The sequence below is a fragment of the Amblyomma maculatum genome, chromosome 4, assembly GCF_055883805.1.
Source record: "Amblyomma maculatum isolate TAMU_Amacu chromosome 4, ASM5588380v1, whole genome shotgun sequence".
Taxonomy (NCBI): domain Eukaryota; kingdom Metazoa; phylum Arthropoda; class Arachnida; order Ixodida; family Ixodidae; genus Amblyomma; species Amblyomma maculatum.
Window position 1 is genome coordinate 3825357 of NC_139347.1, and position 72089 is coordinate 3897445.

Below are 72089 nucleotides of genomic sequence, written 5' to 3' on the forward strand. Positions count from 1 at the left end.
GCTAACACATATATCTTGCAGACCGGCTATATCAGCTGCCCCCTTGATCTCCCGCAATGTCTTGTGCGCTTGTGTGTCCTCGTTCTTCGTCGTCTGTCTTGCTGTTTTGCGCTTGTACACATACATAGCCTATCATACACCAATCAATCATTAATTACTAGGACCACGAATTATCATGATAAAAATTTTTTACGCAGCCCCCGACTATTCCCTGCACACAGTGCCGACGATAAGTACTAATGCATGCGACGAAGCCGAAGGCTTTTCGGCCTAACGAGGTGTATAAGCTATCGCTGAATGTTTTCTTTGCCTCTGTAGTTGTTGCCTTTATTCATACTTTAGCTGAAATGACAAACATTACAAGTATTCTTTTCTCCACGCACAATAGCAACTTGGAAGTCTTCACTCAATGATATTTGTATCAATAGATAACGCTTATAAATTAAAAAAAAACGGTTCTAAATTACATTGCTGTGGATGCTGGCCTCTAGTCATTATATTGCTTTATTTGTACTGGCATTGCTTTGGATAATATTGTTACGGGGTACTCCAGCTTAGGATTGCAAAGACCGGACACGGAAGACAAAGCTTTCAAGAAACAGGCGTTTCCTGGTATAGGGTGCCGTCCTGGTGCACGAACAACCGAAGGGAAGGGTCATGCGATCGGCGCTGAGGCGAGTGATAATTTCGCGAAGCTGAGGGTCCTGGCTTTGCGCACGGCGAAGGTTGGAAAAATCAGAAATAGAGAGCACGCAAGCGTCATTGTCGCATTCAGGTTGGCTTGGCGGATCGACTGGATGACGGGACAGACAATCGGCGTCTCGATGCAACTCGCCAGACATTTAAACTACTGTAAAATTGTACTCCTGAAGGCGCAAGGCCCAACGTCCAAGGTGGCCAGTATAGTGTCTTTTAGCGTAGAAAGCCAACACAATGCGTGGCGGTCAGTGACTACTGTGAATGGCCGCCCAAACAAGTAAGGGCGGAACTTTGTAATGGCCCATACTAGGGCTAAGCACTCACGTTCAGTAATGGAATGATTCTGTTCGGCCGCAGAGAGGCGTTGGCTGGCATAGCCGAAGACGCGAGGAGAACCGAGCTGACGTTGAGCGAGAACGGCACCATTCCATGACCACTTGCGTCGGTGCGTACTTCTGTGGGCGCTGACGGATTGAAGTGAGCCAACACTGGCGGACTGGTGAGATGGGCAATAAGAGCGACGAAGGCGGCCGATTGTTCGTGGCCCCAAGAAAAGACCTCTTTTTTCAGAAGCTGCGTGGTGGACGGGCGATTTCCGCGAAGTTTGGTACAAAATCGCCGAAAATATGAGCAAAGTCCGAGGAAGCTACGCACGTCGCTGCTAGATTTCGGTATAGGAAAACTACTTACAGCGCAAATTTTGTCGGGGTCTGGCTGGATACCATGGATGTTGACCAAATGTTCTGAGACTTTGAGTTCCTGGCGGCCAAACCTACACTTCTTGGCGTTCAACTGAAGGCCAGCTCATCGGAAGACGCCAAGAATAGCCGAAACACGATGGAGGTGGCCCTCAAAGGTTAATGAAAATACGATGACGTCATCGAGGTAGCACAGACATGTGGTTCATTTGAACCCGCGTAGTAAGGAGTCCATCATGCGCTCGAAGGTCGCAGGAGCATTACATAAACCGAAAGGCATTACCTTGAGTTCGTAGAGGCCATACGGGGTGACAAAAACTGCCTTCTCACGATCTCTTTCGTCAACAGAGATCTGCCAATATCCATAAAGGAAATCGATTGAGGAGAAGTAGTTGGCACCATGCAGGCATTCGAGGGCGTCATAGATCCTAGGAAGAAGGTAAACGTCTTTCTTTGTTATCTTGTTTAGGTGTCGATAATCTACGAAAACCTCCAGCTGTTGTCTTTCTTTTCGACGAGTACTACTGGAGACGTCCAAGGGCTACTCGACGGCTGAATAATGTTGCCGGCCAATATTTTCTCCACTACTTCCTGAATAATCCGGCGTTCGGAAAGAGCAACTCTGTAGAGCCGTCGGTGAACAGGGCGGGCATCTCCAGTCTCGATGCGATGTGTGACGACGGACATTTGGCGTAAGGATCCGTGACCTAAATCAAAAATGTCGCTGTATGACCGCAAAAGGCCGTCAAGGGCCCTGGCATATTCGGGACGCAGGTCAGAGGCAACCATGGCTGAGATGCGGTCCTCCGGACTATGTGACGGGACAGCTTGTACAAGTACCTCAGCGTGACGGTCGGACAGCACTGCAAAAATAGTAAATCTGGCCAAAGGTGACAGCTCGGCAAGGAAAATGCCCTCCGGGAGCACTTGCGAGGTCACGCTGAAATTGAGTACGGGAATGTAGGTAAGGTTATTCTCGATGTGTACATATGTTATCAGGTAGGACGATGTTGTGCTCTAGAGTGACGTTGGTGATGGGGTTGACAACGTAGTCGCCGCCAGGAAGGGAGGGAAAAGGTGACATGGGCACGTACACTGCCGCTTCGGGAGGTAGGCGAGTAAATGTACTGGAGCGGAGGCGAGGCTTAGGATGGTCAGCACTAGGATCGTGAACACAATGGGGCAGGACTAGACGCAGAAGTCCGGAGGAACAGTTAATGAGAGCGGAATGGGCTGTTAAAACGTCTAGGCCTAAAATGACGTCTTGAGGACAAGTAGTAAGGACGGCGAAGAGCACAGGGACGTGGTGGCCGGCAATGCTAACGAGCGCATCGCACATTCCGATTATGGTAGCAGTGTTTCCATCAGGAACACGAACTGTAAAAGTGTTAGAGCGCGTAAGAACGTTTTTGAGGTGCTGGCGGAACGACGAATTCAGGACTGAAATATGGGCTCCAGTGTCAATGAGAGCGGGCACAGGGACTATCTACGAGGACATTGATCAGGTTGCGGCGTGGTGCGATGGTTGAAACACAGTTGGCTGTCCAGATTGGTAACGTAGCGTCACGTCCGGACGCTGCGTAGCCTTGGTTCCCGAGTAGGGGCCTCGGTACGTTGGGGACAAGCTGCGGCAAGGAGTAGGGATCGGGAACGCTGGACTCGTGGCTATGGCGAACGGCTAGGACGTCGGGCTTGCACAATGTTCTCGGTACGAGGCTGTGCTGGGGGACAGAAACGTGTCGTGGTGCATAATAGTAACGGCGGACAGGGCTGTAATAGGGGCGAGAGGGGGGAGAGGGGGGAGCCGGGCGGCTGCGGCAATAGCGGGACGTATGGCCAGCCGACAGCAGATGAAGCAAATAGGCTTGTCAGATGTGCGCAACTCCGCAGGATTGCAGCAGGGTAGCGCGGTGTGTCGGGCGGGGTTGCGGTAGTAGCAGCAACCACAGGTATTAGCTGTGGTGCAGGGGGTGGCATGGTAGGATTGGAAACGAGGCCCACATTCCCGAATTCTTGGCGGACAGCAGCTTATATCATAGCTATTGTTGCCTCTGCAGGAGGTGATGTGTGACAGGAGTCAAGGCCTCGATTTCCCTGCGGGCGATAAGAGTGAGGCTATACTGAATTGAAGGCTGCTGCAAAGTGGGCAGATCGTCACATGAGGATGTAGTCGCCGTGTTGGGAAGCGCTCAAACCAATTGACAATGCGGCGCTGCTTCGCCTGTTCGAAACGGCGACACACTTACAGGACTAAGTCCACCGTAGAGCAGTCTTTGCCGAGAAGTATATTGAATGCGTAATCAGCTATAGCCTTTAGTATATGGCCCACCTTATCAGCTTCGGTCATGAAGGTGTCCACCTTTCGACACAGGGCGAGGAAGTCCTGTATGTAGGCGAGATAAAATTCCGTTGACGATTGAACACGAGTAGTAAGGTCTTTCTTGGCGACCAGAGCTAGCCCAATCGGCTTGCCGAACAAGTCTGAAATTTTTGTTTGCAGATGTCTCAAGTAGGCATCTCCAGTTCGTGGTTGGTAAACCAGGTCTTCGCCGTTCCCGATAGATAGACGATGATGTTTGCATTATGCTAGCATCCCACCGGTTAATCTTGCTGCACCTTTTGTATCATCATCATCATCATCAGCCTGACTATACCCACTGCAGGGCGAAGGCCTCTCCCATATATCTCCACTTAACCCGATTCTGTGCTAGCTACATCCACTTGACCCCTGCGAACTTCTTAACCTCGTCCACCCACCTAACTTTCTGCCACCCCCTGCTACACTTTCCTTCCCTTGGAATCCAGCTTGTTACCCTAAGCCACCATCGGTTATCCTCTCTTCACACTACATGTACTGCCAATGCCCATTTCTTCTTCTTAATTTCCACTAAAATGTCGGTAACTTGAGTTATTTCTCTGACCCACTCTGCACGCTTCCTATCTCTTAATGTTACCCCTACCATGTTTCGTTCCATAGCCCTCTGGGTTGTCCTCAACGTAAGTAGAACTCTCCTGGTTAGCCTCCACATTTCAGCACCATGAGTGAGTACAGGTAAGATGCAACTGTTATATACTTTCCTCTTTAGCGATACCGGTAAGCTGCTAGTCATAATCAGTGAGTGCTTCCGTATTCATCGAGCAAATCTTCACCATCCTTCCTGTCTTCGCCGTTAAAAATAGGTGGATGGCGGATATTGGTTAAGACCATGGAAGCAGCTGGAGTTTCCGTAGCGGTCGGTGCTTCCTGAGATGCCATGCTTACTGTGGCAGTCGGTGGGGTGAGCTCGTGGAGGTGGCGTCCACTGTGGAAATACAGGAGCTGTGGCAAGGGGGACCGAAAGCGCCTTCACCAAGGTTTTACGGGGTAGTTTAACCTAAGATTGCAGAGAGCGGACACGGAAGACAAGGCTTTCAAGAAACAGGCGTTTCTTGCAGGCACCAGCCGACACTGCTCGAACGTCGTCTTCTCCGAAACTCACGAGGTTCTTCTCCTTTCCTTATACGCATATCAGTGCATGCACCGCCTAATGTAACAATATTGAAACATTTTTTCCACATTAGCCATGTTTTCCACATTTGTCACTTATCTTACTTTACAATATTTAGCCTGCATTTTTATTGTCTTCTCAATAGGATTTTAGTAAGGATTGTGATCAGTGCATGTGCTTCTCCTCTGTCCCCCTTGCGTTCGTGTGTGGATTGCGCAATGCTACAGCCATATATAAAGTACCCGCACAATAAACCAACGGCAGTAATTAGCGCATAATAATAAACGTTGTACACCCACAGTTCATAGCAGTTCAAGTCTATCATTGGCAACAGGTACGCCTATGTTTCAAACGAAAGCATTAATGATTAAAAACAGGCATGGGGACGGTGAAGAAACTTTACTGTTGATCGACGAAGGCAGTATCAGTCATTCCTGAGTTTTTATTTCTAGTACAAGATCCCCGCGGTTACACAGGACTCACAAGCTCAGTAAAGAAAGGTGAACTTGTCCTCAAAAGCAGGCTTGAACAAGGCTGCTTCGAACTTTTCCTAAATGGGTGTTCACGTTTGCAGGCCGACATGGTGTAGGATAGGGCCGCCTTATCCCGATAATGTGAATATCTGCCCTCTCACGCACAGAGGTAAAGTTTCTGAACTACGTGACTTCATGCTCGCGAAAGCCAACAGTGAAATTTTATTCGTTTGGGATAAAATAATAAGTGAACTATTATCCAGTGACTTTTTCCGAGATCACCTTTTTTCTTATTCCTCGATTATTCAGCTATGCTATATATTGCTCACCCCTCTCCCCTCCCCTCCCCCAAAGCGCGGCCATTTAGGCTCGCACATTACTTAAGAAAAAGCCGGACTGCCAGAGAAAGCATGAAAATCCTTTCTTGGCTGTGCGACAGCTGCCCGCTATGAGATCCTTTTGTTGTGTGCCAAATCCTGCGTACAATGCACTAGGCGTTGCGCAAAGTATCTACGCAGGGAGTATACAATTGATGCAGATAAATGTCAGGCCAAACCTTGTTCAACACTGCAATGCCTGCATCACTTTTACACCTCGTTCCCTTTGATTGACAATATTCACCCAAAATTAGCAAATAAGGGCTCATGAAACGTCAAGACAGCTTCCTTTTATTCCAAAAACCAGGTCAGTATTGTTTGTTTGTCGCCGCGAAGGCGCAGTGATTAATGCCAGAGTACTGTTCCGAAGTACCCGGGTTCGATCTCAACTGCCAGCGGCTGTATTTCAATGGAAGCGAAACAAGAAGCATTCATATGCTATGCATTTAAGCTTCTTTTAAAGATTCCCAGGTGGTCGAAATTATTCGCAGCCATCCACTACGGCGCCTTTTGCTCTCTTTCAGTTTCACTCCTACCTTATTCCTTTCCCTTACAGCGCGGTGCAGCTGTCTACAAAAAGTGTGATAGATACTGCGCCTTTCCTTTCCTGTAGACCAATTATTTATGATCGTTTTTGTTGCACACCAGTTCTTCGATAACAACGCGGACATAACATGGGAAGTTAGAGTAGCAATGTTTGAACTTCGCGCAATGTCCAAGCAAGGGGCAGACAGGATTACTAACAAAATGCTACGAACATTTGATTCTGAGGCCACCAATCCGTACAAGACGTAATGCTTCAAATCTCAGAACATATCCTAAATCCCAGGCATCGCAAACGCGTGAAATCACTGCTAGCTTTAGGCATCACTAATGACTGAATTTCTCTTCTTGGGCTCCAAGATGACCCCGGAAGGAGACTGCAGCCATGAAATTAGAAGACGCCTGCTTCTGGGAAAGAGAACCATGACTTTGACCTTGACCGCCTTGCTAGCCTTGACCGCCTAGTAAAGAGCAGAGACATTACACTGCCAATCTAGATCCGTATAACTCGTGCTATGGTCTTTCCAATTGTGATGTTTGGATGCGAGAGGTGGACTGTGAAGAAGGCTGACCGCCGAAGGATTGACGCGTTTGAATTGTGGTGCTGGCGGAGACTCTTCGGAGTTCCTTGGACGGCCAGAAGATCAAATCAGTCGATATTGTCGACCATAAACCCTGAATGCTCATTGGGGGGGGGGGGGGATTCTAAAGGTAAAGCTCAGCTACTTTGTACATCTGATTAGAAGAGAGGAGTCGTTGAGAAAGATTTGATGTTGGGAAAGGTTGAGGGTGACCGGAGAAGGGGTAGGCAGCGAACGCGACGGTTAGATGGCATCCTCGAGGCGCTGCAGATGAAGTTATGTGATGTTAGGAAGATAGTGAGATACCGGAAAGCGTGGCGTGATATGGTCCATAGGGTCACGAAGAGTAAGACACAACTGAATGACTGAACTGAACTGAACTGAATGACTTTGACAACATCGAACACAATACACGCCTTATACAATCAAGAAGTCGGGATTCGAACACGCACCTACATAGCAGCTTTCCTACTAGATCGTAGAGCGGTAATAAAACTAGGCGCTATGGAATCCCCCTCCTTCCCACTGGGCAGAAAGGGGAAACGTGAGCGGTCAGTGCTATCTCCCCTACTCTTCAGCATCATTGTCATCCCATGGCTCGCAAGCTAGAGTACATTTCAATCCTCTGCCACTCCTGTGCAGACGACATTGCCTTATGGGCCACCACCGATAATGTCTGAGTCACGAAAGAAACCCTCCAAGCAGGTACGGACGTAGTAGTGGAATGGGCAGCCTAAATATGCCTCGCGTGCTCTTCTGTCAGGTCTGAACTCTTCCTACCCAAGCCGTCCCTTAACCTCAACAGGAAAAAAGCCCCTCGATACACGTCGAGGTCAATAGTCTACCAGTACCAGAGGTGCAAAAGGTACTCATCCTAGGCATGTACTTACAGAACAATGGACGCAACAAGGAGGCCATGTCCAAACAATCACTCTACATCAAACCATCCGACTGATCAGAAGAATAGCCGACAAACACCGAGGCATGCGGGAACACGAGCTGAGGTGGCTGGTGCAGGCGTTCGTGAATATTCGGCTGGTTTACTCCCTTTTCTGTCTCTAGCTTACAATGGCGAAGAAGGATGAGGTACATGGTAGGCATTCAAGACAGCTCTCAATCTTCCACGACGAGCTCCCACCACCCATCTCCTCCACAAGGTAGTACGTCATACACAACAAGAACTAACTGCAGCTCACCGCACAGCTCAGATAGGCAGACTCTCCTGCACAAATAAAGGTACACACATTCTAACCTCGATAAAGATTTAGCCAACAGGTCCATCCCTCAACTACCCCCGTCCTTCCCAACACATATTGGGGAGAAACGCAGAGTTCACCCCCTGCCCAAAAACAAACACCCAGTTTACAACTAGGCCCGACGCGAAGCTTGTGCTAAGGCTTTACAAAAGCTGATGCAAACAACAAAGACGCGGTCTACGTGGACGCTCGAGAATGCAGCCACAGTTCGGCCTACGCCATCAGTGAGCATCGCACGACCTCAAACACATAGCCTAGCGCTCAATCAAGACTAAAACCTCACTCAAGGACGAGGAAGCAGTATTAGCATTTGCCATTTCTTTCTCTGCTACCACACTCATTCTGAATGCTTCTTAAACCACAATCGCGAATTTGGCACAGGGAGAGGTTCATTCCGCCACCCGAAAAGTTTTAAATTCTTGCTGCACAGAGCCCAGACCAATTTAAATAGTTTGGTTGCCAGCCCACGCAGGTAACCCCCGAAACAAAGCGGCCACGTCTTACTGGAGACCACGTCATTTAAGCAGCGCACGCCATAGACTAGGGTAGCGCTAAGGGCCGGCACTTCACCTACCATGACATACCGATCCACTGCACGAGCTAAAACTCTTAAATCCCCTCCGACCCATCTCCCTCTCGAAGGAACAAAACTACCTGGAGACTGCTCCAGGCTCGCAACATTCCCTTCACCTGCTCTGTTAGTCCCTATCCACACAGGCCATTACAATCTCGAATGCTCTCTCTCTCTCTCTCTCTCTCTCTCTCTCTCTGAGGCTCCGAGAGCCAACTTCAATCACATTTTATACCTCTGCGGATACATGCAATCACCATCTCGCTGGAACCTCACGGACATATGGTTCGGAGATCGCGGTCTCCAGCTCCCAACCGACCTCACAAAAGCGGTGGTAGAGTGGACTTAAAAAGTCGCCGCACGTCAGGGGCTGTTGGCCACCACCCCGGATCAAGAACCAGAACGTAAGATTTCAAACCCTTTTAAGAGCATCAGCTTTTACTTCTCACGTTTCTTGATTTGGACTTCGATTGGCAGAAAATCGTAGTCCGAGGAATCCAAGATGGCGGCTCAATTCGAATGTGGATGATGACGTCGTGATCCTGTATAGCGATTGGAGGTGGAACCACGTGGATATGACCTCACGGGCCGAAATGGCCCCATAGTTTCGGAATCCCGCATACAAGGTGGCGGCTCTCGATGTGACGGTATTGCCAAGGTGATGGCCTCTAAAATGAGTTGTTTTCAAGCACCCCATCTTACCATGTTAAATCGTTAGCATATGAGTGTATCGTATGCAAAATAAACATTTGACTTCGTACTGAGCATTTGTGCCAGTCTTTTAATTTAATTTGTATAAATTCGCAGTAAACAAATGACCTAACAATCGTTACTTCAATGTCTTCCAGACGGTGGCGGCAATTTTTTTAAGGCTCATCAATAAAGTTTTCACCTGCCTCCTTACCTTCTTGATAATGCTAAGCAGGAATTTCTTTCTCACTCTGCTTTGACGAAGTTTTACCTTAACATAAGTTTGGTGATATAAAAAGAAAGGCCCAATATCTGTCACACTTCTCCGTGGATACTTTCAGAACGCCGTAAGAGAAGAAAGGAACATGGCAATGAAAAGAAAGAGGTGCCGTACTGGAGGGATACGGATTAATTTCGACCCCCAGGGGATTTTAAACGTGCACCGACATTGCACAGCACATCGCCGCCTCTCCTTTTCACCTCCATCGAAATCCTCAATTCAAAACTACCTTGCACGATCGCCGCTGTGCAGGCCCGTAACATATTTTCTGTGTTTTCTCTAATCAAATAGTTGAGACAAGCGCCCGTGCTTGTCTTCCTTTGTCGTGTTTTTTGCACTAAATACAATGACCGTACAGCCAGAATACCAACTAGCCCAACATTTCAATATTTTGCAGTATAAATTAGTGCGTGAATAGCAGCGCAGACCACAAAATTTATAATTTCTCGCCGATCAACGGAAAAGCTTGCACGTTGCTTAGATCGCACTGAAATTAATGCACATCACCACCAGAAAACCAATACCAGCCACGGCCAGAACGCAGTTGATGAAAATGTGTGCAGCGTAGAGCCTGGAAAGAACAGAAAGCCACTGTTATGTAGATTAACGCTTGTAAATATCAAAATAAACAAGGCAAAACGAAGCAACCACGCAGACGCGTAGAATTTACAGCTTTACCTATAGTACAGTTAGATTATTTCTTATGCTCCACACAGAGGCGTTTTATTTCCACAGCCATCCTTTCTCAGGCAGAAAACCATCTACTACCGCACTTAGCCAATCAGCCAAACCACAAGGTAAGACAGGCACGCGGGAAAATAACTACCCATTCATCCACTTGACCAGCCAATTGACCAGTGAGCGAGCTAGGCAGCCAGTCAGGCAGCCAAACATACCATTGGACAAACCAGCTAGCTTGCCAATGATAGGGGCAAACAAGCATGCAGTCAGCCTCCTAACCAACTACTGGGCCCACCATCATGACAGCCCGGTAGGCAGGTAAGCAGGCAGACAGCTAGCCAGAGAGCTGAAATTAGCCAGCTGGTTGTTCAATCAACCAGGCCGGAAGGCTGGCATGAACGCTAGCTAGCATGCAGGCAACAAGCCAGCCAGCCAGCTTCCCAAACAGCCAAACAAGCAGACAGCCACCTACCAACTAGCACGGAGCCCAAGCATCCCCTGGAAGTTAGGGAAGGTGCACACATTGAGATTGGAACAATAAAAGAATCTATATTGAAAGCTGAGGGGCACCAAAACGGAAGTGACTCCCCTGGGGTAGCGGCGTACAACCCAGCTAGCTAACGTGGTAGGTAGACAGGCAAGTATCCAGCCACTCATTACATTTAGCCAGAAGACAGCTATCAAGTCAAGTTAGTGGCAAGCAAGTACACATGCAAACACGCATACCCCACTAAGGCAGGAAGTGATCAAGCGAGCCAGCCCAGCAGCAGGCACGAAGGAGGCCAGGCAGGTGGTCAGACATGCAGGCATAGTTCAGCAAGGAAGCAGCCAGCCAGAGCAAGCCACAATCGAATGAGACTTATAAAATTAATCAATTACGACTCCATCTTCTGTGGTTTGTAATGTGTCATTTACGTGTCTTCGTGATTATTTCCTATGTCTTGATTTTGCACAAGCGCTTACTGCGAAATTCTGATCTAAAATACATGTGGCGCCTTACTCTGCTCACAAGCCCTCCTCCTCTAAATACTCCAGAAGATAGTATTTCCCTCACAAAGTAGAAATAGACATTTTTCTGCGATTGCCGACTCTATTACGTGTACTAAAACAAAAAATCAATTTCTTTTTTCTAGTAAAATACTCGCCAGGACACGTTTTCCGTTTTGCAGTTTGTGAGGTAAAAGAAGACGAGTTCATGCCTCCTCATACCGTTTTAACTGCTTCCGTGCCTGCAATACTTCCACATCTTTGGTCTTCAGCAGATATTTGCGAACACCCAGCATGTAATTGTCACAGTACGAGATCCATTCCATATTCCGTACGTCGATTTCAAATACCTGCGCCAATAGAGAAGAGCACTGATTTAGCGCGCAGAATATCTGAGAAGGCAGAGCTGCACATAGAAAAGACAGAGGCATAACCACCGCCTAAACTTGGTTGGAACCAACGCAAGAAAGTACCGTTCGCTGAGGCTCAATGGTTAAAACGATCGGGTGCCGGACCAGAGAAAGCCCGGTTGGAACGCGACCAGTTCAAATCCTGTCCGCTACAATGATTTTGCTTTTTTACTGCAAAACACTATATTCATAAGTCCTAATGTGACCTTGAGAGGCTTTTACAGTCATTCAACGACACCCTGTGAACTCGGGAGTTAAGGAGAAGACGAAGTGGGGCTTAGTGAAGAAGATATCTTTATCCACAATAAGCGGCTTAAGGAGAAAAAGACGAGCTCAAGGTCATGCGGCGACACCGGGCGAAATTGGGTGTTGCATCCTGAAGAGGATCAGGTAACTACAGATTTGCTGAAGGACGGGGGGTATATCGTGCTAGAGAAACTGGCCACCCTGTATACGCAATGCCTGGTGTTATCAACGGTACCGGAACCATGGAAGAATGCAAACATTATCCTCATTCATAAGAAAGGGGACTCTAAGGACCTTAAAAATTACAGACCAATCAGCTTACTCTCTGTTACGTATAAGGTATTCCCTAAGGTAATCGCTAATAGACTCAGGACAACCTTAGACTGCAATCAAGCAAAGGATCAAACAGGTTTTCGGAAACGGTACTCTACTATCGATCATATCCATACCATCAATCAGGTGATAGAAAAATTCTGGTAATATAACCAACCCTTATACATAACATTCATTGATTACGAAAAAGACTTTGACTCAGTTGAAACCTCCGTGGTGATGCAGGCATTACGAAATCAGGGGGTAGACGAGCCGTACGTGAAAGTGCTGGAATATATATATATAGTGGCTGCACAGCAACCATAGTTCTGCATAAAGAAAGTAAAAAAAATTCCCATAAAGAGAGGTGTTAGGCAAGGAGACACAACCTCCCCAGTACTATTCACAGCTTGTTTAGAGGAAGTATTCAGAGACTTGGAAAGGGAGCAGTTAGGGATAAGGGTAGGGCGCATTGCATCTGTCATCTGTCAACGTCTTGCATCTGTCAACGCAAGACGTTCTACTATACATATACAAAGACCTTCTCGAGAAACCTCCAAAAACCCAAACCAGGGCCATTTTAGCACTTGATTTAAAAGGTCATTTGAAAGCATTTTCCACTCCAGCATTCTGCGCGGCCTTGCAGATGTCAACTGCGGTCCCAAGACCTACAACTACATCAAAGATTTCCTTACATCGAGACAGGCTATCCTCAATCTGGGATCCTTCCAATCACAGCCCATCACACTTGGCCCGCGAGGAACCCCACAGGGGGCGGTTCTTTAACCCCTGCTATTCAACCTGGCGATGAAGGACCTACCATCCCAGCTTCAGAAAATTGAAGGCATACAACACGCCATATACGCAAATGACATTACGATCTGGTGCCGCACTGGGAACGACGCAGAGGTGGAACAACGTCTTCAGGCTGCAGCCGACGTGGTCCACCAGAACGCAAAATCTCTAGGTCTACAATGCGCCCTAGAAAAGTCGGAACTGCTCATACTCAAGAACCCAAGACAACCTCTAGCTCAAAACATCTCAGTCAGCATCGATCGACACGAAATCCCCAAGCCATCCGAAATTAAAATCCTTGGCCAGTACATACCACAAAGCCGCCAAAACACCACGACCGTCAAAAAACTCGCAACAACGACGCAGCAGATAACAAGGATGCTCAGCCGCATTTGCAACAAGCACCACGGCTTAAAAGAAAGGGACGCAATTCGCCTTGTACAAGCTTTTGTTGTCTCACGAATAATGTACGGGACTGCCTACCTCCACCTCACCTCGCAAGAAATCGCAAAGCTAGAGTCACTAATACGGGCGGCCTATAAAACGGCACTGGGTCTGCCGAAGACCACATCAACATCGCGCCTCATGTCTCTCGGCATCCACAACACAATCCAAGAAATCTGGGAGGTGCAACGACTGTCACAGCTCAACCGCCTAGCCATCACTCAAACAGGCCAAATCCTTCTTAACAAGATACACCTCAAAGTACCCTACTCAGTGGACCAAAGGACGGAACTTCCTCTACAATCCGCAAAAACATCTATGTCCATCAAATACCCAAAAACATGCATCCGACATTTAACACGGAGCGAAGAAACGCCAGAGCTGAAAGCCTTCACAAGAAATGGGATGGCCACCCGGACACGCTCTATGTGGATGCAGCCGGTTCATTCCAAGGGCGGATGATCATCGCCATAACGAATCCCGAGGGCAAATTAGTCAACTGCGCATCAGTCCGCACATCCAACCTCACTCATGCTGAGGAGGCAGCCATTGCACTAGCGCTGGCTACCAACACAAACGCTATTGTACTCACCGACTCCCAAAATTCGTGCAGGAATATTACCAGCGGACTCATCCATCAATCATGTCTGACACTATTAGCAAAACACCCCCCTAATCGGGCCTCAATCATATGGTTTCCGGGACACACGGAACACACAGGAGGGAATGACGCCGCCCACCGGCACGCCCGAGCTCTCTTACACCGGGATCCCCCCTTAGCCGATGAGGAACATATCACACAGCCTATAATTACCTTTGCTGAACTCCTACAGGCCTACAGACAGGCCAGACAGACATACCCCACACCTCACAAAACTCTAGACAAGGCAGAAGAGCACACCCTCCGGCGGCTACAGACAGACACTCTCGTTACACCAATTAAACTCCACCAATGGTACCCCTCACTTTACACACCAGAGTGCCCACACTGTGGAGAAATAGCTACGACTTTTCACATGGTGTGGGCATGCCAATTAAATCCCTTTATAGATAAACTTCCTAATCCCAATTTGGAGCAGTGGGAGGCCATTCTGCACAGCGAGGACCCCGACCAACAACGAGGACTGGTTCGCAGAGCCCACGCTGCGGCGCAGGCCACTGGGCTGCCGGAACAGGCGGACCACCCACAGCTCCAAGAACTCCCATGTACTAAATAAAGTTTTCAATTAGTCAGTCTTGATGGTATGCATCAGTACATACCTCTGCATACTCCTACTCATAGGAAGTTTCCTTTCTGGTTTTCCAGAGAACTGAGAACGGCGTTAAAACTTAAAGAATGGGCTCATCGTAAAGCGAAACGCCCCGAGTTTCACAATTGGGCAGATGCGTTTCGCCGCTTGCGTTCTCTTTGCAAACGCTTATACAAGTGGGACCATAACTCTTATCTTGAATCTTTAGAGAGGAGTGCCACTAATCGTCCTAGTCAGTTCTGGTGGTACGTTCGCAAGCGTTCCATTAAATCGGATTCCAGTATCAGCTTAGTTGACTCTCAGGGATTGGAAATTCGGGATGTTGCCGGCAGTTTTGCCCAACATTTTTCCTCTGTATACAAACCTCCACAGTGCGATTCCGTATGCATCCCATCTGGTGCACCATATAAATCATTTCTCTTTGACGAGAAGTTAATAACTGCGAGTCTACCCCTCTCCCCCAGTGCAGGGTAGCAAACCAGTTATTTTACCGGTTAACCTCCCTGCCTTTCCTCCTCATCTTCCTACTCCATACCTGTTGTATCTCCACAATGCACTATGCTTCATTATCCCGGAATTTCTTCGCCCTTTGGCCTAAAGTGATTGCTCATGCTTTCCAATGTATGCCTATCCTTCGTTTACCCATACTCCGATATATTTATATTCTGCTACTCTGGGTATTTCTTAGCTTTGTATTTTAAGACCCTGATCAGTTGAGCCGTTGAAGATCATCAGACCAGACTTAACTGCGCTAAAACTGAAGTCTAGAGCGTCCCCTTCGTCTCCGCAATACTTATAGAGTTTGCAATTCCTCCAGACTCTCAGCTAGCAGCACAATATCGTCTGCATACATCAAACCGGGGAGGTGCTGCTCTACCGCCTTTCCACCTAATCTATATGACAGGTTATAACCTAGGTTATTTTCTTGTATCCTCCGTTCCAGGTTTATCATATAAAGCGAGGCTCAGTGGCAGCGCCGTGCTGCGTCATCTGCTGCCAACGACAACATCATGACAGACTACCCAGCATGCATCGCTTCAATAAAGCTCCCCATACTCAGGCACAGTAAAACAACCATTCATCAAATAATTTCAAGGGTAATGTGACCACGAATAAGCACCAAACTGGTAATTTATGGACCACATTTTTATTGTTCTGACCGCATGTATTTCAGCACGAAGGTACCTAGCGATATTAGTCAGCAAGCGAAGCCATGTAACGTACCACGATCTCTCATCCTCCGCCCGAACTACTCTAGATGCCAGTATCAGTTCGTAGCTGCCGAAAAATGCAACCGGAGCAACCGAGGCAGGGTAGCAAGCCAATACAGACTGTTGTTATCTTCAATGTTCACCTGAATTAGTTATATGAATAGTGGTAAGTGCACCTGTTTATCTGCGGCAGAGAGGTCGTCCATCAGTCTTTCAACATTTCTCGACCGGAAGATCCAGCTTTTGGTCGTAAAGACCTGTACTGCTTCGATGCCCTTGCGAACTTTCTCGTAAATTGCTACGAACCTGTAAAGACGTAAAGAAGGAAAAAGAAAAAAACGAAAATCGAATGTACTTTTTCGCTTTTCGCCTTGAGCCACAATGTCAAGTCACGGGAAGTACTGAAATATAGGAGTGGGTTTGGGCGACTGTGTTAAATGACATTCTCATCTACCGCTTTCCTGTACACCTTATGCACCTTAACATGCAGTGCCATGTCTAGCGATTTTGAATGCAGATTTCAGCTGATAATATAATTCTAGTACTAATACTATTTTCAAGAAAAGGAGCCAAAGCGAAGAAGAAAATAAAACCGTTTTGTATGCCTAAGTTTCGGTATGTGGGGGCACTACGTCGACGAAACCAATCTCGGGTGATAAATGCTGTGATGCGGAGGGTGTGCATTAGCATTGGGCCTTCGGTTCCTTGACTGATTCACGTTGCCCTATTGATGTCACACACATCAATGGCAATTATACTTCAAGCAGGGAGCAATCACTCAGCTTCATGTTGTCCAATTCTTTCAAATCATTTTGGACATTTTCCATTTCGTTGGAACCAGGTGCCCGATAGTCAACAATACGTTTTTGCTCTTCTGGTCACATACAGCGTTTGCTGTATGAAACATGAATTAAGGTATGGGTACTTAAGTTCGTTGCAAGATAGTATGTACATGTGCGTGACTAAGCATCCAATAGAGAGCCGCGAGAGGGACCAGTTAACGCTGTCGCGCCATACCCTCTAAAGCGAAACCTAAGTGTCCCCCTCTAGTTTTCTTCAGCTTTCGAGCTTTAAGGCTGAGCTATTTATTTACCTCCTTCCACATTTTGGGGAATATTTTTGGACTGTTAGGCGGACCTCGATTAAGCATTACAGTACAGGTATCGGAATGAAAGTTATCTCACTGTTTTCAATCCAACAGCGATTTAAACCATACTGACTTTATATTGCTAAATATTCATGTTTAAACTGACATTCCTCTCGTACCGTCAGGAAAAACAAAGGAATGGGATAGCCACGCCAAGAGCTCTGATTAAGTTTTAGATATTCTACGCGCGCAACTAAAAGCCTAAGTCGAGCAGCGCTGACCAAAAGAGCTGAACACGTTTCACTGACAGCGAATAAGAGCGCATACAGTAAAGTTCCAAGTACAGTTTGAGAATAGAAGCAGATTTCGACAAAAAAAAGCAGAACCAACCGGGGCTGTCTGCCTCTAAGCTGCAAGACCAAGTCCGCTGTGCGCGCTGGCAGGTACCGCAGGCATAAAAGCAGAAGGCAGTGCAACAGCTCGCAGTCGGTAATCCAAAAACTTGGGTAGGCAATCGGGTTAGGCAGAGGGTACTTTGCTAGGATCCTCCGCAGTTGACTAGCCACTTCATCCCACGTACGAGGCTCAAAGTTGCTGCTGGTGCAGTTGTACACCCTGATGTCGTCTGGCCTGAAAAGAAAAAAAAAGCATCTGCAATTTTTACACATACACAGACATACATTTTGTGGGTGAACTACCTGAGCGTACTTAAGGACACCGCGATGACCTCGTGAAAGCAACGAACAGCGCGCTAACTACGCCTGTTAGTCGCTGAAGCCGCTATTCACCTATTTTTGTTTTTCTCTGCCAAAACGTTTATCTGAAAGAACAATGTGGAAGGATTATAGGCCAAACAATTGTCGCACCCTTTATTTGTTTGTATAATAAATACTGCATTCAGTGCCTACCCGGCGACAATTACTTGCTCAACTTTACTGAGTTAAAATATGTTGATTCCGTTAGTTGCTCATACGACACAAACAGCGTGAACCTAGCGGGAGAGGAGAATAAACGGTACACAGCAACACAAACGCCCACTTGCAACTGCAAAGTCACTGCGACTTTGCTGTGTACTATTTTTCGCCCATCCTAGAGAGGGAGATAGACAGAATACTATGTCCTCTAAAGTTTTTGACAACCCTTGTTTGACTCTTTGTGGCCTGTATATAAGTAGCCACGAAGCTATGACTATCCTGACCATCTCACTAATAGTACTCATAACATCTGCTATTATGTACAAAAACATTGTATCCATTATTAGGTCATCATCATCATCAGCAGCAGCAGCAACAGCCGGACTATACCCACTGCGGGGCAATTGCCTCTTACATATTGCTCCAATTAACCCGGTCCCGTGCTAGCTGCATCCACTTCACCCCTGATAAGATCAATGAGCCTCCAAAAATGCGCGAATGCCCTTTACATGACTAAACAGTCATCACATAAGCAGGAAACAAACATATATTTGTCGCTGGTGTCTTATATTCCTTATGGGACACAAATAAAGCCATTATTATTATTATTATTATTATTATTATTATTATTATTATTATTATTATTATTATTATTATTATTATTATTATTATTAGTATTATTATTAGTATTATTATTATTATTATTATTATTATTATTATTATTATTATTATTATTATTATTATTATTATTATTATTATTATTATTATTATTATTATTATTATTATTATTATTATTATTATTATTATTATTATTATTATTATTATTATTATTATTATTATTATTATTATTATTATTGAGTATCGCCGTGTGCGTTTTCTTTGCAAACGCTTATACAAGCGGGACTACGACTCCTACCTTGAGTCTTTAGAGAGGAGTGCCTAAAATCGTCCTAGTCAGTTCTGGCGTTACGTTCGCAAGCGTTCCATTAAATCCGGTATAAGTATCAGCTTAGTTGACTCTCAGGGTTCGGAAATTCGGGATGTTGCCGACAGTTTTGCCCAACATTTTTCATCCGTTTACAAACATCCACATTGTGATTCCGTTTGCCTCCCATCTGGTGCACTATCTAATTCCATTCTCTTTGACGAGGAGTTGATAACTGAGAGTCTTAAGCGTCTGAGACCATCTTTGTCTCCTGGACCTGATGGCATTCCAGCCGCCATAATAAAAGCCTTCAGTTATATCTTCGTACCAGTACTGCCATATTTAATAACTGTTTAAAAAATGCTGCCTTTCCTCGCGTGTGGAACATGGCACGCGTGTTTCCTGTCTTCAAGTCTGGAAACAAATCTGATGTTTCCAATTATCGTCCGATTTCTCTTCTATGTGCAACCTCTAAGCTTTTCGAATTAGCTTTGCACAACGTACTTTCTTTCCATCTCAAACATATCATATTACCGAATCAACATGGCTTCATGTCGGGTCGCTCTACTTCTACCAACCTAGTCACGTTTATGACGTATGCCTCTGCAGCAGTCCTTCAGAGGGGTCAGGTTGACACTGTGTACTGTGATATGAGCAAAGCTTTCGACGTTGTTACTCACTCACTACTTCTTGAAAAACTTCTACTATCTGGCGTTGAAGTCTCAATCGTAGCCCTCCTACGCAACTATCTCCTTGATCGCTCCTGCTTTGTCAGTGTCAATGGACAGACCTCTTTCGTTTACCCTGCAACCAATGGAGATCCTCAAAGTTCTGTGCTAGGCCCGTTTCTCTTCTCCGTTTTTATTAATGATGTTTCCTCCGTCATCAAGAACTCGTAGTTTCTTTTTTATGGTGATGATATAAAAATATTCAAGGTCATACATTCTTTTCAAGATTGCTTGTTGTTGCAATCGCAGATATCTGCTTTTTCTGATTGCTGTGCGAAGAATTGACTTACCCTCAATTCTTCCAAAATTAGGGTTGTCTCATTTACTCGTAAAACACACAGCTTTCTCTACCATTATTCTGTGAATTCTGTGCTGTTGGACAGGGTTGATGAAATTAATGACCTTGGTGTACTTTTTGACCGCACCCTCAGCTTCTCCTCTCACACTAAACGCATTGCTCAGCGGGCTATGCGCACACTCGGATTCGCTTGCAGACTTTCGAGAGAGTTCCATACTCCACTTCCGTTCCTAAAACTGTACCTGTCCATATGCTTGCCGCTCTTAGAGTATGCGTCGGTTGTTTGGAATGGCACTTGCAAATCGAACTTGGACAAGGTTGACGGAGTACAAAAAAAACTTTTTTACGGATATTTCATTATCGCTTTCCTTGCGCAACTTCCCCCTCTCGCTCCACCAGGAGCGCCCAACTGAATCTTCCTTCTCTTCACTGCCGTCGTATCAGACTTGATATCATATTTCTGTAGAAACTCCTTCATGGCCATATTATGTGCCCTCAGCTCTTTGAGTACATCCTACTGCGCGTTCCGCGAACGAGCATGAGGGAATTCAGACCATTTCTGGTTTCTCCTCTTCATTCCCACTCCCCTCTGGACAGGATGCAGTGGTTATTTAACTCTTTTTGTCTTCACCTTGACATCTTCCAAAACTCGCTCTGTTCATTTACATAGGATGTTCATAGCGTTGTATTCTAAATAGTACTTTACCACATATAACTCCCACTTTCTAGCCTTAATATTGTATTTACTTCACTTTTTGCTTTTTCTCCGGCTGTTCAATGCTGTCTGTATCTTGAACTACTTTTTATCCGTTTCTTACTTATATTTCAACTTTAAACTTTATATTCGAATCTTACTTTCCCTTGTTCAATTCTACGTCTTTATTGTATTATTCTGTATTTCTAGCCTGTGTTTTAAGTACCATGCGCTTGTTGCGCCTGGAATGGTTGTTTATTTTATGTATATTTCTATATTACTATAATCAATGTCAGTTATTTGTTGTTGTTTTTTTTTCTCTTCTATCTACCGTTCTTTTTTTTTTCTTTCCTGATGTGCTCAAAAATTCTCTCACTGTGTATATAAGTGATGCTACTCATTGATTGATAACTTTCCGTGATACTTTTCGTCTCAGTTTCATTTCATGTATTATTTATTTCTTCTTTTGTGTTCTCTCTGTGTGTGAAAACATGTTTGTGCATTTTCATTTTTGTTTCTTTTTTTTGTGCTGCAGCACGAAGACCACATGGTTGTTCCTGCGCACATTAAATAAAGATTGATTGATTGATTGATTATTATTATTATTATTATTATTATTATTATTATTATTATTATTATTATTATTATTATTATTATTATTATTATTATTATTATTATTATTATTATTATTATTATTATTATTATTATTGGTTAGTTGGTTGCTTTGTGGGGTTTAACGTCCCAAAGCGACTCAGGCTATGAGAGACGCCGTAGTGGAGGACTCCGGAAATTTCGACCACCTGGGGTTCTTTAACGTGCACTGACATCGCACAGCACACGGGCGCCTTGCTTTTCGCCTCCATCGAAAAGCGGCCGCCGAGGCCGGGATTCGATCCCGCGTCCTTGGGAACAGTAGTCGAGCGCCGTAACCACTGCGCCACCCCGGCGGGGCATTATTATTATTATTATTATTATTATTATTATTATTATTATTATTATTATTATTATTATTATTATTATTATTATTATTATTATTATTATTATTATTATTATTATTATTATTATTATTATTATTATTTCACCCTTCACATCTTCCAAAACGCGCTCTGTTCATTTATATTGGATGTTCGTAGCGTTGTATTCTAAATAGTACTTTATCACATATACCTCCCACTTTCTAACCTAAAATATTGTATTTACTTCACTTTTTGCTTTTTCTCCTGTTCAATGCTGTCTGTATCTTGAACTACTTTTTATCCGTTTCTTACTTATATTTCAACTTTAAACTTTATATTCGAATCTTACTGTCCCGTGTTCAATTCTATTTCTTTATTGTATTATTCTGTATTTCTAGCCTGTGTTTTCAGTACCACGCACTTGTTGCGCCTGGAATGGTTGTTTATTTTATGTACGTTTCTATATTACAATAATCTATGTCAGTTGTTTGTTGTTGTTGTTTTTTTTCTCTCTATCTACCGTTCTTTTTTTTCTTTCGTAATATGCTCAACAATTCTCTCACTGTGTATATATGATGCTACTCATTGATTCATCCGCATATCTAAGGTTGTTACGTTTTCCAGCAATCTTCACTCCAGCTGAAGACTCGTCCAAACCAGCCTTCCTCGTGACGCACTCTGCATATAGGTTAAATAGGCAGGGCGACAGTATGCAGCCTTGTCTCACTCCTTTCTCAATCGGAAAGCAATCAGTAAGACCATGCCCAGTTCTGACTGTGGCCTCTTGCCCTTCATACAGGTCGCTGAAGAGACAGATGAGGTGATTTGGAACTCCCATCTCTTGGAGAGCTTGCCACAATCTGCTGTCATCTACGCAGTCAAACGCTTTCACATAATCAATAAAGCAGAAGTAGATGGGTTTCTGGAACTCTCTTGCTTTTTCCATGATCCAGCGAGGGTTGGCAATCTGGTCTCTAGTTCCTCTGCCCTTGCAAAACCCAGCTTGCACGTACGGAAGCTCCTGATCCACATACTGCTGCAGCCTACCTTGGAGGATTTTCAACATCACCTTGCTAGCATGCGAAATAACCGCGATCGTGCGGTAGTAGGAACAATCTTTGGCACTGCCTTTCTTTGGAATGGGGATGTAAACTGACCTCCTCCAATCCTGTGGCCACTGCAGGATTGTCCAAATCTTGCGACATAATGTATGCAGATTTTTAACAGCGTCATGGTTGAGGTTTTGAAGCAACTCAGCTGGAATGCCATCAATTCCGCTAGCTTTGTTCTTAGCAAGGCTGGCTAAGGCCCATTCTTCACTCTTCAGGATGCCCGGCTCGAGATCAGTAATCACAACCGTCGTATGTTGGGTTTGCACATCCGACCCTTCTTGTACAGTTCTTCTGTGTATTCCTGCCCCCTCTTCTCTATCTCTGAGGTTTCAGTGAGGACCTTGCCTCGTTCGTCCTTTATCACGCCCAGTTTAGCACAGAAGCTTCTTTTGATATCTTTGATTGTCTTATACAGAGCTCTTGTGTTCCTTAATTGGCTGTTGTCCTCAACTGCTTGGTACAGTATGTTCAGGAAGGCATTCTTATTTCTCCTTGTTATTCTCTGAAAATCCGCATTGAGAACCTTGTATCTTTCTCTTTCCCCCAGAACTTTTGCCATCCTCCTTTCCTCAGCTATTGTCAAAGCCTCTTCAGATAACCAGTTTGCTTTCTTGCATCTCTTTTGCTTTGGAACTACCTTAGTAGCAACTTCTTGTATTATATCACGAACATCAGTCCACATCTCTTCAAGCTCTCTGTCTTCTAGATCTAATTCCTGAAATCGATTCCTCCCTTCCACAGCATATTCTGATCGAATTTGATCCAGATCATACCTGAAAGGCCTTCTAGTTTTCTGCGTTTTCCTCAATCGAAGCTTAATTTTGGCAACAAGAAGCTGATGATCGGTTCCACAATCGGCCCCAGGCCTTCTTTTTACTGCTTGTAGAGCGTTTCTCCATCTCTTGGCAAAGAATATAATCGATCTGATTCCTGTACAGACCGTCCGGTGAAGTCCATGTGTACAGGCGCCTCTTGTGCTGTTGAAAATGAGTATTCGCTATGGTAAGGTTGTTTTCTTGACAAAACTCTACTAGCCTCTACCCACCCAGCTTCATTTGGCTCACCAAGACCGAATTTGCCTGTAATTCCGGATATTTCTTCACTAACGACCTTATCATTTCCGTCTCCTATGAGAAAAACGACGTCTGATGATGATGATGAAGTGCGGTCTAAAAGGCATTGCAGGTCCGCATAAAATCTCTCAACGTCAGTTTCTTCAGCGTAGTGGTCGGTGCATAGACTTGGATAACTGTTATGTTGAAAGGGTGACCTTAGATCCGAAGTGAAATCATTCGGTCGTTTTGGGGGTTGTACCCTAGCACTGCTTTGCCCATTCTTCTGTTTACTATGAGAGCGACCCCATTCCTTCTCTTGGATTCATGCCCACAATAAAAGACATAATGGTCGCCGGAGTTAAATTCTCGCATTCCGGTCCACTTGACCTCGCTGATACCCAAGACATCAATATTCAATCTGTCCATTTCTCGCTTGACGACATCCAGTTTACCATGCGTCATAGATCTTACATTCCATGTTGCTATGTGATATATCTCCTAGCAACATCGGACTTTCCGGTCACTTCCCAACACATCCACAACTGAGCGTCCTTTTAGCTTTAGCCCAGCCGCTTCATTCGTCCTGGAGCTACTAGGAATTGCCCTTTGTTCATCCCCAGTAACATGTTGGACGCTTTCCAACCTGGGGGGCTCATCTTCGGGCGCCATATCATTAACGCGATTGTGACTGGCCATAGGGTTTTCTTGGCAGGAAATACTGGAGTGGGTTACCATTACCTTCTCCAGTGAATCACATTTTGTCAGAACTCTCTGCCGTGACCTGTCTATCTTGGGTGGCCCTACACAGCAGAGCTCACGACTTCATCGAGTTTCGCAAGCCCCTCCGCCACGACAAGGCAGTGATCCATGCGCGCACAAGAAGAGAGTGAGAAGTTTGGGCTTAAACTGAACATTAAAAAGACAAAGATCATGGGTCATGCCCTATCATGTCCTGGAGCATCAAGGGACAAGAAGTGGAAGCTGTGACAGATTTTCTCTTCTTGGGCTCCAAGATTACCACGGAAGGAGACTGCAGCCATGACATTAGGAGACGCCTGCTTCTGGGAAAGAGAGCCATGGTTAGCCTTGACCGCCTAGTAAAGAGCAGAGACATTAGTCTGCCAACCAAGATCTGTATAACTCGTGCTATGGTTTTTCAAGTTGTGATGAATGGATGCGAGGGTTGGACTGTGAAGAAGGCTGACCGCCGAAGAATTGACGCGTTTGAATTTTGGTGCTGGCGGAGACTCTTGAGAGTTCCTTGGACGGCTAGAAGATCAAATCAGTCGATTATGTCGACCATAAACCCCGACTGCTCATTGGAGGGTCAAATTCTAAAGTTAAGCTCAGCTACTTTGGCCATCTGATGAGAAGAGAGGAGTCGCTGGATAAAGATTTGATGTTCGGAAAGGCTGAGGGTCGCCGGAGAAGGAGTAGGCAGCAAACGCGATGGTTAGATGGTATCCTCGAGGCGCTGCAGATGAAGTTTATTTATTTATTTATTTATTTATTTATTTATTTATTTATTTATTTATTTATTTATTTATTTATTTATTTATTTATTTATTTATTTATTTATTTATTTATTTATTTATTTATTTATATACCCTAAAGGCCCTTTCAGGCATTACATAGGGGGGGAGGAGTCACATGAACAAAGTTGGTTATAACAGGCCCATAAGTAACAATTGCACTTAAGGATCAGAGAGGAGGAAAAGAAAGGAAAAAAAGAACAATTCATTCAGGTCGCTATTTTTCCTTTTTTTTATACAGTAGTTATATGACCTAAGCAGTTTTACATGCTCTGAAGAAACGAGGTATGCGCGCGCTTAATACCAAGCAGTACGCTGAAATGAACAAGAAATGAAACAGCACTACACATTAAGGAAAAAAAGTAATGAGCATTGCAAAATATTATTAATAAAGTTAAGTCAGTTTAACATTAAATTCCCTCCAAAGCCTTGAGCAATGAACTATGGTCAGATATGGTAGCGACATCTGCTGGCAAACTGTTCCATTGTGAAATAGCAAGTAGCAGTGGTGAATATTTAAACAGATTTGTGCGCGCATGTACGGGGTTGATTTTAAATGGATGGTCAACGCGAGCAGATATGTGGGGGGCAGGGAGAAGGAACGTTTTTCGAAAGTCTGATGAACCATGATATAGTTTGTGCATGAAAGATAGGCGGGCATTTCGTCGCCTAGTCTCAAGGGGCAGTAAATTAAATCGTTGCTTGATACTGTTTACGCTAGTTGGGTAGGAATAATCGTGGGCAATAAACCTGGCTGCTTTACTCTGTAGAGATTCAATGGAGTTTGCTAAGTAAGCTTGATGAGGATGCCAAATGATGGATGCATATTCAAGCTGAGACCGGACAAGTGTTGTATAGGCTAGGAGTTTCGTTTTTTCATTAGCTTGATAGAGAGTGCGTTTTAGAAAGCCTAATGTTCTAGCGGCCTTGTTGATAATGTGTTCAATGTGAGTATTCCAAGTAAGGTGAGAAGATAAATGTACTCCTAGGTATTTAATGGATGATACATGTTCAATGGCATCGTTTCCAATGAAATAGGTATGAAGGACAACTCGTCGCCTTTTAGTAAACGTTTGAGCTTTAGTTTTGTCAGTATTTACTTGCATTAGCCAGGTTGTACACCAGTCAGAAATAACGTTTAAGTCATCCTGTAAGATAATGTGGTCACGAGGGCTTTTAATGAGACGGTAAATGACACAATCGTCTGCAAACAAACGAATACTAGAGGCAATGTTATAATGTAGGTCATTTATGTACATGAGAAAAAGAATCGGTCGTAAGACGGAACCCTGAGGTACACCCGATTTCACTGAGACAGGAGCAGAGGCATTTTTGTTAATGATGACAGATTGAGAGCGATCAGTTAAAAATTCCTTGATCCAGTCAATGACCCCAGGGGATAAATTCATTGCATTAAGTTTATGGATTAGGCGGAAGTGAGGAACGCGATCGAAGGCTTTAGCGAAATCAATAAATATGGCATCAATGGGATGAGTCGAATGAACAGAATGATGAAGATCAGTGACCAACTCAAAAAGCTGCGATTCGCAGGAACGTCCACGTTGAAACCCGTGCTGATTAGAAAAGATGAGCTTAGAATTTACAAGGTACTGTATGATTTGAGATGCTATAATGTGCTCAAGGAGATTACATGAAACGCAAGTGAGCGAAATAGGCCTGTAATTGTGAAGTGATAAATTCATTGCATTACGTTTATGGATTAGGCGGAAGTGAGGAACGCGATCGAGGGCTTTAGCGAAATCAATAAATATGGCATCAATGGGATGAGTCGAATGAACAGAATGGTGACCAACTCAAACAGCTGCGATTCGCAGGAACGTCCACGTTGAAACCCGTGCTGATTAGAAAAGATGAGCTTAGAATTTACAAGGTACTGTATGATTTGAGATGCTATAATGTGCTCAAGGAGATTACATGAAACGCAAGTGAGCGAAATAGGCCTGTAATTGTGAAGTGATAAATTCATTGCATTACGTTTATGGATTAGGCGGAAGTGAGGAACGCGATCGAGGGCTTTAGCGAAATCAATAAATATGGCATCAATGGGATGATCGAATGAACAGAATGGTGACCAACTCAAACAGCTGCGATTCGCAGGAACGTCCACGTTGAAACCCGTGCTGATTAGAAAAGATGAGCTTAGAATTTACAAGGTACTGTATGATTTGAGATGCTATAATGTGCTCAAGGAGATTACATGAAACGCAAGCGAGCGAAATAGGCCTGTAATTGTGAAGTGATAAATTCATTGCATTACGTTTATGGATTAGGCGGAAGTGAGGAACGCGATCGAGGGCTTTAGCGAAATCAATAAATATGGCATCAATGGGATGAGTCGAATGAACAGAATGGTGACCAACTCAAACAACTGCGATTCGCAGGAACGTCCACGTTGAAACCCGTGCTGATTAGAAAAGATGAGCTTAGAATTTACAAGGTACTGTATGATTTGAGATGCTATAATGTGCTCAAGGAGATTACATGAAACGCAAGTGAGCGAAATAGGCCTGTAATTGTGAAGTGATAAATTCATTGCATTACGTTTATGGATTAGGCGGAAGTGAGGAACGCGATCGAGGGCTTTAGCGAAATCAATAAATATGGCATCAATGGGATGAGTCGAATGAACAGAATGGTGACCAACTCAAAAAGCTGCGATTCGCAGGAACGTCCACGTTGAAACCCGTGCTGATTAGAAAAGATGAGCTTAGAATTTACAAGGTACTGTATGATTTGAGATGCTATAATGTGCTCAAGGAGATTACATGAAACGCAAGTGAGCGAAATAGGCCTGTAATTGTGAAGTGATAAATTCATTGCATTACGTTTATGGATTAGGCGGAAGTGAGGAACGCGATCGAGGGCTTTAGCGAAATCAATAAATATGGCATCAATGGGATGATCGAATGAACAGAATGGTGACCAACTCAAACAGCTGCGATTCGCAGGAACGTCCACGTTGAAACCCGTGCTGATTAGAAAAGATGAGCTTAGAATTTACAAGGTACTGTATGATTTGAGATGCTATAATGTGCTCAAGGAGATTACATGAAACGCAAGCGAGCGAAATAGGCCTGTAATTGTGAAGTGATAAATTCATTGCATTACGTTTATGGATTAGGCGGAAGTGAGGAACGCGATCGAGGGCTTTAGCGAAATCAATAAATATGGCATCAATGGGATGAGTCGAATGAACAGAATGGTGACCAACTCAAACAGCTGCGATTCGCAGGAACGTCCACGTTGAAACCCGTGCTGATTAGAAAAGATGAGCTTAGAATTTACAAGGTACTGTATGATTTGAGATGCTATAATGTGCTCAAGGAGATTACATGAAACGCAAGTGAGCGAAATAGGCCTGTAATTGTGAAGTGATAAATTCATTGCATTACGTTTATGGATTAGGCGGAAGTGAGGAACGCGATCGAGGGCTTTAGCGAAATCAATAAATATGGCATCAATGGGATGAGTCGAATGAACAGAATGGTGACCAACTCAAAAAGCTGCGATTCGCAGGAACGTCCACGTTGAAACCCGTGCTGATTAGAAAAGATGAGCTTAGTATTTACAAGGTACTGTATGATTTGAGATGCTATAATGTGCTCAAGGAGATTACATGAAACGCAAGTGAGCGAAATAGGCCTGTAATTGTGAAGTGATAAATTCATTGCATTACGTTTATGGATTAGGCGGAAGTGAGGAACGCGATCGAGGGCTTTAGCGAAATCAATAAATATGGCATCAATGGGATGAGTCGAATGAACAGAATGGTGACCAACTCAAACAGCTGCGATTCGCAGGAACGTCCACGTTGAAACCCGTGCTGATTAGAAAAGATGAGCTTAGAATTTACAAGGTACTGTATGATTTGAGATGCTATAATGTGCTCAAGGAGTTTACATGAAACGCATGTGAGCGAAATAGGCCTGTAATTGTGAAGTGAATTTTTGTCTCCAGGCTTAAAGACAGGAATGACATGAGCAATTTTCCAATCCTTAGGCAATTTGCCTGTGTCAAGGGAGTACTGGAACAGCCTGCACAGCAGTGGTCCGGAGATGTGTTTGGTTAGTTTTAACAGCTTTGTGGAAATTCCATCGGGTCCGGGACTAGAGTTCGAAGGCAAACGGTCAGTGGCACACTCTACCCCATGACAGGAAACAGTCATATCATTCACGGAGTGACCAACAGATTCCAGAATGCCCGTGTCGGAAAGACTGTTCGTCAGTAAAAACAGTACTAAAATACACATTGAATTGATTCGCCAAAAGGGTTTCGTCGATTGGCATGCCATCTATATCTAAACTCGGGAGAGCATTAGAAGAATTGGGTTTTACAACCTTCCAAAATTTATTCGGATCATTCCGCATTATGTTAGCAATTTCAGTATTAAGGAAAGCATCTTTAGCTTCTTTTATCTGTTTTTTCACGAGAAGAGACTGCGCATGATAAGCCTCCCAACGCTACTCCGAGTCCGAGACAGCTGCATGCCTGCATAGGCGTTTCTTTTTGCGTATACTGCGAATAATTATTGTCGTGAACCTTGGGTTACGAGACAAGGGGCTATTTCTAACACAGGTACACATGCGTTCTGACATTCAAGAAGTTTATCACGAAGCAATACCCAGTTGTCGTTGATCGACCGATTCTCGAATCCATCGAGATAAAAAAACGAGAAATCGACCAGCATTGTCGTCATATTTTCAACGTCTGCCCGTCTGTAATCATATATTTTTTTCTTTGCACGGTCGCATTTCTCGACTTCGAAGGAGAGATTAACATGAACGGCAAAATGATCACTTATTTTATCAGTAACCATTGTTGTCGAATGCGCAGGGTGGGTCGTGAAAAACAGGTCTAGAACAGCAGTGTCACGAGTCTGCGAAGTCACAAGTTGTTGTAAAAGTGAGCTATGTCAAGCATTTTTATACATTCACTTTTATTTGTACACTCACTGAGGACAGTGTTTGAAGTCCAGTTGATGCCGGGATAATTAAAATCTCCTGCCAGAACTAACACAGCATTTGTGAACAACGACTGAACTTTAGCGATAGTATCATGAAGACTATCTGTGAAGTCAGAACCGGAGTTAGGCGGCTTGTAGCAGGCGCAAACTAAGATTTTCTTAAAGCCCAGACCGATATTCACCCATAAAATTTCTAGCTCTGTACCTACATCGACCATAGTAGATGGTACCGAATGTGACACTGCGATCATAACACCGCCTCCTTTGGCGCCAATGCGATCTTTTCTATAAATTGTAAATGCATTTGAAAAAGAAAGTTCAGAGTCTGAGATGCTTGGGTTAAGCCATGTTTCTGTCCCCAAAATAACATTTGCATCGCACGTGTCACTTAGAGACAGCAAATCATCCTGTTTTGGTAGAAGGCTGCGGAAATTGGCAAGAAGGAATAACAACGGACAGAGTTTGCTAACCGAGTTGGTTCTGAAATGACTTTTCTTGATGAACATTAGGACAGCGTTGGCTTTGCTTAAGTTCTACGACACGGTCACAGGACGCGTCATATCTGTAGATGCTGCCGTTTAGTTTTAGTTTGTTATAAGAAAAACTGTACTTTCCTTCATCTTTATTTGCCTTCGCGAAATCTCTCAACTTTTTCCGTGCGAGTTGAACTTTCGGTGAAAAATCTTCCTCTATCCATACTTTTGGCGCAGATACATCTTTCAGTTTGTGGGCATGTCCTAAAATAGCATTCCTGCTTTTGTAGTTCAGAAACTTAACAATGATAGGGCGGCGAGATACAGAATTATACTTCCCGATACGATGGGCCCGTTCAATTTCGCCAGCATCCACCTTCAAGTGGGTACGAAAAAAAGTTCTAACAATATTTTCTGTCTCATCCCAGGTTTCTGATGCAGACTCAGGTAAACCTTTAATTATTAAGTTGTTCCTGCGAATTCGGTTGTTCAGATCATCAACCACACCAGCCAAACCTTCACTAGCTTGTTTTACGTTCATGTCTGATCTCAGGACACTTATATCACATTTGACCGCATTCACTTCCTCCGTCAATCCAGTAAATTCACTCATTTTCACTTCGTCTTGATACTCGGTTGGTGATGTCAAGCATCCCCGAAGAGATTGTTTCAAGTTGCAAATCAATTTTTGTCTGGTGCTCAACGTTAGAACTGATAGACTTCTCAAGGTTGCTGATTGTTTCCAGGATTAGTTCTAGTTGGTAAGGACCGGGGTTCAGTTCTACATCACCGGAACATAGCAATAGTTTCGCGATGCATAGTGCAAGCAGAAGTGTTCTCATGCTGGGGAACCAACACCCAGTCTTCAGCCACATCAAGCCACAACTCTTCTGGCCATGTTTTCTGCAGTGTTGAAGGAAACAGCCAATTCGAACGCGGTACGTGTTCAAATCAACACCCATAACAGCAATGCACGGCAGCAAGTTTAACTGGGATCTGCGGCCAATTACAGCAAAGTTCAAGCGTGTATCAGGATAAAAGTTACTCACCTAGAAGAGAGCACAATCAAAACTTAGTGCATGAAAGACTTGAACGCAGAATTCCGCATCCGTTAATTTCGGCAGCCTTTAAGTAGGCGAGTGCGGTGTTGCCACCCGGAGCCACAGGAACGGACGTCGCTGTGAATCCTCGGAGATGAAACGTCGGTAGGCGGTAGATCCGATATCAATAACGCATCGGTGATATAATGGCCGCGTCACCAAGCTTGCAGGAAAAGCACGCGGCAACGGGCACTAGAAGAGAGCACAATCAAAACTTAGTGCATGAAACACTTGAACGCAGAATCCCGCATCCGTTAATTTCGGCAGCCTTTAAGTAGGCGAGTGCGGTGTTGCCACCCGGAGCCACAGGAACGGGCGTCGCTGTGAATCCTCGGCGATGAAACGTCGGTAGGCGGTAGATCCGATATCAATAACGCATCGGTGATATAATGGCCGTGTCACCAAGCTTGCAGGAAGAGCACGCGGCAACGGGCACTAGAAGAGAGCACAATCAAAACTTAGGGAATGAAACACTTGGCCGCAGAATGTGATGTTAGGAAGATGGTGAGAGACCGGAAAGCGTGGCGTGACATGGTCCATAGGGTCACGAGGAGTCGGACACGACTGAACGACTGAACTGAACTGAACTTTAGAGTCTATCCAGGGTGTGTGATGGCCTTCAGCTTAACTTTCTAAACACATTTGCGACAAAAATGCCCTAAAAAGCTGTTACAAGAACCGGAGGCAAAACTGATGATTGACTTACTGCACAAATGGGAAACCACAATGAAGCTTCATATGTACACGGATACCTCTACAGAGGATAACTGACAAAGCACGAGATACAACTATTACCTTGTCGCGGCCGTGTGCCAGGCAACGCATATGAGCATATTCGCCACAATGTCCACGGGAATGAGGTCAGCTAAGCATCCCTTTTTCGCCACGACTGAGGGTAACAGGCCCAGACCTACCTGAAAATGAATGGAACCGCTTAAGATTAGGTTGAGTTCAAAACACTAAGCATCGCTGCATTCGCAAAATATAGAACGACACTTCCTGTAATGCTCAAACATTAGAGTCAGAGAAAAAGTATCGATGCCGCTGGCCAGTACTTACAGACACCATAATACCAGTACAGCCATTGTAGTTGTCGATCCAACCCTTGAAAAAGCCAAAGAACCATATAAATTCAATGCCCTGAGTTCAACCACTTTTCATATCCATAAAAACCTATCGTAAAGCTTGCATTTCACTTCTATACCAAATAAAATTAGAGGGTCTCTCAGATCTCTTAAGAGGAGAATGGCGGAAACCTACCCTTCCTCTCCTATCATTTGCCTCTCATCGCTTGCCTCTTATCAGAGTTTGCTGTGGTACTACATATAATTACAATTGGTTTACAAGGAAGGAGAGGCGCAGTATCTGTCACACTTTCTAGGGCAAGTGTGAGTTTCGACAGTAAACCATCGCTCCTGTAACGGGGCGTTCCTTGGCGCACGTTCAAATGTGGGATTGCAGATGAACGAATGCTAGACAGGAACATATCTCGCGGAATATGACAGATCTCGCACACAACTCTCGCGCACGGGATTTCGTTCAATGAGCCTAAAAAGGATTTCTCCTTAAAACTAAGCCATTCCAGGCGTTTAGACTACCCTTTGCAAAGGCTGAAATAAAAGTATTAAGTGACAACAAAGTTAGCTCGTTCATAATTCGTTATCCTGTTCTTTTTATCCTTACGATTAAATACTAGCAGTCGCATTCAATTTTGAATCATCACCGGAAAAGGTTCTCTCCAAGAGGCTGTCACTACGGACGGTCGAACTATGGCCAAAGGAAGTCCTCCTCGCTCTTCTACGATCAGTGATTCAGCCACTGCCTTGGTCAGAGCATAGTTGTTTGGCTGCCCAACTGACAATTCACTCGTTGTTTCACCTGTCTTCTCATCAAAGCATCTGTATGAAAGGAAAACAACATCGAATTAATGACTGATCGTCTTTCATATCGAGCGTTTTCACTTTGTACAACCACAGCTATGCAACATAGTTAAGCAACATCTCATGTACTCTATCTAGTGGCAATTACTTTTCTTTAAACATAACGGCCCAAGATTTACTAATCAAAATTTGACAATCTATTTAGAAGATTCGCTCTACAATACCTGCGTCGGATACTTACTCGGTTGCTTCGATCATTTTCTTTGTGTCTACAGGTGAGAGATATATTTTCTCGTGCACTGTTTTCCTACTCCAGTTGCAATATGCTGTTGATACATGAACTAAAGCCTAGAAGAAAGCACGCGGTAAAGATGAAATCAGTGAAACGATTAAGGGCAGAAATAACTTAAATAACAAACAATAGCTCCAAATAAGTGTACTTTATTCTATGCTTCGTGCGGCTTGATATCTTGAGTGCATAGATCCTGCGTTAGTAGCCTGCAATAAATGCGCCTCTATCTCAAATTAAAGAGTTTCACCAGGAAAAGACGGCTTGATAAAAATCTAAGAACGGTATTTTTGCTGTCTCATAGCAAATGAGTAGTTGTACTGGCTTGAAACTGTTTAAGCTTAAATGAGCCAAGGTTGAATCCACTATTTTCTGCGGCGATGATAACTAAAAGATTAACAAATATCATCATCATCTAACCAGCGATCGCATGTGCAAACTGCGGATAAATGGCGCAACATGACGAAGAACATGTGAGCATTAGAAACGTAGATGTCCTGGATTTTTGTGCACTGTTGGAACACGCGCCATAAATGTACGTAGAGGATAACAATGTACCAGTAGAGTTTCAGGTTTCAAAAGTTAGCAACTTAATTAAACTTTAAAACTGGGCGTAAATAGAAAGCGTGACGACGGTGGAGCTGCAAACATCGCAGCTCTCGAATACAAAAAACTGTATCTGTGGTTTGTTCATGTATGATTCGGGCTTATTGGTGCCTTAAAAGTAGTATTGATGTGTCATATAGCAAGTGCTTGATTCAATAGATGTACTGATGATTTTCATCTTGCAAAACCCTTCAAATGCACGCTCACCTGTTCTTTGAGTACATTTATTTATTTTGCCCACAACTGCTCACATTTTCCGTCCATTCGTCTATAGTACTTCAATGATCACCGATTAGACGAGTAACAAAACTATTCCTACGAGCAGAACTAGAAATACCCTATAAATGTTTGTCTAAAGCTTACTAAAGGCCCACCTAGCTTTGATTATTTGTACAAACTTGGCAATAACTTACGCAAAGGTTCGCCATCTCCCTAGAAAGTTCCAGAACATATCGAGTACCCAGGACATTGAGCGCTACCGCCCGTCTGAAAAATATATTTAGTTAAGAACGCTTTACCTGACCAGAAGCTCCATGCCTAGATGGCCCGTGCATATAAATTAGAAAATTACGATAGCTAAAAAGTACTAGCGTATACATATACTAGTTTGACGGCTGACGTTTCCTCGCGCGCAGCGGCAAGGGTGAGGCAAGGCCAACTGCGCGCGCGTACGAGGCTTCCAGAAGACAAGTAAGCGTCTACGTTTGTACGTTACCGCTACACTAAAACCTTTATTTTCTTTGACGTGCATCAGTAAACGTTCATTCAGCCAAACTTGTAATTTTGCATGGTACATTGAAGCAAAGTTCCGCGAAGACTTTTTTTTTATAACTTATTTTTTCAACATAAAACATTTTTAGTAAAACGAAAGCCCCAAAATCACAATCTCTCTGCAGAACAGAGTTTTACGTTTACCCGAGGACGATGACCTTAAGACGTACGCAATGGACGATAATCATACAGGTGATCCTGCACCAATTGCAGGCCGTAGCATAGTTACAAAGGGTGCCGGCAAGTTCTCTCAAGAGCTAAAATATCTAGTCACAAGATGCATCAACAAGAACGCCACTAACCCCCCCGCCCCAAAAAAAAAACTGAATAAAACTGCTAGAGGTATAAATTTTGTGAAATTAGCATAAAGTAGGTGACATAAAGAAGCGGAAAGTTGGGAGAATTCAGCGCGCCTGAAAGAAAGGATGTGGCCTAAAAGCGGTCACGAGAAAACTAGGCACAGGCAACAATCACATGTGTGAACTAGGAGACAAGAAGTACAGCATCATTACGATATATGCTTAACACAGATGAAGCGACTCAACGTTTCTATATAAATTCAATACATAATTTCTATATTCTTTGGCTAGTGGATACACTAGTCAATGCAATGAGCATAATAATGGCAAAGGCAGCAATGCAGGGCAATTCGGCACCCCGAAGATAATAAAGGACGCTATAAAGGAAGGCTTAGAAGCGAGTAAAAAAAGAAAATCAGCTGGCGCTGGTCGAGTACATAAAGATCGGTATAAGGATGGTGGGGAAATTGTACCAGAACCGACCACCTTGCCCGTGCACCAGGACGACAATTTCAGTTGTACGTTAGAATAATTTGGGCATTATTTCAATATATACTATAAAAAGATCAACAACCACAAAACATATTCCAGACCGGTCAGCTTACTGGCCGCTATCTTTACTGATAACATTGACTTGCTAAGTAATTCCGCGAAAGAATTGGAACTATTCCTCAATGACTTAATAGGCAAAGCAGAGAGCTGGACCTAAAAATTAGAAAACCTAAGTAACTTTCAACAATGTCGGAAGAGAACAGAACTTGTAAAAAGATAGCGACAGGATTGAACTCGTAAGGGAATACATCTACTGATACAGAGATTACGTGACAGCAGATTAAGACCACGAGTCCGTAATAGCTAAAATAACAAGAATGGAGAGGAGCGTACTTTGCAGGGTACTTTGATATCGCGAATGGCAGTTTCATAAAGAACTAGAATGAATAGTGCGACGGACAGTGGTCTCCACTTGTCTCCAAAACCTTCGCACACTTCAGACAGATTTCATGTAGCGGATCGCAGTGCCGTTATAAAGTAACTGACTATAACTGCACTTGATCAGTTGCAGTTTTGCAATTAAAACACTGTCGGAGCCCTGGCTGCGCAGCCAAAAAGGAATATTTCGTGGTTTTATGCGCCATGTATGCGGCATAAGACAAGTTACCAATTCTGTTTGCAAAGACCTCAGGAACGCCATAGCAACGCGTGTAAACGCGTCCACCAGTGGCAAACAGAAGCGACCGCTTCGTTCACTATTTGCGAGGACAGGCACCCCATCAGAAATCATTCCCATCCACTACAATGTTTTTTTTTTTTTTATTTTACATTAGGAGTTGCTGCTATCCCAAAGTTTCAGCAATATAACTGCACCTATACAGGTGTTCACCTCCGGCGCGGAAACCAGGAGTCTAGCGAAAAGGGGTCTGCCTAAGTTCAGGACAACACACCGAGCTAAGGGATAGAAAATTACAGGTGTACCAGAATGATGAAGATAGCAGATTTGGTGAAGCAACAAACGGGAGGTACTGAGTATAAATCAGGCAAACGAAACGGGAATCAACAGGGCGTGTAGTGCGTAGAGAACACAAGTAGTTTAAGGGTAACGAAATTTTTCTAGGAGGAGGCAAAGGTAGCAGGGTGAAGCAAAACGGTAGACGGACGAATGAAATTAACAGGTTGACGTGAACTTGTTGCCAGATTTGCACAGGATTTATATATTTGGAGAAATATAAGGAAGATGTTTGTCTAGCAGTATACGTATATAGTCGGGAAGATTACGTTGATTATGATGATGATAGAAAGCAATGACCTCCTCTTTCTGTCCTGCAAGCAATATTTTGCCCTGTCTACGCCTTGCTGCAGAAGGCCTCACCGCCGCCGTCTGGCATTGCACCCTCAAGCTGTTGACAACACGAGCCCAGGTGAGAGCCGACTTACCTTTACCGGCTACAAGGATTGCTTTTTCTTCAGCACAGCGGTTTCGAATATCGAAATTGATTCACCTGACTCCTTTTTCACATGGTGACATTCTCGCCGCAGCGTAGCGCGATTTCTGTCGCACAGCGACAGAAAAGCACGCTGCTTCCGTCGCAGAGCGGCAGCGGCGGACTTCCAACGAGTTGGTCGCACGCCGCACCGTCGCAGCGACCGTCGCGAGCGAAGCGGCCGTCAGCCAACAGAATTCCGAGATGTGACATCACCGGAGACGACGTAGCGGAAACCGTCAAAAGTGCATCAGAGGTAAATTTCACTCGCTTTGGAGGCACTGCGGCACTGCCTGGCGCTGCTGGCTACTGCTTCCGTGTTCGGTACAAACCACAGAACACAGGTAAAACTCCTGTTTTCGGTCGAGCATTCACCGAGCCATCGAAGTGGACGAATTCGTTTCTCTTCGTTAGAAGGTAACATTGCTCCGAGAGTAGAAGACGCCGATTGAAGCCAAGCTTGACCGTCCTCCTCATCGAACCCGCGAGTTCGTGCTTCTAACAACTGCTTCTTTTATTTTTTTAAAGCTCAAGGAGCAAGCGTGTATTAGCGTATATTCGATTTCGGGCGAGCTGAAGCAATGTCGAAAAGCGCGCTAACATAGCCGTAGTCAGTAAAATCAGTAAAACTATTATGCGTAGTTGCGTGCAAAAGGAAAAATTTTAATATTCATTTTTTTTTATAAAGTGCGTCATATTTCAGTGAAATGTACATAAACATACATACATACATAAACATGTACATAAACAAATGTACATAAAAAATAAAAAAAGCGTGTTCTATATTTGTTATTGGTAAGGTATGCCTATGCCACTCGTGTGGCACGGACAGAAATCGCAGGCGCATGCAATCATCTGAAGTGGCTGTTGCGATTTGCGCCGCAGCGACACAGCGACTGGACCGCCATTTTTAGTGCGCGTCGCATCATGTGAAACATCCTTGATGTCATCCGTTTCTTGAGTATGAAAGCACTTGACAGTAGCGACGATAAACTACTCAGATCGCAATACTGCGACTGCGGTTCGTTGCAGGTATAGTGCAAAGACTGCATCATTTTTATTGCGAAAGCACTCATACACTCCCCATCATCGACAAAAAAGATTGTCCAATCCTGTTTGTGCCGTCGATCTGATTGGCTAAGCTGTTTTGTGAGGTCACGACCACATGACCTAGCGCGGGTAAATCAAACTGTCCGGAAAAGCGGCTCTTACGAGCAAGTCTCTCTGACGGATTTTCAAGTGCGCCAGCCAAGACAGAGAGGCTATGACTGACGACCAATGATTGACCATGACATCTTGCGGTGCTTTCCCCCTCAAGAAACTATCGGAGCGAATTGGAACTGCTTGTGTTGAAACTTGAGTCTCGGGTTCGGTAGCCGAGTATCTTCACTACTGAGACATCGACTCAGATTCCTTCGATCATTCTAACCATGTTTATGTAGGAAGTAACGACGCACGTACCCAGAACCGGCCGCCTGTCGAAGAAGCAGCGCTGGTACGATTGCTTATTTTTAAAGAAGCCAATAAAAACAACAAGTGCTTCTGAACGCTCCGGAACCTTGCTTTGGTGGGACTCTGGAGGCGCCGCTCCTCCAGCTTTTGTGCAATACATGTTGCCGCGATCATCCTACTATACTTCTACAAGCCACGCTCGTCGCTACGAGTGTTAAACACCTGCCATTTGACTCGGCGGCTCCCACGTGATAACATCAGTAGAGTTAATTAAACCCGTGAACTCCACAGTCAAGCGCGCCGTTGCACCAAAGCTTATCGCGGTTCCCAGATGGCGCCACATGTACAGCTGAAATTGCAGCGCACCACGCCCATAGTCACAAGAAGTCTCTAATTACACCGTCGGGTAAAAGCAATTGTAAGGTTACGTAGCCGGTTCGTCGAGGGTCTTGTGAAACTATTAAGCAATGAGAAAGCATCCTGTAAGAACTGCAATTACGCCAAGTTCAAAAAGACGAAAAAGGTCTGCGCCCCTATTCCAAAACCTGGATCCACTGGTGTCCAGCAAATTTAAATTGAATTCAATTTACCTGAACTCTGATTGAAAAGAGGAGAACCGCCAATATGCACAAATAACCATGATATTCCCAGTGTCCTTATTTTAACATACCAGAAAGGTGATAGGTATAAAAGTACCGCCCAGGTTAAAATACACGTAGACGGAACTTGGATCGAATGGCGCATTTTGCTTCGTGTTCCGCAAACATATTTGAACGCCATCAGAGGCTAGGGTTGTGCACAGGTCAGAAGCAAGAAAAGTGTAGTATAGATGTTACGTAACTCACTTAAGGGGTTCATCGAACCTGACCGTGGCAGCTGAATGAAATACAACGGACACTTCTTCAACTAAGGCTCTCCTGTCTGCACCGCGGAGTCCCAAGTTCGGCATAGCCAGGTCTCCAGCAATCGCCCTAACTTTTCCAAGGGCAGCTGGCTGCTCTTGCCTCACGCGGTCAAACACCTGGAGAAATAAAAGAAGAGCTTGCTAAAACACGTAAAAAAGAAAGCCAAACAAGATTTATCAAGAACCCGTAACTCTTAATCACGGCTACAGTTCGCACAAAATGTTCGCAATCCACAACTGAACCTGAGAGAGAGTCCCTTCTCCCCATTTCTGTTTTTATTAGAAACAAACAATCCACATACTTTCCGCAAACAATGGCACGCCTAACGTTATGGCGAGCTTGGGAGATGAGTTAAGGAACGTCAACGATAGGACTGCAGTCACATTAGCTATGTCCTGTGCATCACTTCACTTTCATCCTCACTTACACGTCCGTGTTTAAATTAGGAGTGAACGGAAATCATTTTATTCCGCCTTACGCGCGGCTATATGCGGTATTTGCCAGTAGTAAAAATCTATTACGCGTAGGTAATAGATATATGGCCCAGGACCATAAATTTTGCTGCGCTTTTGGCATGAATTGAAATGCGTCAAAGAGAACAAAGCAAACGCAATAAGCAGCGCAGTGGTAGTGAGCCTGTACGAAATAAATATCAACATATTCTTCCAGGACAAACACTGGAGCTATAGCGTTGCTAGGGCATTCTCGTCGCGTCATTTCACATTAATCCATCCAGCTCAAGTATCTGACTTAACAAGGAATCCCTCCTACGATCACACCAAGCATAGGGCGCGAACATTGAACTTCCGAAGCTATTACAAATGCAGGCCGATAATCTCCGCCGAGTCTCGTAAGATAGAGCGGACATATCAATGTACAGTCGAGCTCAAAGCATTCATGGTAGAAATCGTACCACGGCTACCATTCTACCTAGTAGAATAATTCGTAGAATTTTCCTAACGGCTTCCCTGTATCACTTAGGTACTCGATACTCTCTTTCATCTCACAGTTCAATGATGGCTCGCTCAATCCACTGCCAAAAAAGTGTTGCTTTTTCAGAGGCCCCCATTTTACAGCATGATTTCCATGCGGTTTTAGGCGTAGCCAGTGATAAGCCGTAGCCCGCCATCCGCTGAAGGGCAGCAAGGAATGCAACCAAGTTGGGCCGCGCATAACGTGGCAAGGTGCATGAGGCTACTGCGAAACTGCACTTCCGCTACTACTATGGCCGATTCCACAGCACAGGGAACCGGCAAGGCCAAGCATTCGAACCTTTTCTTAACTGTATTCTTGAGCTGCACTGCAGCATCCTGGTAACCGCATTCTTGAGCTCGTTAATGAGCTCGCGATGATTATTGCCTTAAGCAATAAGCTTAGGTCTGCAAATATTTTGTTCAGCTTGAAGCCTGTGTTCAAGATATACCTCAGAGTTGAGTACAGACCGAAGCCTCGCCCCGGGTTCTTCTCCTCGCTTGCTGCGCATGAGGAGGTAGATACGTTTCACTCCAGGACATGAGCGCAGTATTTTTTCAATCAGAACCTGAAACATGATCGCATATATGGTGAGTGCTACGAAAACCAAATTAGGAATGCAAAGGAACTTCCCTTACTGCAAGAATCCAACGCCTATTTCAGTTTAACAATGCTTTGAAGCTTGCGGGCGACTAAATGTAATAAACTTTGCAGACTCAAAAGCGGTGAATATGTCCCCTGCACGTTCGGGTAGACGCTTTTTGTTGGCTTTATATGTCGCATTAAACACCACGAGACCGGCTTAGATGCCTGACCGTTCTCCACTATATGTGAAGCGCTGGAAAGCTAGAGCCATGGTTACAGCCTGTCACTGGCTGAGTCAATCCTGCGTACATGAGTCGGTATTACTGGTCAAATATCAAAAAAGGCAACTTATTAATGTTGAAAAGAAAGACGGAGTTTTGTATCCCTTCCTTCTAATAACGCTTTATATCCGTCTCCAGCGTCTTTTGGTGTTTTTTGCTTGCGTATTGTAGGAACGCCATCAGGGCTGTGAGTGTCCTCGGTTTCAAATTTAGCGTTTGTCCCTTGCTACTAAGCATCACTGCTTATACATTCTTACTCATGTCGAAAGCTTGGATTTAGCTGTTTGGACTACAGCCTCAACTATGAGAAAAGCTACACAAGCACTGCTGAAATTTCCAAAGGATTCTCAGTTGAGTTGAAGGCTGTCGGTCTTCAGTGCATGCCTAGTGAGTTCGGCCAGGAATGGCGAAGGGACAAGCACAATAATGACTTGGCATTACTTCTTTTGATTTTCCTTTCTTTCGGTTTTCGTTCTCATATTCAGGACGGCAAACTGGGCGTTGTCTACTCTGTCTTTCAGCATTTTCATTCTGTTTCTCTTTCTCTACTGCTGCAAGCGCCTAGCGAACTTTTGTCGATAAATCCCGACCATATTTATCTGATTGCCATCGTGCTGTAATCGGTCCTATTTGCTTACACCTGCCTCAGCTTCCAATTGTTCTCTTCATGTGAAACCTTCACTACGTTTGCCAGCTTTGTAGCTACCAATAGAAGTCTTTCTCATAGTCTTACTTTCTCATACCGCTTATATAAACTCAAAATTTGACGAAAGAGTGATTTTTACCACTCATACGATACATTTCACCTTTCCAATGAACCCGGTTCCTCCTGTGATGAATAAAACCCGACCGTTGTAGAACTGCGACACAAGAGAATCTTCCTGTGCTCCTGCAGCAACTTCCAACTGTAGACTCAGCTGCGGCTGATCATCCATGGTGGAATCTTCTCTGCAGGAAAGTGCAGATTACAGAAAGATCATTTCCAAGAGACAATGCATCCTCGAGCACAAAATAGTTATTCGCAGATTGCTCACCTCCAGTTTGAGACTAACCTACAGGAAGATCATTTCTAAAAGAAAATGCATCCACATATAAACTGTGTTTCGCGGACTCAGTATAGCGTCACTCTACGCATAACGTACAGAACGATCATTTATAAGAGAAAATCAATCCATATGCACTAAACTTTTATTCACAGATTGCGCAATGCGAGCATGAGGCTAACCTATAGAGAGATCATTTCTAATAGAACATGCACAAAACTGTTATCGCAGGTTATACAGCGCCAGCAAGAGGCTAACCTACAGAAAGGTGATTTCTACGAAAAAATTCATCTACATGAAAAAATTGTATTCGCATATTACGTAGTGCCCATATAAGGCTAACCTAGAGAAATATCATTTCTAAGAGAAAATGCATCAACGTGCGCCAAACAGTTATTCGCAGATTCTACACCGCCAGTGTGAGGCTAACCTACAGATATATATTTTCTAAGTGAAAATGCACCAACATGCTCAAAACTTATTCACAGACTGCCTAGTGCCAGTATCAGGATGCCCTACAGAGAGATAACAGAAAATGCATCCCCATTCACAAAACTTTTATTCGCAGATCGTACGGCGCCATTGTGAAGCTATCTAAGAGAAAAAGTACCACGTGTACAAAACTGTTATTCGGAGACTGCGTAGCGACAGTATGAGGATAACGTACAGAAAGATGATTTCTGTGAAAACGAATCCATATGTGCAAAACTCCTATTCGTAGATTGTGCAGCTCCAGTATGAGGCTAGCCTACAGAAAGATAATAATTAAAGGAGTGCGCTAACTTGACAAACCCGACAAACGGGATCAATAAATGCACGGCACAAGACACAAAGGGCAGACATTCAACTGAATTTTATTCTCAAAGGCACGCATGCTTATGCACACCTTATCGTCACACAAACACACAAAAAACTAAAACAACAAATAATGGGAAGCTAGATAGCGAAGTGAAACGCGTCCTGTACGCAGAAGCCTTAGATAGCTACCTTTTTAGACGATAAAAACATTCTTTCTTTTGAAGTTATAGCTACCGTAAGTTTACTTATATACCCGGCGCTATCCGTGACCGAGGTCATGGTGAACGCTTGAGATCTCTTGTTGTGTGACCTGAGGAAAACTGAAGTAGTCTCCAAAAAGGCCGTGCATTTGTGTTGGCGCAATGCGCTGCTAAGTTGCCAGGTGCGGTGACAAGAGTGTTGTTATAATTGTGATCCCGCATCCTCTCATTCACACATCTGCCCGTCTGGCTTACGTAAACCGCATCACAAGAAAATGGTAATCTATATACCACACCCTCGTCACACGCTACACACTTGTTCTCCGCACCTGGCAACTTAGCAGCGCATTGCGCCAGACGCAAGTGTACGCTCTTGTTGGAGAGCACTTCAGTGTTGCTAAGGTCACACAAAATGGTCACAAGAGAGATTTGGGAAACGTTTACCATAGCCTCGGTCACGGATATGGCCGGGTATATAAGTGAACCTTCAGTACCTTTAACTTGAAAATAAAGTTTGTTTTTATCGACTAAAGATTTAGCTATCTAAGACCTCTGCGCACAGGACCTCGCGTTTCACTTCGCTATCTTGCTTCCCATGAATTGTTGCTTTAGTTTATTTGTGTGACGATAAGGTGTGCGTAAGTATATGCGCGCCTTTGAAAATCAAATCCAGTTAAGAGCCTGCGCTTTGTGTCTCGTTTCGTGTATTTTTTAATCCTGTTTGTCGGTTGCGTCAAGTTAGCGCATTCCTTTAATTATTATGAACCACCAACTAGACCCCTTTAAAGCCTTATTGACGTCTGCAGAAAGGTGATTTCTGTGAAAATGCATCAACATGCACAAAACGTATTCGCAGAATTGCGTAGTGGCAGCTTGAGGCTAACCTACAAAGAGATCATTTCTAAGAGAAAATGCACGAAACTCTTATCGCAGGTTGTACAGCGACAGTAAGAGGCTAACCTACAAAAAGTTACTTTCTAAACGAAAAAGCATCCACATGCCCGAAACTGTTATTTGCAGACTGCGTATGCCATTATGAGGCTAGCTTACAGAAAGATGATTTCTAAGAGAAAATTCATCGACATGCAGGAACTTATTCGCATATTATATAGTGCCGTTATGGGGCTAATCTACAGAAAGATCATGTCTAACAAAAACTGCATGCACATGCGCAAAACTTATTCCCATGAATAGTGCCAGTGCGAGGCTAAGCTACAGAAAGATATTTTCTCAGAGAATATGCACCCACTTGCACAAACCTTTTTCACATACTTTGTAACTGCTGTATGAGGTTAAACTGTACAAATATCAGTTCTAAGAGATCAAGCATCCACATGTAGAAAACTGTTTTTCCCAGATTGTGCAACTCTAGTATGAGGTTAGTCTACAGAAAGATTAGATTAGCAGAAAATGCATCCACATGCGCAAAATTTATTCCCATATTGCGTAGGGCCAGTATAAGGGTGGCCCTACGCAACGATCATTTCTAAGAGGAAATGCATAAATGCATCTGTCTGCAGTAAACTGCGTTCTTTTTTTTTTTTTTGCAGATTGCGTAACTACCCAATGAGGCTAAACTACTGATCATTTCTAAGAGATTATGAATCCACAAGCACAAAACTGTTTTTCATAGAAACTCCAGTATGAGGCTAACCTGTGGAAAGATCTTTTGTAAGAGAAAATGCATCCACATGCACAAAAGGTATCCTCAGATTGCGTAGTGCCAGTATGCGGCTAACCTGCAGCAAGATCATTTCTAAGGGGAAATGCATCCATATGCACAAACTTATTCGCAGATTTTGCAGTGGCAGTATGAGGCTAGCCTACAGAAAGATCATTGCTAAGAGGAAATACATCAACATGCACAATAATTATTCGCAGATTATAAGTTACAGAAAGATTACATCTCGAAGAAAATGCATCCACATGGGTAAACCTGTTATGCTCCGATTGTGTAGTGCTAGCATGACGATATTATCATATTTGTGGATTATTTAAGATACCGCTCTAAAAAATGTCTATATCAGTCTTTCTGACCTCGACGCTCAGTCATTGTAAGCGCAAAGCGCAGCAAATTGCATTTGCTGGCTGCTTAATCAATAGGTAAAAGGTTAGGGGTGTTTCTCTAGCCAATAATAGTTCGTTTAAAATGGTTGTTCAGTCGCCCTCTGTCAATCCTGTCAAGTATATACTTTGTTTCATTCATCTGACCTCTTCCGAGAAGTAGGCTTGCGTTTTCTTCATATTTTTATTTTGTGCAATTTTTAATTCACGTAAACAAATTAGGAGGCGAAAGTCAGCTGCAATCCAGTAAACGCTGTCGTGTGCAAGTCAATGTAGTCACATAGGAAAAATCACGTCTTTCTTTGCATTTCATATATGGTATCTCAATAAAACAAACAAGCAGCAAGACGCTGTGTGCATGTTGGCTTATTACTAGGACTTTCAGTGATCGCGAGCGGCAAGCAGCGAGGCCATTTATGGTGACTGCACCATGCATGCGATGCGATTCAAAACGAAAGAGGATCTTTTGTGTCACAAGCTCTTTAGTTCGCTACAAAATGAAAGGCGACTTGACCCGATCAGAAAAGCTTGCACTACATGATTGTGTTCGTATGCGCCTGCAGACAAGCGGTAAGGATCATAAGAGTTGTAGGATTACAGTCTCGCTTCGTTTGTCATATTGATTAGTGTAGGTCGATCTCACGTTTCTTAGTGCTACGAACAGCTGGTCAAAAAGAGTATTAGCAGCGCTCTTAACCCAGCGCGTACTACTACGACGTGTACTCATCCCTCCTCTTCTATTTTCAGTGTCATGAGCGGCCCATTCACATGTCAGTGGAGAGCAAAAAGCAACCAACCAGGCGAACCACCCCAGGCACGTTCTCTTGCCAAATTGGGGAAAGCCCTGTTTACTGCGCAGTCTGGTTCATTTCATAGACAATTCAAGCACATTTTCATTCTTCGTTGTAGTGTATGAAGCTTCTAGATTCATATATCAAATCTGAGAAGCTTTCAGGAAATTGAAGGATTTGTCTTTTTGGTTTAAAATTTGTTAAAATTTGGATTTTTGTTTAATAGTTTTAAATCCTTACAGGTAAAGCCCTCTTGCCAGCATAATCGCCCGATACTGCTGAAATTCATGTGAAGCCCAAACGAGACTGCGGATCAAAAGCTATGATGACTACCTTTCCCGCTATACATCTCGTGATATAACCGTTCAAGCACACTAGAGCTGGGTGTCTGGCAGCTCAATAAAGGGAACGAAAACATCTTGCTTTAGAGTCGAAAGAACATACTTAAGAATGTTAATAAATTAATCTAGAGTTTTGAAAGAATGCGTAAGGGGCGTACCGAATATTGCATTTTTGCTTCCTTTCGCTCCTTTAACTGCAATTTGAGCAGTACGGCCATTCCGCAAATTCCAGGCGTCTTTGTCAGACGCAAACCTTTATACCGCTACCATGAAGCACTCTTCGAAGATTTTCTCGGCAGGCCCCGCGCACCTCCTGAAAGCTAGCTCACCCGGCAAAATAATTATCGCACCGTTGCTCTTGTTGAGCTGAAGTGTATTTTTTTTTTTCAATTTCAAATAATATAAATAAGGACTAGCGAACTCCAACAGAAACTCACTTTTTACCACGGCTTATTTCCCTTCAGGCTTGGCGAACTGCGACAAGGCTTCAAGTTCACCTTTCAGTTATAAAGTGGTTGGTACAAGCAACATACTTCTCATTGCTTACATGTGCCTGAGCTGAAATGAAAGGAAGCCAAACTTTAGCCGACGCATTAAATCACAGATCCTAGGGATTTGTCACGAAGCAAAGAAGCTTGCGACGGCAGCTGAGGCTCGCGGCCGCGTCATGTTGATGGGAGCGTGGCGCCGACAGCATAGAGATATCGTTCGGTCACCTGCCAATCTGATCTGTTCGAGCCGTCATGGTTTCGAAATCCAGGTTAAGAGTGCGAAAACGTTAGGCCCTACAGCCACGGCACATCGCTGCCTTTGATGGGGACGTATTGCCTTATGGCTTTAGAACAGGCATGCGACCTCGCTCTGAATATGTCATTTTCTTGACAATTTCGGCATTTGTTCTTAAAAACACGACCCTTATATGTGGGATACAATACATAGCTCTGTTGGGAATCGCTGTAAAACAACAAAGCCTTTAAAGCTGTTGGCTTTATAGAAATGATGCTCTTGTCACCCAAAATGGCGCTTTATTCTCCATTGTCCTATAAGCCTGATATTGCTTAAATATATTCGCATGCATTGAGAAAAAAACACAGAGGCAATTAGTGCGATTCACCTGACTGTCTCTGCTTACCACTATGATGTTTCAGCCGTTCTCGCCTCTTCTTCGTAGCTTCAGCTGTTCGCCAATTAGTTTGTATCATTGTATTTCCTTTCACCATATAATTGCATGCAGTTTCTTGATGTTTCTGGGGGCCAATGGATCGGTAATGGATGGAGCTTTCTAGAGGTTGGATCCAGGTGGAAGTGCTTTAAATGTTGAGATTGATATGTGTCGAATGCTCGAAAATGAAAGAGGCCCCTTCTGCGCCCGTGGGGTGTCCGGAAGAAGGGGAGTTTACACTCGCCGTCATGGAGTATTTTTTGCCATTATGCACGTTCTATTTTAAGGCAATAAAAAGGTCTTCCAAAGAATTGGAACGCCTTTACTGTGTGAATAAGGCAAACATGGGTCTCAATGCACAGGAAAATTACAATGCTTTGTGAGCAATTAGTTATTGCCAGAACTGTCGTTCGAGAATCCAAGGCCACAAAGTTAAGCAGCGCGCGTTGCAGCTGCCTGAATTTCAGGTAATAGCCTTTTCCCGAAACTCCCCCACTCCCCTCCCTCCATCCCGAAAAGGGCACCCAGCAGCACACTGGCGATGCAAGCTCCGACAATTGATCGTCAGCAAAACAGCCGGAAGAAAGCCCAAAGTACCGCAATAGTCGAAGTGGAACATAACGAGAACAATGCCACCCGACCATCTCTGCTGAACACTACATGGGTACACTATGTCCAGCAGAGGCACACAGTTTGGGCGGCTTTATCGCCCATGCTAAGCGCCGCAATTGTAAGTAGCCCAGTACTCACCTCTGTATCTGCAGGTCATGGACAAACCTCTACCACTTCGCGAGCGATTCTCACTAAGCACAAGCAGAAGAAGCTCAATTGCAATAGCACCGCATACGGTGCCAGCGCGACTACGATCAGATGCCGTGCGCGTGCGCATACCGCGTGGAATGTATCTGCTCCGGATGTCACAAAGCGAGCGCGTCATAAAATAGCAGCATTAACATCTTGCTATGTGTTTTCGTCCTGTTCTAATGGCAGGCTGGGTCGTGGGGCGTGAGGCTGTGGTGGGCACGCCGACGAGCTCGCTGTCACGCAGCTGTCGAATGCACATAGAACGCGGATAGCGGAATAGAGTAGAAAGAAGAAAAAAGCACCATTCGATTCAAGCCTCACGGGCGACAGGAAGGCAGCCCGTCAATGGGTCCACATCAGGTTTGTATACAGGTTACACAAAACAAGCAACGTATTGTAATTACTATTGCTTTTTTTTTTAGAAAATAAACTGATTAAAGGGTCGATTACAGGCTCTTAAATATAAATGAACAATTTCAGCACAATATTTGATATCTGCTGCTTGGGTGTAACCTGGAAATATCGGACGTTCAAACTGTTGCGAACTGCTTTACCAATCATAGGATGCTTTAATTGGCACAAAAACAAAACTTTACCCAGTGTTGAGCATAAAGGACTTTGGTGTTTAACGTCCCAAAGAGACTCAAGCTATGAGAGAAGCCGTAGCGAAGGGTTCTGGAAATTTCGACCACCTGGGGTTCTTTAACGTGCACATACATCGCACAGCATACGGGCGCCTAGCTTTTCGCCTCCATCGAAAAATGGCCACCGCGACCGGATTTCGATCCCGAATTGTAGGGCACACCCGTCTAGTGCCCTAAGTAGTGCACCACCACGGCGGGGCGAGCAATTAAGACTAACTAACGCGCTAGCAATGAAAGGTTAACTGAGTATAAACTCTGTCTAACCATTTTCTACCAATTTGTCGTTCCGCATAGCCAGGTTATGTCGAGTTGAACCTCAGCTAATATGCACAACGGCGAACGAAAAGTGTACTTAATTAACAATGCATATCTTGCAAAGCCTAACCATAGTAGCTAAACTGAGGATCAACCAGGTGATATTAAAGCTTTCTCTTCCCCAACTTGGCTAAGTAGAGCTAGTCCGCGGCGATTGTTTTATATTACTGTCATTAACAAGCGCAAAGTCCCTCATACTACAATAAACTAGTGCTAGTTACTTAATATTTTCTACCATAGTAACTTTTCCAATGAGCTGTGTTTCGATGATCTCGTTTATTTTCCCGAAAACACCTCCTGCTGGCTTCCCAAAATCTAACTTTTTTCCATTGCGCAACGGAGGAGTGACTGCGAATGCCCACTGCATATTTAGTTAGTTTTTAACGGTGTCTAGTTACTGCCGGTGATATTTGTTTCGTATATGTAAGTGAACTAACGACCAAAGAAGATGTAGGGTGAAACTAGAGCGAATTCCTTTTTTTTTTTTTCATTGACACTTTATATCGCCGAAGAACTTGACTCTGTCGGTAAAAATTACAGCGGGTATAGATGTGGGTCTTTTCCTAGCTCATGAGTTTTGTTTCATTTGTTGAGCGCTTCTACTATAGAGGCTTGAAGGCCGCAGTTTCTATCTTTAACGTGTGGCTGATACCCGAGTCGAACCCACTAGATAATAACAGTATGGGGGGATATTGGTGCACAGGTGCACACTACAAACTGGTAGTGTGTACCTGTGTTGTGTTTTCTCTCTTCGTGCTGTCCTCTTTGCGCCGCTGTTCCTGTTAAGCCGTAACATTCTGGTTTGATGGAACGCCTGCATATCGCGTGAAAGATAAATTGTTGGGACAGTCAATCTTCGTCAGTAGTGCGTGGTAGCCATAATGGCTTCTGCGAGGCCGCGGTAGTCCTTTTTGAACACTTTGGCCTGAGAAAGGAGCGTAATTTCAACGATCGAGAAGCTTCGCGTACGAAGCACGGCCGTTACGCGCTCTCAACCGCCGAGCCTCCTCACCCTGTCGAAACGAGTTCCAGGCAGTTCGGCAACAGACTACATTGAAAGCCGCGAGAACAGTCCAGAATGGGCGAAAAGGCATAGTCGCCACACGTGCGGCTCTGCAGCCGCTCTTATTGCGAATGTGGCGGCTTAAGCCTACTCCGAGTACACACTGGCAGACAGAGGAGCATAGCTTAGCGAGGTGTTCGGGCTTCCTCTCTGCGCCCCCTTTTGGAAAATTCGGACATGGTAATTTGGGAGCACGCCGCGCTTTGACGGCCGGTTCTTGATGAGGCTCCGAGAGCGGTAGCAGGCTGGCACAGGCTTTAGAAGGAAGTTATGACAGTTATGAGCTTGAGTGTCAGTTAATAAGCGAACCGACTAGTGGAGCTGCCAGTAGTTTGAGAACGTGCTTGTTATAGAAGTGTAGTCGCCTCTCTGTGTTTTGTAAATACGCTTCACTATCGTTTTGCTGTTATTGTTAATACAGTTATTTCTCTGTTGCTTCAAATTCCCCGTCAGGTGCAGAAGAAAGAAGCAGAACACATCAAAAGTGTGTCTTACTGCTCCCGTTTGCCAAGTTTCCTTGCGGATCCTACTTCTCGTTCATCAACTTTTCTACTGGTCCAATTAGTAATCCCTTAATCTCTTCATCTGATACCACACACATACTCTTTATCATACAGTCGTATGTGGAAGGCTACTAGACATAGTATATATCATCTCGCTTAACATAGCTGTACGTATTTGCCTGCATGACCTAGAGGTAGCATATCTGACTCGGAACGCAAGGGTCATATGAAAGGCTGAATTTGACGTCACCCGCCCATCTGAAAAAAAAAAAAGAGGCTCGTGTTGACAGCTTCTGCTAAGTCAGCCATATAGTGACGTCAGCACACCATACGTCTAATCAGTACTCAGTCAAGCCAGCCACCAAATACCACCTGCCAGAGCCATGCCAATCATTTTTCGCCGCCAACGACGATAGCGCCGACGCGGGATTTTCTGAGGAACGGGACCTTTGATGTTGTCGCGTTGAAAGGCGCGCTTGGCAGCCATTGACGCCTCGATTTGCACTTCAGCAAAGAATCGCTGAGCATGAACATGCCTAATCTACTTACTACATTTGCGCACTTTAATTGCCTTTACGCGTGATTTAGGAAAACTCGGAAAGAGTCAATTTTTTACGACATTAGGCATCCCGCCGTGAGCCACTGCCCATAAGCACCAGCTCTGATGGCGCCAGATGGTGCCACATGTACGCTAAGCCTTAATGCAGGCCAGGTTCTTGCATACCTACCGCATCAGAATCGGTCACAGCATGTACTTTGAGGGAATGAAACGGATCGCGGCAGCGTTCACAGGTCATGCTGCGCTAAACCTACTTTACAATACTAAAAAAAAGCATATTGTCACGCCACTGACGACGAGGAAGGATTGTGATGGTCTGGGAGAAGAAGAGGAGAAAGCGTTTGTATATGGGGGCTAGTACCCACTGCCATATCACTGTAAATAAACACCCCTTTTCTATTTCACCGTAACAACTTGGTGGAAGGTGCTCCGTTCGATCCCTAAGTACGGCGCAGCAAGACCAACTGGAGTTTCGACGTAGTCCCCGTCGTGCTGGACTGCTGGACTGCTACCGCTTCCAACCATCATGGACCACACCGAATCTAACCGTGCCAGCCGCGACGCTGCAAGCCAGGCTGATGACAGGCCTGCCCCCTCCAGCTCTATTCCCTGCCAGCCTTACCGGGAACCACGACCGTTTGCAGGAGAAGGAGGTGAGGACGTTGAGAAGTGGCTGCTTCATTATGAAAGAGTTAGTCGGTACAACCGGTGGGACCCTATCACCATGCTCACAAATGTCGTTTTCTTTCTAACTCACATGGCTATGACCTGGTTCGAGAATAACGAGGACAATTTGACAACTTGGGAACGGTTTGCCACCGAGATCAAACAGCGTTTTGGTGACTCTGTACCGAGCAAAAAGCGGGCTGAGCAGACCCTTGCTCAAAGAGCTCAATTTCCGAATGAAACTTGTACCACTTATACAAAAGAGATCCTCAGAGTGTGCAAATGTGTGAATTCCAACATGCCCGAAGAAGACAGAGTCGGCCACATTTTGAAGGGCATCGCGGCTGACGTGTACAACTTTTTAATCGCCAAAGACACCCTTGAAACCGTCTCCGATGTTATTAAACACATCCGCGCTTTTCAAGCTCTCAAAACGCGTCGTATTGCGCCAAAATTTGGGCGGCTGGCCAACGTGCCTACCGTGGCCAGCCTTGATGACCATGCCCAACTAGATCTTCCGTCGCCGATCCGGCAAATCGTGCGGGAACAACTCCTGCGGCTCAGCCCACTTCCCCTGCACGAATCTGCTGAGGTCTCTGTCCAGAGGGTATATAGACGGCCGGCTTCACCACCACAAGCGATTACAGTGCAGCCTTTCCCACAAGCTCCTGAAGTTGCAGCTTTTATTGACTATCCTCCTATGCATTTCGTCAACCGGAATGCGTCGATGCCTGACGCCCCAAGGTATGACGTCGCCTCAACTGCACATAGATCTTCCATTCGATCTACCAGGATTCCTGAGCAGTATGAGCATACAGCCAGACCTACGACGCGCCCAGTTTTTCCCTGTTCTTATCCACAAACACATTTTCTACCTTTCCCGCCGATATGCTACCACTGCGGCGTCGAAGGTCATATCGCCAGATACTGCCGCAGTAGGTTCCCACCTCACTATAACTGTCCGGCGCTTCCAACAGTAACCAACAATCGGTAATACAGTCCCGTTTTTCAACAATCAAATACTCAGCGTGGGTATTACCGCAACATCCATAACCAGAATCTCGGCGACGATTCCACTGCATCTAATAGAAGTGTTACTCCACCACCCGCCTTCCGTGCGCGTCGTTCTCCATCACCGCGACGGCGCTCCATGTCGCCTCAGCATCCTCAGCAGGTAAACTAACCAGCGCGACCAATGGGGGTGAGGCTGCTGGAAATGTGCTGTGTGCCAACATCCCTCCAACTATAATGCTCAAAAACAAAATTCGTGCGTTCATTGATGGTGTGTGTACATTAGATTTGGTGGATACGGGTGCGACTGTGTCTGTGATGAGTAATCAGTTTAGGCGCTTGTTGGGACGCAAAGTGATGCTGGAATATGACCCTGCTTCAACATTTTGTGGTGTGAGTGGAGAGGCGTTGCGGCCACTGGGTGTGTGTAGTGCGCAAGTGTCTGTGGGTGGTGCAATTTTTCAAGCCGAATTCGTAGTCTTACCCCACTCTACGCATGACATCATTTTAGGAATGGGTTTCTTGAATTTTTGTGGCGCTACCGTGGACTGCCGAAGTCAAGAGGTTCATTTTGACGGCTCGCATCTGCCGAGTCTTTTTGAAAGTGGCCGCAATGAAGAAACAGTTTTTAGTATTACCGAACACACTGTAGTTCCACCTTTATCTGCCATGTTCGTCCCCGTGTCCGCTCCACTTCTTGACCAGGTCTCATTTCAGGCCGTAGTGCACCCTGTTCACTCAGCATTGCCTGAAGAAAAGTTATTGTCCCTCACTGTGTGATCTCCGTGCATCACGGTAGTGCCTCGTTATGGACAATCAATCCATCGTCCGAGCCCGCAGTTTTACCAACGGGATAGAAGCTTGCCTCCTGTGGACCCGATGCGCCCCACATCGTTGCTTTGGTCACAGATGCTACGAGTGCCACCGTACCTCTGCCTGCTGATGAAACTTCGATCTTCCGCATGATCAGCGCCGATCTCAGCTCACCTCAACGCCGTACTCGTGTGGATATTCTTCTACCCTTTTCGCCTATGTTTGACTTTTCTCAAACAGATGGACCGACCTCTCGCCCTGCACATCGGACCCATCATACTATCGACACTGGTTCGGCTCGTCCCATTCGTCAAAAGCCATATCGCGTGTCCCCATCTGAGCGCAAAGTCATTCATGAGCAAGTGGAGGACATGCTACGGAAGAAGGTGATACAGGAGTCATCTAGCCCCTGGGCTGCCCCTGTTATTCTTGTACACAAGAAAGACGGTTCGTGACGATTCTGTGTCGATTATCGGCGTCTAAATTCTGTTACGAAAAAGAACGTCTATCCTCTTCCTCGCATAGACGATGCCCTCGACTGCCTCTCTGGTGCGTCCTATTTTTCTTGTCTTGATCTCAGATCTGGCTACTCGCAAATTCCAATGGACCCTGCGGATATGAAAAACAGCCTTCGTAACGCCAGATGGCCTTTATGAGTTTAATGTTATGCCTTTCGGGCTGTGTAATGCGCCAGCCACATTTGAATGCTTTATGGACACAGTTTTGCGCGGCTTAAAATGGGACATTTATCTTTGCTATCTGGACGATGTCGTCATATTTGGGAAATCCTTCCAAGAACACAATGACCGTCTAGTACGCGTCTTGAATTGTCTGCACAACGCTGCCCTAATTCTAAACTCGAAAAAGTGCCGCTTTGGAGAGCGCCAAGCGCTGGTGCTAGGACACCTTGTCAGTGGTGATGGTGTAATGCCAGATCCCCAGAAAACTTCCGCTGTTGAGTCTTTTAAACCCCCGCAGACAGTGAAGGAGTTGCGCAATTTTCTAGGGTTATGTTCGTATTTTAGACGCTTTATACATCGCTTTGCTGACGTTGCTTACCCATTGACGTGCCTTCTCAACAAAAACTTCACTTTTGACTGGACACCAGACTGCGACGCGTCATTTCGTCAACTGAAGTTTCTTTTAATATCGAAACCCATCGTACGTCACTTTGATCCTGCTGTAGTGACAGAAGTTCACACGGACGCTAGTGGAATCGGTCTCGGGGCAGTTCTTGTCCAACGGCATGATGAACGAGAGCATGTTATCGCGTACGCAAGTCGTACCCTGAGCAAGCCGGAGCGAAACTACACAGTCACCGAACAGGAATGTCTGGCTGTAGTTTTCGCTGTGCAGCGTTTCCGTTCATATTTTTACGGACGGTCGTTTACTATCGTAACTGACCATCATTCACTCTGTTGGCTGCGAAACCTTCGAGACCCATGTGGTCGCCTCGCACGCTGGGCCCTCCGGTTACAGGAATATGACTTTGCCGTGGTGTACAAAAGCGGGAGGCGTCATGCAGACGCAGATTGTCTTTCTAGGATGCCAATGGCCACGACTGGACCTGACAATGACGATTTCGACAATTATTTATTATTTATTTATTTATTCCATACTGTTAATCCCATCAGGGATCGTAACAAGAAGGGCATAAAAATACAGAGGTACAAAATATAGTAATGGCGATTAATCAAGTACATGAAAGAATATGATACCAAAATTATGCATAACAAATTATACTATAGCAATAAGACAGACTGAGGAGCGTATGACAAGATTTTCGCGGACAAATAATACGACAAGTGAAACACAAACGGAAGGAGAAAAATTCGTAATGACATAAGAACACAGTAATTAGTCAGATGTAAGTAGCTTATGTTTCACACGTGTACTAAAAGTATTTAATGATGAATTATTAACAATGGATGTGTGTAAGGTGTTCCATTCGCGTATAGCACGAGGGAAGTATGAATATTTGAAAGTGTCAGTACGGAATGAAAACTCGTTTAGAGTGTGAGCGTGATTATTACGTGTTTGTCTTGTTTGTGATTTTGATATGTATCTTGAAGTGTCGTTTTTTAAGTGATTGTGTATTAGCTGGTACATGGTTTTAAGGCGCGCTAGTTTTGCTCTGTTTTGAAAGGTGAGTAGTCCTGCCTGTTTGAGTAGTTCTGTTGGTGAGTCTGACAACCTGTGTTTGTTATATATACATCTGACCGCCTTCCTCTGTACTGCTTCTATCTGTTTAGTAAGCTTGTTAGTGAAAGGGAACCAGACAACATTGGCATATTCTAGAACTGGCCTGACAAATGTCTTATAGGCGAGTAGCTTTGTTTCCGATGGTGCTTGTTTAAGGCGTCTGTTAATGAAAAATAGCTGTTTTAAGGCGGTTGATGTGACAATGTTAACATGAGAATTCCATCTGAAATCAGAGGTCAGTGTTATGCCTAAATATTTATATTCGGAAACCGAGGCAAGGGGAATGTTGTTTAATGTGTACTGAAAAACTGATCGATGTAACTTTGTGGTTATGGAATTAATTAAAGAAGAAGTCCATCAACGAATTAGCGGTGAGAAAAAAAAGTAGCAGAATAGATACTTAGTGATAAACGAGGAAGCCAACCTTAGCTTAGAATCAATGAATAATTTCAGAGATATCATTACTGAGTGCGCCGTAGATGTAGGCAACAAAATAGAGAATACCTGTAAACAGTCTAAGGCGACGAAAGATTTGATTAAGAAGCACCAAAGTATGGAAGCCTCCAACACAACAGACCGGACAGAACTGGAAGACATATCAGAGCAAATCAATAGACGCAAGGTGACCGACGTAAGGAAGTATAACGTGGAGAAAATTGAGCATGCTATAAGAACGGTCGTAGCTGAGAAAGCGGTAAAGAGGAAATTAGGCGTAGGCAAAAATCAGATGTAATATACACTGATGGACAAGGTAGGCAATGTCAATACTAACATGAACAAGATATTCGAGGTAACCGAGCAGTTCTATACGGACCTCTACACAAGGCATAGTAGTCAGGACAAGAACAAAATTGGCTGTAATGAAGAGCAATCAGACATTCCGCCAGTAACGAAGGACGATGTTAAGGAAGCCCTAGAAGCTGTGAAAAGGAAGAAAGCAGCTGGAGAGGATCAGGTAACTATAGATTTGTTGAAGGGCGGGGAGTATCTTGCTAGAAACACTGGCCACCCTGTATACGCAATGCCTGATGACATCGAATGTACAAGAATCATAGAATAACGCCAATATTATCTTAATTCATAAGAAAGGGGACACTAAGAACTTGAAAAATTACAGAACAATCAACTTACTATCAGTTACGTACGGGGTATTTACCAAGGTAATCGCTAATAGAATCAGGGCAACATTAGACTTTAATCAACCAAAGGATCAAGCAGGATTTCGGAAAGTGTTCTCTACTATCGATCATATCCACACTGTAAACCAGGTAATAAAAAATTGCTCGGAATATAACCAACCCCTATACATAGCATTCACTGACTACGAAAAAGCATTTGATTCGACCGAAACCTCGGTGGTCGTGCAGGCAATGCGATATCAGGGTGTAGGTGAGCCATATGTGAAATTACTGGGAGATATCTATAGTGGCTGCACAGCAACCTTAGTTCTGCATAAATAAAGTGATAAAATTTTTATTAAGAAAGGCGTTATACAAGGAGACACGATCTCCCCATTGCTATTTACAGCTTGCTTAGAAAGTGTATTCAGAGGGATAGAATGGGAGCAGTTATGCATCAGGGTCGATGGAGAATATCTCAGTAATCTGCGATTTGCTTATGACATTGCTTAGTTAAGAACTAAGGGGTCCAACTGCAACTAATGATAATTGGTCTAGACAGAAGAAGCAGAAAGGTAGGCCTAAATATTAATATGCAGAAGACTAAGGTAATGCTGGAAAGCCTGGGAATGGAACAAAAGTTTAAAGTAGATAGCAAAGCGTTAGAAGGGGGACGAATATTTCTATTTAAGACAGGTAGTGACAGCAGATACGGACCACGAAAGGGAAATATCTATAAGAATAAAATTGGGATGGAGCGTATATGGCAAGAACTCGCAGATTATGACTAGCAGCTTACCGGTATAACTCAAAAGAAAAGTGTATAACAGTTGCATCCTACCGGTACTCACCTATGGGGCGGAAACATGGAGGTTAACGAAAAGGGTTCTACTTAAGTTGAGAACAACGCAGAGGGCTATGGAACGGAAAATGGTAGGTGCAACGCTAAGAGATACGAAGCGTGCAGAGGGAGTAAGAGATATAATTCAGGTTACTGACATTCTAGTCGAAATTAAGAATAAGAAATGCGCATCGGCAGGACATGTAGTTGCAAGACAGGATAACCGATGGTCTTTAAGAGTGACCAATAGGATTTCAAGGGGAGGTAAGCGTAGCAGGGGGCGGCAGAAAATTAGGTGGGTGGATGAGATTAAGGAATTCGCAGGGGTCAAGTGGATGAAACTAGCACAGGAGCGGGTTAATTGGAAGAAAATGGGAGAGGCATTCGCCCTGCAGTGGGTATGGTCCGGCTGATGATGATGATGAGGTATTACGCCCTTGTGCACTCAGGTATATTCTGACACTATATTTACAATATATTATTCACACTCAATTATTTATCGTTGATTAGGCCAAATTAACTCTGACTTGGAGCTTTATCAATGGCAGTCATGGTCACTCATAGGAAATGATAGTATAAACTAGGCTTGATTGCAGCCCCACTCGATTATGTCGGTGAAATCCGTTGTGCTAGGTTAGAAGTGCATTGGCGCTAAAATTTGATGGACCGCTTTTAAGAGCGTGAAGTACGCAACTCCCGTCGCTGATACCCGTATTCGTTTGATCACTCATCTTTTCATTTGTGCGCCTATTAATCTGCACGTACACATTAGTAAACCGCCGCGCAATGCCGTATTTTATGAAAGCCCCACTTTTACCATGGCTGTATTGAAGCGTCTGCGTCGCTTAGCCGTAGCGTATCTAACTCGTCATCCAAGTGTATTGAAAGGCTGAATCTCACTCTCGCATATCAAAATCGAAGACAGAGTTGATAGCCAGCACGGCCATGTCGCGCGTTCTCTGGACGCAACGCAACCCAACGACCAGTCAGCGCACGGACTTGTCACGTCCCATGCCGACCTGCCCGAGGCATGGCTATCTGCAGTTAGGCTTGCCATACCAACGTCGGGTTAGGAGGACGGAGTCCATCATGCCAGGCTATAGAAGTGCGCTCGCTGTAAAATGATGCGGGGCGATGAGTAACGAAGAACAATTTCTGTAGCTAGCCTAAATGCTCCCTACAGATTCAGTCCGCAATCCAAGCACTCCACTTTGTAAGCGCAGGCGACCTGAACAGCATTTTTTTTTTCTCTTTAATTGAGTACACTGGCGGCAAGATAGCATAGGCCTATGCATTAGCCGACTAGACTCAATCTCGATGCAAAAACTCAGGCACGCCAGTGTATTTCATTTACCTATATTTGACTGAAACGTTCTCCGTACCTAATTTTGTCACATTTGAAATTTCGGCAAGTGCCTCCGAAGTTAGTTGATTATAATCTCAGTCAATAAAAAGCTACTCTCTTCGAATTCTTTAAAGTGATAAAAATGTTTCCTTTTTGAGTAGGAGGTGCAGCTACATCAACGCCCAGGAATAGGTATTGGGTCGTGCCCGGTATTCTCAGCGCAGCTACAAGAAACTGGTAACATTTTACGAACACCCACAACGTTCCGGGTTTACCAAAAGGTCTATATTGACTATGGTGGCTGGTCTGAAAGCAGTCCCCTATGATAAAATCTGATCAGACCATCGGGAAATATGGTACTTTAGAAAGGCGATTCTGAAACTTGTTGCCTTGCCGCACCTATCGCGTTATTTGTATCTCGTATATGAAAATGTCCGGACTTTTTAACCACCTCCTCATATATTGCACCTTTCTCTCACATGGCTTATATTGATTCGGCAGAACAAACAGTGATAATGAAGGCCTACAAATCGATCACGTATAGTTTTGCTATAAACAGACTCGAACACGACTTGAATAACAAAAAAGCGAATTGAATACGAATCGAACATTTGCATCATTGTTCGCTACTTCTGGGAATATTCGTAAAAAGAGATTATCTATGCGAAACAGCAAAGATTCAGTCGCTGCGCAGTAATTTGCAGAGTTAAGGCGGCAGTTGTCAAAACAAAGTGGTCTCCCCTCTGACGTCAGCAGCGTGTCAGTGTTCACTCGGTGACAATCCCTTCATGCACGTCGGAAATTTATATTTTGCTAGGGACGACGATGCCAAACAAATTATAGCAATACCAGTTATTGGGCGAGTTGGTGCGCACGGTGACCCCTAACAGCGCGACAGACAGGACAGAAAAATGGACTACAACTCAGCGCTCTGTGTTGTCCATTCTTCTATGTCCTGTTTGTCGCGCTGTTGTTATGGGTCAAATTATAGCAGCATCTCAGTTGACAAGAAGGACGTTGTTTACGTACCATAGCCTCCAATATCAGGCATGAAGGCAGGGTTTGCTGAAATCCTGTGAACCCTGCCTCGTCACCTGTGCAATATTGAAGACCATATGTTTGAGCGTCCCGAACGATGCCACGCGACCGCACCGCAGGGCGCTGAGCTGATCGCGCAACCTGATCGCGCAGCGATACGTGCTACGTTGCTACGTCGGAGTGAGTCTTGTTTTTGAAACAGCCGTCGAAGAAATATGCGGCGCACTCATTATAACTTTTCGTATGTTAGAAAACTAATCGAACACTCTGACTATTATGTTCGTTCGGAATAGTTTTGGGCATTGTCTACTTGACTCGTTCAGCAGGAGGATATTCAATATTGGAAAATCCGCACGGCCCAAGGAGTATGCATCAGCCTTTCTCAAGGCACTTGCGTCTGGTCGGAAGCCAGACGTCACCACACTGCTGCCAGCACAGGAATACAAACTACTTCAAGTGTTTTTATTATGCTTCGGCAACGTACGTTTCCGGGTTAGCTGGTTTTGCATTTTTGGAAAAGGGTAAGATTTCATGCTACATGCAGACATACACAAAAGAAAGAAACGATGAGAATGCCACGTTACCGTCTTCTCCTCGTCTCTTTCTTTCGTATGTGTGTAGTGCCAGGTCTTTCCTTCTTCAAAAACTTTTCTTATTTATCATTGTCGTCGATTCGCCATTCATGTCACGTCCGTAGCAGAGCGCAAATTTCTCTGATCCCACTTTGTTTATGCTATTCACACAGACCTCTCTCATTCCCCGTTCAGGTGATGTTTCATTCCCCCGTGGGGGCAGCAGTCTCTGACCAAATCGTCTCGACTTGCCCTTTCACTCCACCACATATACTTGCATTGCCCTTCTAATTACTTATCGATATTTCTAAGCCCTTCCTTTGCCTAAATCTGGCCAACCAGATTTTACTGGAAAAGAAATAAACCGACACGCTCCTTTACTCTCCTTTCTCACACCGCACTTTCATCGCCAGCCTTTTCTGCGTATATATCGGTAGACGCTTTTCCAGCACCAGCATAATTTATAGCTTATAATTTATAATTTATAGAAAGCACTTTGCTATAATGCAAATCATAGTTACACATTAACTGTTGGTTGAATGTTAAAATTTATTGACAACGTGCGTGCATCTATGACTCTAAATTCGTACATGTCGACGGAGCACTTCACGCTAGTCTTCCACTATGTTTCCCGAGGGCCCACTTGAGCCAGAAACATTATGATAGCTTTCCTAAAGGTAAGACAAGCAGCGCATTCAAGTAATGCCTTTCTCTTTCAAGACTGAACTTCCTTTTACAGCTGTTATTGTGCTTTGTGACGTCTGGCACGCATGGGACATGGACGTTAGTATAAAAATTACTAGCGTACTTCCCATACGGCGCATGTGCCCGACACCCTCCCCTTGCTTGGCACTAAATCATTGGAAGGTTGTGGCCTAGACGTCTTTTTTCTGTGCTCCCCGATGAGAAGCGACATGTCCGTGAAATTAAGTTTGGTTTTCTTGTAATCCGCTTGGAAATCACACCGGTGGACATATTTTGTTTCCGATATATGCATCTTGACACAAAACACGTGCTTTCCCAAACTCAATTACACTGTCACGGAAGATCCTTCTATCGATCAAAAACACTCCTGGAGAACGCTTTATTTTACGTACACGTGGTACACAAGAACGAAACGCCCGCAAACACATGTATGCCTATTCCAGAAGTTATTTCCTTGCTAATATAAAAAAAAATTTCATTTGTTTACTTATGCAGAAATAATGTCATTACTCGACAAGAACCGTGTTTTTGCTAGCATTTTGAACCACTACTGGTACATTACGCTACGCCTGCAATATTTGCTACCTTTATTTCACGATTCATTCACGACTTTAAAGAGACATTCAGTAATGGGAGCTTTCGTGGCGCTTCGCATTCTTAAAGCACAACTGCGGCGAAAGAAACACAGCATCACAGGGAAGCAAGTATTCGTCCATGATTCTCGAACGCCTTTTGATTATGAAGCAGCTGCAGGATATTATATTAAGTACTGTTATGCGCACGTTAACGAAAATAGTTTAGCTTCCTATGAGGGGTGAAATTTTCCTTTTATAGTTTCTTTTTTTTTTTTTTGACTTCAGCGAATAGTGAAAACCTTCATAGAAACCCCTTGTACCACGTTTTTGAATATATTTGTGTGCCAACTGTGAAATATTCTAGCATGCTGCTTACAATATGTTGATAGAAGTTGTCTAAGCTTCCGGTATGTAACGAAAGTTTTCTTCTGAAGTTTGTCCAGCGCTCAAAAGAATAATTAAAGCTTTGCATAAAACACTAACGGTGTGCGTTCTTACACGTTTCTAAGCAACTGTGGAAAATTGTAATGAATTTCTTAGTAAAATACTGATAGAATGGATACAAGCTCCCGCTGCTACCAACAATTTGCTTCTAAGGTTTGTCCCGCGTTCACAAGAAATAAAACAGCATGCTATTGAAAAATGGGAGCGTTTTTGAAAATTAGTTGCAAAAGACTTAAAGACTGCGTGTGGAGAATGTGCGAATATGTTGACTGTTATCATGATTCAAACCACATGTTTTAAAAACTATTTCGAGAACTATTTCCCATAAAAATTTCAAAAGTCGCTAGGCATATGCTAGTGCGTTCTTTACTTAAGGGATAGTGTTTCTTGCAGTGCATGGTTCAAGGTAAATGGTCTCTTCGACTTAAACCTCTCGCATATGTAGCCTTTAAGATCCCAGCCTACTTAGGCTGTGAGGAACGCAGTAGTAGTGGAGAGCACCGGAAAGTTTGACCACCTGCAGCGTTTGAACGTATAACACCAGCGACGCGCAGTAGACGGGTGCCTTGTTTTTGGCCACCACCAAAAAGCGGGCCACCGTAGCCCGTGGCCTCGGATCGAGCCCTCGAGTCGCACGCCTAAGTAGTCGTGGACCCCGAAACAAAATACAAAAAATTTCAGGACTCCCCAAACTACGAACAGCTACGCTGTTCTCTTAGTCTCTTCGCAGTAATCAGTGGAGATTTACTGGGGTTTTGAGCTTATAAATACGCACACGATAGAAGATGTGCTCTGAAGTGCTGGGGCTTGACTCAGTTTAATAATGGCCGCATCAAGTATATGTGGCCAGCGTGATTCTGAGAGTGAACCGCGCTCAGCTCGAGGAAGCCTACTTACAAAAACCGACCAGTACACGTGCATCTGGAGCGGCCTTAGAGACAGGCTTTATACAATCCAACCACTATGCGTTTGAAATCCCAAACGGCGTCATGCTGCAGAGGATCTGCATCAACGCTAGACGGGTGTGCGGACAAAAAGAAACAAAGCACGCTATTTCCTTCTAAACTTTTTCACGTCTTGCATAATTGAAACTGGCAGTCGCAGTATGTGCGAACCGGTAGTAGACGCCAGTACCCTTTCACTTGGGCAAATATTTTTTTCATATCTTCAGCGCAGGGGGCGTGATTTTAATTTCAAATGAAAAGCGTGCTCCGTTTGCTTATGTCCGCACCTGTACGTCTCATGTTTCCTTGGATGATATGTTTCCTACATATGCTCTTCATTTTTATAGAAAGAAGTTCACGAGGCTTATTTACGATCGTTTAAAAGGACACTAAGGAAACATCTACGCAATTTTAGCCTAAGCAAAGAATACGCATTTAGTGCTAAGTAGCGTTGAAAAATTCTTCCTGCCTCTCGATTTCAATTCACGACGTCCACACGGAAAAGTACCCCGTGATCGGCCGTTAATTCACCCATGCACTTGACATCATTTCTTTTTAGGGCTAACGTCTTATCTTACTCCCCGGGGCTAACCAATAGATGCATGTTAACGCATCCGTATTATTCGTCGTTATGGCGCGGACAGTGTCTTTACGCACGGCCAGATCCTGGTCAGATCTTTTTTTTTTTCTCGTCTTTTTAACATGCAGCATTCATTCTAAGCGACAGATTCACCATATTAACAGACACGAACTCGTGTTGTTACGCGGTGGTCGAAAAAGAAACAATCGACAGAGGGTTTTATTTTTATCCTTTAGCGTCGTTCACATATACACAAAACTGCAGAACTGGAAAAATTTAACGAAACTAAGCCACTCTGAAAGACGTTGAGAAATCTACAAATCCTTTCGGTTTACCGACAGTGCTGAGAAGTTCAGAACCTACCTTCATTCTCACTTCAACCGAGAGCGTTTGCACACAGTTGCTTTCGCAGAAACATTTCTATAACACCTCGATTCTGCCCGCCTCCTCATGCGTAAGTGCGGGACCCGTGTTAGCACGCCAAGTCTCGACCCGTTCCCTTCCATAGCTTCCTTCTGGCCCAGGTACTTTCGCCTTCGCGTGAGTGCGTGGATTTTGCTTCCTCTATTTTCTTTTCAATCTGCTCGCCGCTTCGAGGAGGAAGTAGTGTTCTCACAGCACGCGCAGCCACCACTGCAGCGCTCTTCGTGCCGCGTGGACGACCCGGGCAACAGCCTGAACCAAGGATCGCGTGTCCCGAGATGTTTATTCGCGGCATAATTCGAGGAAGCGTGGAGTTGCGTATCGGGGTCCTCGGGTTTTTGTTCGCGCCGCCGTCGTGGTCATTGGGGACGCTTATATAAAAGCGACCGGTCTCTACAGCCCTAAACTCACTTTTGCAAAGCACAGTGAGAAACCCAGGCATACAGAGGACCGCGGTCCACTCGCATGGCGTCCTCGCTGTCGCCAGCCGGCTGGGGTAAGAGTTGATCGACAGCGGCATAAAGCTGCTCTGCCTTTTGTCTTCCTGTTTGTAAGCCTGAAGAGCGCATGGCCTGCCTGTCTGTTCCTAAGCCGCTTTAATATAGCTTGTTATATGCGAGCGGCTTGCAGCCACGTCAGCGCATGGTGTGTTTTCTTTGCTTCTCCACCGAAATAGTTCATCCTCATGAGTGTAGGGGCCCGCTAATTCTTGCGCTACAACCACGACAAAAACTGAGAGCCTGAGTACAGCTGTTTGAGCGCCGCTTGTATACTGACACGTCTATGCAGAGGAGTGTATAAAAAACCGTCATTCGCTAGGAGCCACCACGATCGCCTAGCAAGCCAGGGAAACCCTGCGAGCAGCGGTGAAAGTACGGTAGGATGGCTCCGCCGCAGCCAGCGTAGCAGAATGGGTAACAGAGAGCTAAACTGAAGGCATCGTTAAATAAAGCGTGCCAATAAATGGATCAAATTTGGACAGCGACTTACGCATTAGGTGTTTTAATTCTCGTTTTTTTTTTTTTTTCATTTTCCAAGGGCAATTTAAATGTGAAGCGCACTTTTTTAGAGCAGGATGCACGTATAAAGTAAAAAAGGTGAGGTCCAGATAATGTGGAAACACAGCAAATAGCACGCTCTGACGATCAACGCGCCCCTGCACTTCTTAATAAATGCCAGCATTAGGTGGGCTTATAGTTCTGGCTATTCTTGGGTAGTTTTTGCGCATGGCTAGTATCAACGTTTATAGATGGCTAGTATATAGATATACGTTTATAGTTATAGATAAACGAATATAGAAGTTTATAGGTTTATATATACATTTATAAACATTTATAGATAAACGATGGCTAGTATGGCCAGCGCCGTAGCGCGTGACTTTGTTATCGTATGGCAACGTGGCATAATTTCGATGTAACAACGATGCGGTACCCGAACTTCCTCTGCATGGTCGTCTGTCAGCATTTTAAACCGTGATTTCGGCTAAAATATGTCTCTGAATGCGCCATGTCTCTGTGTCTCTGCTCAGTCGGAAGCACTGGGACGGTGCCATTTAGAAAACGGACTCATGTTGTACAGTGTACCTGGCCACACGAGCCGCGATACCGTAGTTGCCGCGTATTTACCGTATTTACCAAATATGAGAATTCTAGGACTTTCTAACGACACTACAGTACTCCCGATGTCATGAGGCTGATGAGTACAGGACAACAAGAACAATAAAATAGAACAATTTTAACGTACTTAGTCTCATAGAGTAGCACGGGCGGAAGAAAGCTTTTCCTCAAAGACCAAAGTGACAATGCACAGCACGAGAGCGTGTTGCATTCTGCACGCGGGAATCGGCTACGGTGATAACTACGGGACTTCGTACCCGCTTCTCTAAAAACATTTCTGGGTTCGAATCCGCTCGATTCTACCGGCTTTTTGCACGCGGGGATCGGCTACGGCGGTAACAACGGGACTTCGTACCCGCTTCTCTAAAAAACTGCCTGGGTTTGAATCCGCTCGATTCCAACGGCTTTTTGCACGCGGGGATCGGCAAAGGCTTCACACCAAATTCTTGGTTAGATTTGACCGCGTTGAGTATAGTGCACTAAAAAGTGTGGCCACGGTGCAGCTGTTGTGCATTCAAAAGATAAAATTTCGATCCCGAACCAGCCAAGTCTGTCGTGTTTATACCGGTATAAAAAAAAATTTTAATCGGCGGATGGGATTGTTGGACATAAAAAGAACAAGTAAATGGAGGAAGCAGTTGAGAATTAACATCTGGATCAGGTGAAAGAAAATATTCAAATTTAGCGCACGGCTGATTCCAGCCGAACTCAGACTGCAATAAGTATGCTGCATACACTTCCACAACTGAACACATTTTCAGCTTGGAGTAGACGAATACGTGAGAAATAATTCTTTGAGACGGTATGTATTCTCATCCATTAGCAAATAAAATAGCTATCTCTTTCAAGCAAGGCGAAATAAACAGGCATATTGGGGAAGCCATCGTAAAATTTTATTCATCATTTCCCGATGTGCCCCAAGATTGCCAGCAGTTAATTTAGAGAACGTACAGGGAGCTCAAAAGCATGCTTCAGGTAAAATCTGGTTCTGCAGCAGTCTTCCCCGCGTTCTGTTGCTTTCTAAAAACAGCATATATTTGGTATCAGATAGGAACGAACTGCGGAAGGTGCAACAGACGTATCTGTGAGGGTAGACGAAGAGCGAGGCAGTAATTCTGAACAATTTTATTTTAGAAACTTTTTAACAATACAGCGATCGCTTAGTGTCGGTCCGAGTGTCGGTTACATAACACGTAGGATTTGCCTCTTCATTTGCCTTTTCAACAAGAATAGAATGCTCCCTCCTTATTCTCAACTGGCTTTATTTTCTTATGGAGGGGGGGAGGGGGGGAGAGATTGGATCGATGTCGCATGCAACTTGCATTCATATATATCCCCCGTAGCCGACAAGCGATGTATCCTGCTGCCTGAGGTAACGCTTACCGTGAGACTGCCGCAATCGACTACATGCAGCAGTCAAACAAGGTTCATGGAACAATATTATACGTCCTTGCCTGCGTAATCGACAACGCAACGGTTTATGTTTAAAATCTGCTGTCTTTGCTAACTGAGAATGTAGCAGCCGGGTTGCAGCCGTATCCGAGCGCGCGGCGGCGAGCTCATCATACCGCACGTGCGCTCCTCGCCGCGAGCGGCGTTCCCTCCGGCGCCGGAGCTACGTTCTCCCGTCGCCTTATCACCTATCATTAAGGTGTCCCATTGGGGGCCTCAATAAAATTACCGGCTAATATTTAACCCCATGTCCTCACACCTACAGCCCCTCTTGTAATATCGGGTATTGAAGTTCTTTGCATAGCATTTTTGAGAATCAAAAGGCACGCTTTCTTTGGTCCAGCGCTGTCCATGTGCCTGGTGGCGGCGTTCGCAGCGCCGTCGCTGCAGTCGCAGATTATCATCATCCGCCGGACCGAGGAAGTGCCCGACGACTGGGTCAACAACGTGCAAGGCCGCTCTCTTCCGGCCGCACCACCTGCGTGGGCGCAGCCCGGATGGAACCATCCTAGCTTCGTCGTTCGTCGAGTGCAGCCGTGGTATCCGGACCCCGTGCCTGGCAGTGCGGGAGGGGGAGGTAGCTGGAGGCCTCTTTGGGTTCCTCTAGACGGCAGGCCCGTGTGGAGGCCGCATGGGCCGATGCCGTCCTCCACGCCATCACCTCCTTCGCAGCCTTCGCCTCCGCCACCACCGCCACCGCCAGCTCCGGAAGAACCAAAGCCCACTGCCGAGTCCAACCAACAAGAGCCATCGGCCAAGCAATCTCTGTCCACAGAAGGCCCCAAGACCTCATATGAGGCTCCTAAGAAAGTCAAAGAACCCTAGCCGCGGAGAGCTCCTCGTGCTGGACGACTTGACGATATATGCGGATGCCGAGAACACTGCGAAACCACTGTTGTTTCGTACAAATTCTCGCCCAAGCTCAACAGGCATTGAGCCCCATCTCGATCTTCTTGCGGGCAGACCTCGAGCTTTCGATGACGATGCCGCAGGACGCTTTAGTTGTACCGTAGTATTAATTCTTTAAGCAGATGGTACATGGGGTGCACATTTTCCGGTTGCATCTGACAGGTATAGAGTCACTGCCTATGCCTATACTGCACAATTAACTCCTCCGAAAGTGTGTTTAGCTTGTCGTGTTACATGGGTGATAGGCTTCGCGTGAAGCTGCGGTCTAATGAATCATTTCGCCCCTTAAAAACTACCAGTGCATTCCTGCAAAACTTGCGGCGCATTTACGTGTCCAGGTATATGGGTACAGCTTAAGAGTACCGGTGCGATGCTTCTCAGCGTCTTTTAGATAACGTGTCTTCGCTTGTGCACCCTAAACCCTTGCTAGCCCCAACTTCTAAAAGCACAGGACCTAATCCCCTGAGTTCGACGCAACAACACGTCAGGAGAACATTTTCATTTTTGTTTCCTGAAGGATGTCAAACTGGTATAAAACCATCCTAAAGTAGAAAGCTGGGCCAGTTGGTAATGATCCATCTAAAAACGGCGCACATATGAAGCAAGAAAACGCAGAGAGAACAGGACGGACAAGTGCGTCCGTCCTGTTCTCTCTGCGTTTTCTTGCTTCATATGTGCGCTGTTTTTAGATGAAAACCATCCTAATCCGGTTTAAATGCGGTCCTTCTGTTCGAAAAAAAAAATTGGTATAGATACATCGTATTTTTTTTTTCATACTGCACACATACAAAATTAAACAGAAAGTAGGAGTCAGGAATGGTTACAAGAACCCGTGCAAGCCAGTTCTCTGTAAACAGGACCGAGTGTAGGTATTGTAGGTTAGCCGCAAGCGCAATTATAGGGTCCTGTACTCATTTATTCCCTGCGTTCTGCCTTCAGGCTGGTGGTTACAGGGTCACTCTTTGAAGGAAGCCTTGCCTACCGAAGAACCTGTTGCGCAGCAAGAAATGTTTCTGGTCACGTCGAAGAAGAGATGCTTATCCTTCAGTTCAGTTCAGTTCAGTCGTTCAGTCGTGTCCGACTCTTCGTGACCCTATGGACCATGTTACGCCACGCTTTCCGGTCTCTCACTATCTTCCTAACATCACATAACTTCATCTGCAGCGCCTCGACGATGCCATCTAACCATCGCGTTCTCTGCCTACCCATTCTCTATTGATCCTCAACCTTCCCCAACATCAAATAAATGCTTATCATTGCCTGGCATTTATTAGTTGGCCGAATACAAGGAGAAAAAAAAAAGATTGTTTTAAAGGTGCCTCCATTGGCTCCGTCACTAACTTGGCACCGCAATAAATATGAATCAAATGAGCAGTCATTTATTTATTTGTTAATAGCCGCTGTCAGCTACAATTAGATAGTAAACGCAACTATGAGCGCCAGAATTCACCGATAGCCAATACTAGTTAGTTGCTGCAATTCCTATATTGTTACGAGATATCAGCATTGTTTCTTCAACGGGTTTAGAATGGTTGGAAAACGAGACATACAGGCAGTAAATAAGCACAAGAGCTGCATATCCCGTCACTACGTGCAAATCTGTCACCGCGGTACATGTTAGAGTTAGATGGTTGGATATAGATTTGAGTTAGGAAACGGATACATCTGTGGACATCAGAGCGCTGCAGATGCCCCGCTTGACGCTCCGGCTTTCGTACCGCGCCAAATGGTCTGCGGACTTTGCACAAACACAAGCGCTAACAAGGCGTTGTTCACACGGGAAATTTCCCAGCTGCGGCACAGTCACCCTGTAGGCGCCGACGGAACTCTGCGCCTCTCATCCCCTCTCTCGCGAACTAGCTTCTTGCCGTAATGGCCTTGGCGATCTTCATGAGCTGATACCTGCTGGAACTGAAGTGCGCTGAAACTGAAGAGCGAGAAGTAAATAGGAAATAGCTCGAACGCCGTACGGTACTATTATTAGATTTAGAAAAATGCTACTTCTCTTGGAGATATGTATTCTCCTTGCGCATGAAATTCCCGTTGGCTTGTCTGAGCCTGCCCCCATATGTACACCAATAGATGAAATTCTGATCCAATCCATACCGAATGTATTGAAAACCCGAAACACCTTTATAGCCGAACACGTAAGTGCTGTAATGTTCATTATTACAATTGCTGAATTCACATTAACATTGTTTAATTAACAACAATTACATTGTCTTATGTCATTTATCACTGCCGTAAGCATAAAGAGGCATCGAAGTCACTAAGACAGCATCTGCTGACAGCATCTCATTTTTATTAATTACTTCTTTCACCTACCTATAGCTTTAGTCCTCCCCTGAACACCGTCCTTAAAAATGCAAACTGATATTCCCCGACCATAACAAATATATCGAGTCGCTTGTGAATCAGTTTTGAGTTTATGCACCCTTTACGCGCGAGCTAAAACTGATTGTTTTACCTCTCATTGCTGAAGAAATAAAAAAGGACGAGAGACGTCATTTTTCCAACAACTCGTGTCATGTGTTTAATCGGCAATCAACTAGAAAAAGCTACGTTGCGTTTCAGCCCTGCAGTGAAGGTACGATCTAAACGGAAACTCTGCATTCGGCTACTCTGGCCCAGTGTTTGCCTTAGATGTGAACGACCAGTGTGGCCACACAGATCGCCATC

The 72089-nt window shown here is 44.7% G+C and overlaps 3 protein-coding genes across 3 annotated transcripts; 1 reads left to right on the top strand and 2 right to left on the bottom strand.

Annotated features, from left to right (window-relative positions):
• Positions 1-8870: 8870 nt before the first annotated feature.
• LOC146190222 (putative fatty acyl-CoA reductase CG5065) lies at positions 8871-42804 on the bottom strand. Its single transcript, XM_084599748.1, has 12 exons — positions 42676-42804; positions 41455-41571; positions 39972-40147; positions 35039-35111; positions 33972-34078; positions 33574-33748; positions 32910-32954; positions 32646-32764; positions 17470-17709; positions 16169-16298; positions 11547-11674; positions 8871-10227 (listed from the first exon to the last, which is right to left on the bottom strand). The coding sequence occupies exons 1-12, from the start codon at positions 42802-42804 to the stop codon at positions 10134-10136; spliced, it is 1533 nt and encodes a 510-aa protein (XP_084455874.1). The 3' UTR covers positions 8871-10133.
• LOC146190223 (uncharacterized) lies at positions 25704-26399 on the bottom strand. Its single transcript, XM_084602977.1, has one exon. The coding sequence runs from the start codon at positions 26397-26399 to the stop codon at positions 25704-25706; it is 696 nt and encodes a 231-aa protein (XP_084459103.1).
• A 23094-nt stretch (positions 42805-65898) lies between the features above and the next one.
• LOC146190224 (uncharacterized) lies at positions 65899-69326 on the top strand. The gene is made up of 2 exons (XM_084599778.1): positions 65899-65929; positions 68845-69326. The coding sequence occupies exons 1-2, from the start codon at positions 65899-65901 to the stop codon at positions 69324-69326; spliced, it is 513 nt and encodes a 170-aa protein (XP_084455904.1).
• The last annotated feature ends 2763 nt before the right edge of the window (positions 69327-72089 follow it).

Excerpts from the sequence above, each read along its gene's own strand:
- LOC146190223 (XM_084602977.1), bottom strand. The coding sequence starts at position 26,399 with ATGCAAGTAAATACTGACAAAACTAAAGCTCAAACGTTTACTAAAAGG.
- LOC146190222 (XM_084599748.1), bottom strand. The coding sequence starts at position 42,804 with ATGGATGATCAGCCGCAGCTGAGTCTACAGTTGGAAGTTGCTGCAGGA. Across the intron at positions 32,955-33,573 it reads CTTGGAGAGAACCTTTTCCG|GGTTGGATCGACAACTACAA; the intron begins GTGATGATTCAA and ends GGCTTTTTCAAG. Across the intron at positions 11,675-16,168 it reads TCTCTGCCGCAGATAAACAG|GTATTTGAAATCGACGTACG; the intron begins GTGCACTTACCA and ends CTATTGGCGCAG.
- LOC146190224 (XM_084599778.1), top strand. The coding sequence starts at position 65,899 with ATGGCGTCCTCGCTGTCGCCAGCCGGCTGGG. Across the intron at positions 65,930-68,844 it reads GCTGTCGCCAGCCGGCTGGG|CGCTGTCCATGTGCCTGGTG; the intron begins GTAAGAGTTGAT and ends TCTTTGGTCCAG.